Source organism: Semicossyphus pulcher, unplaced genomic scaffold, assembly GCF_022749685.1.
Source record: "Semicossyphus pulcher isolate SPU_LCO1_2020_fin unplaced genomic scaffold, fSemPul1.0.p SCAF_6, whole genome shotgun sequence".
Classification (NCBI taxonomy): Eukaryota; Metazoa; Chordata; class Actinopteri; order Labriformes; family Labridae; genus Semicossyphus; species Semicossyphus pulcher.
The window spans coordinates 15,254-87,342 of NW_027211737.1; the positions used below are offsets into that span (position 1 = coordinate 15,254).

Consider the following 72,089-nt stretch of genomic DNA (forward strand, 5'->3'; position numbering starts at 1 on the left):
CGGAGCTTCCTGAGGAAAATCCGAAAGTCGTTTCTGGAAACAAAGGAGAAGAACCTCAAAACTCCCATCCCCCTGATAACAACTTACTCGAGCCTAAGTATCCACATTAACAACAGAATCAAAAGGAACTTTGAAGACACTCAAAGGAACAATTCTGTGATGCAGGAATTTAGGATCATATCAGCATATAGGAAAAACAAAAACTTACAGGACATCTTAGTCAAAAGTAAACTAAAACCAAAACCGGGACAACCACACAAAAACAAACCGCAGTTCTTTAAAGAGAAAAAATCTGTAAAGAACAGGGGAACCAAACAGGTATTTCCCATCCTCCAGAAAATCAATCTGGACACAAGAAACTGCGTGTACATCATCACATGCAACAAATGCGGGAGCCAGTACATAGGAGAAACAGGGAATTCCATCCGAATCCGACTGGCACAACACAGATATAACATTAAGAACCAGAAAGAAATGCACACTAAATTAGTCCCACATTTTCTGGAACACGGCCTTCAATCACTAGAAGTGAGCGGACTCGAACACAACATTAATTGGACAGCTGCACAACGGCAGCAGACAGAGAGATACTGGATTCGTCAACTCGACACCAGATATCCCACTGGACTGAACATTAAATAAATTTGACATGCTTTCTCAGCCCGACCTGCCGAGTATCAGAGTGAGGTTTGAATCAGGGAATCCACAGATGGCCTATGCATTCCCTGTCTTTTTTAGAAGCACAAGTCAGTTAAAACTGACAGCTCTAGAAAGCAGGATCCGTTGTCCCGAACCTAACCCGTGGGGAGGTCGTCGGGAGACGAGATACCCTAACCCAACCCTAACCCTAACCCTAACCCTTAACTACTCGAGATTCACGCCTAACCTTAACCAGTCGAGGTTCACGCCTAACCTTAACCAGTCGGATCCGACACTTTGAGTTGAATGCCTATCCCAGTGGGCTCTCCTAACCCTAACCATCTGAGGAACATACCTAACCCGAACCCTTGGACTGGAAAAACTAACTCAATTATCTTCATCTCTACGGACTCCTCCCAAAGATCAAGGAACACACTCTCCATGACTCTCCAGAAGACTTCACAGCTGACCAGCCAAGAAGCCCAAGAAGTGTTCATTTTACCCAGAGGGCCACCTCTAGAATCCAAACCGCTCACTTCTTTCTCATCTCCACTCTTCTATCGCTCTCTCACTTTCTCCCTCACACAGAGTTAGTGAGTAGGGCAGCAGATAAGCCTAGACCGGCAGGGGAGGGTGCTAACCTTAGTCGAGGTACCCCTCTCTATATCTGTTTCTATAACACTTTCTCTCCCTCTCCCTCCTTCAAGATGAAGGAGCCTCACCACTCTTCTGTTCTCCCCTATCCCTCCTTTAGCCAGAGGAGTTCACCACTTTTCTCATATTTACCACCGGGTCCAAGAGCATACCGCTAGGAGGTTCACTGAGTGAGATGCGTCGGCCCGTGCATTGCCTTCGGCCTCTGTACAACTGCGTTGCCGTCGGGCAGCGTGGGGAGGTCGTCGGGAGACGAGATACCCTAACCCTAACCCTAACCCTACTAACCCTAGCTTGGTTTTATGTTTTGTAGTAAAGATACAGGACATAGTTTGATGGCTAGTTTGCTTATTTACAAGTCCTCATGTTAGCGGCAGTTAGACAAACTATTTAATTTAGTTGACTCTTTATATTGTGTAACGCTAACAGCTTGGAGACAATGGCGACAAGTGTTCCCAGGGCCAGAGGGCGACTGGTTGAACCTGAAATGGCCGATGAAATGCTCGGGCTCATCAGCGAGTTAATTCAGGAAGCCAACAATCATGACCAACAACAACCTGGTAAGTATGTTTGTCATATTGAACAGTTGTGTTATTTAAATAGCTCTTTAATGTGTAGCCAAAATATGTCATTCTAACAATTTCTGAATGATACTGTCTACCTGCACAGGTAGACCAAAATTTGGTACAGAAACCTAAATTGAGCTTGGGAATGGCATCCCATGCCCCTCTGCCCTTAGACAGAATTTGAACATGAGAGATTCAAAACACAATGCTTCTAACATTGTAATGAAAAAAAAGGGTAAATGTGTCTATAGCAACGCATATACTGTTGGCTTTGTAAAGCTCAAGATCCAACTTGCAGTGGGAACAGTCCAGCACAGGGGTTGGGATTGCATGGAAGAACAGCAAAATATCCTTTTTCTTAATCCTGGGTTTCTCTTGGTCTACAGTTCTTCCTGGTTTCACCGTGCCTCAAATGGGAAGACAGACTGGGAGACCGGTGTACCAAATAACCCAAGAGCAGTTGCAGATGTTGTTGTCATTTCACTTCTCTGCAAAACAGATTGCAGACATATTAGGTGTGTCAAGAAGCACAGTGAAGTGCCGCTTAAGGGACGTGGCTATTGTTTGCTTTATTTACAAAACGTTTTATCATATGAGGGTCGAGAAACATTGCTGAATTGCCCTGTCTACGAATCATATAAAGAAAATTAAACTATTGTGTATTTGAAATCGCAAATCTGGAATGAAAAATAACTGTGATGCTCATTATACTGTATACCACAGAGCCTATCTTGCCTATCTTAATTTCCATAACTAAACTACGTTTTGTTCTCTGTAAAGCAATCATTATCGTGGTTTGTTGTTTATTACCACTAGGGATGTCCTGATCAAGTGGTTTCACCCCGAATCTGAGTCATTTAATATTGAATATCTGCTGATGCCGAGTCCTGATTGTCAGGTCCTGAGTTTTTGTCTATACTTCCTGTTTTATTTTGTTAATCTCCCCACTTCCAGTTTGCATTCATTTGAGGTTTCTTTACTCCCTGTGTGTGTGATTGCTTATTGTTTTCACCTGTGTCTCGTTGTCTCCTCCCCACTTGTGTATATTAGCCTGTCTTCCCCAGTGTGTCTTTGTCAGATTGTCTGCATCCTTTGTGAGTAGTTTTCCGGCGTTTATTCCTGGTGTTTGTTTCCCAGTGTATGATCAGTTAGGACTACGACTTTGCCTGCCGATTTTTGTTCTGCTGACATTGACTGATCTCCTGTATACCAAACTCTGCCATTAAACGGTTAAACGAATCTGCTCTGTCTCAGGTCTGCTCAGTTGGGTCCTGTTGTCTGTCTGAAAGTGACACTGCTTGTATTTCCCAAGGTGTTATAGCTGCACAGTGCACACTTCAAGCATATAAACTTGGGTAAAACCAATCCAATGTAGGTAAGATATGATTGGTAATCGAATAGCTCTGTTTAAAGGAAAAGTGTCAGAATTTGATTGGGCTTTATATGGCTGATACCCATCAATTGCTGTGATCAGCTCAGATTCGATCGAGACGTGCCTAATTACCACAAAATTGATCTCAATTCTTATATTTTATTCATTGTCTTCTATAGACAGTACAATCCTTCATTTAGTGGTCGCTACACAGATCTGACAAATGACGCACTTGATAACCACGTGATGGAGATCGTCTCTGGCAATGACGAAATAGGACCAGAAGCTGTGAGGGCATGGCTCGTGGGTGAGGGCATCATAGTCTAGAGACAGCATGTGCGGCAAAGTCTCATTAGGACGAATCCTGAAGGTGCTGCTCTTCGGGCTATGTCCCACAGGCTTCGCAGGAGAACCTTTCAAATGGCAGGGCCAAATTCACTGTGGCATTTTGATGGCAACCACAAGCTCATTAGGTAAGGGGCAATTGAAGATGTTTTACTCTGGTTTATTTATTTGCCCTAACAGTGATCGGTGGCAAACCTTGGGGGGTTGATAATAACTGACAAGGTTTGTCTATGTTGATTTTCAGTAAATTAGACTGATAGAGAGCATTGTTTTATTTTTTTGTCTTTTTTTATAAAGAGGTGGGAATTCACTTGACTTGACAGTGATTAGGACTTTTTTTTGCTACGAAAGCCCAACATGTAGCACAGAAAAATATACAAATTTCTGTAGCTGCATTCAAGCCATTTCTGTTCTTAAATTATTAATGGCCTACTAGATCATGTTGTGCTACTGCAGCCAACAGCATTTTTTTCCCCCACTGTCTTTTGGGTGGATACCTTTAAAATGTAATTGAAATGTGTTTATTTTCTCTTCCTCCTTCGCCCTCTCTCTCCCACCCCCTTCTTCTAATCCCTTAATTCATCTTTTTTTAGGTGGAGGATTGTGATCCATGGAGGAGTCGATGGTTACAGTCGACTTGTGGTATTTCTTCAAGCTTCCAACAACAACAGAAGTAACACTGTAAAATGGACCTGTTTGTGGAAGCTATCAGCCAGTATGGTGTCCCATCCAGAGTCAGATGTGACCATGGAGGGGAAAACAATGCCATTTGTCTCTTTATGGATGTGTTCCGCGGCTCAACCCGGGGGGGTGCTTTAAGAGGGAGGAGCACTCATAACCAACGCATCGAGAGGCTGTGGGGCGATGTCTGGAGAGGCGTTACAAACGTCTACCATTCCTTGTTCACATAATTGGAGAGCGAAGGAAAAATTAACTTGGGCAACGAAATGCACCTCTGGGCTCTTCACTTTGTTTACCTTCCCCGGATAATCCGTGACCTGAGATTATTTCTCAATCAATGGAACCACCACGGGCTGAGGACTGCCAGACACATGTCACCACATCAGATTTTTGTGCGTGGTTGCCTGGCACAACAGTTGCAACATCACACCGGCATCCAAGGTCTATTTGGAGCGGATGAGCAGCCAATTCCAGGGGGAGATCAGGGTGCAGCTGCAGTGGAGAACCAAGGGGGGGCGGCTGCAGCAGTTGGCTTGGTGGCGGCTGCAGTGGAGGACTGAAGTACCTGCCTTTGACTGGTTTCAAACAGTTCAGGTTCCTGTCAACCAATTTCTAACCAATGATGAACAGTTGGAACACCTCAGATAGCACATAAATCCTTTAGGTGGCGCTAGAGACAGTTTGGGAACTGATATTTTGGAACAGGTCCTCAACTTCCTGTCTTAGAGTGTTTTAAAACTCTTAAAGCTCTCTCTCTCTCTCAAGCGACAAGTCAACAACTTGTCGTGCGTCTTTTGAATGTTGTCTTGTGTGGATATTTTTTGAGTGCAGCTCTGTTGTTATGTGAGCAGATACCTTTTAATACAAAATAAAGTATAAATACAAATCTAATGTGCTCTGTTTTCATGTTTAAACTTAACGATGCATTATCGCTTGAGTAATTAGGCCATAAATCAATTACTCTATATAGCATATGAATTCTTATGTTTTAAGTTATGGCCAAAGTGTCCAAGTATTGTGGATAAGAATGAGATGGACATCAGGTTTGAGGTTTGACTTAAATATTATTTTATTATCCCTGTCCAAACTGATGAGCTGAGCCTATTTCGAGCTCCATGTTTTCTTTGAAGTCAGTATAATTCTGGCCCAAAGGTAGGTGGAGCACCAGCGCACAAGTGTTTGCCCTGGGAAACCTGGCCAGTCCATCTTTTTAAAAAGTATCCTCAAATGGTTGTTATCAAAATACATTTACCATTTAACTTTTAGAATAATACACAGACATTTTGTAACAATTAGCATAGGGACCCATACCTTCTGCCTCCAGGAGCCAATCTTTCCAAAAGGCAATTGTCCTGGCTTCCAACCGCCTCCTATTTGATGCTGGCAGTGATCTTCATTTGGCCTAGAAAAGCCCCACGATGTCACTGGCCTTCAGGGATGTTGTGTCCTGGAGGAAAATTCCCTGGAAAGCTTGAGGGTATGAGGTGACCTCCTCTAGGACACCAAGAGTGCCAAGTCCTTCTTTGAATCTGTCACAAAAAAGACAAACAGGAAGGAATCACAATGTGAATCAATAATGCCTGTACTGATACTCTAAGACGGTCATGGTGTTCTTCAATCAGTGGAATAAATAATAATTGGAATCATTTGTAAAGATCACATGAAGCTGAAACACATTCAAGAAGAAAGTCCTCCAAGTATAGGTACAGCACCAAGGGTCACATTCAGTTTTCTGCAGTTGCTGTCAACTTACTTTCTGTTTGTAATACAAGCACAGACAACTTACTGTTATAGGGCTGCGAGTATTCGCCGCTCGCAGTAAAACTGGAGCACAGCCTCCATCACCTCCTTCCTGTGCTCCAAGGACCGGAGCTACCGTAACGCTCCCATCCAAGCCAACTCTTCAGCAGTTTCACTAACGGCCTGTCTGGCATCGTCAAGCGTCTCTGCACAGTTTATCTGACATTATATAAAAAAAGAATTGCCAAGTAGACTGAAAATAATGGTAGAAGTGGTTTCTTTTTATGCCAGTTACAGCATATCTTAAACTATATCAAATACTTAAAGGACAGATTTGCTGATTTTCAACCTTATATCTATCTATCCACATTAGGGATATAGTGTGATACATGCTGAACATCAGCAACAACTGCAGTTTGTCACACACTATATAACTAATGCAGATCAATAGAGATAAGGTTGAAAGTCAGTAAGCCTTATAATAAAGCAATAATTACCACAAGACAGGTCTTGTTTAATGAATAACACATCAATTACAGTACTGTGCAAAAGTTTTAGGCAGGTGTGAAAAAATGCTGTAAACTAAGAATGCTTTCAAAAATGGAAGTGTTAATTGTTTATTTTCATCAATGAACAAAATGCAGTGAATGAACAGAAGAGAAATCTAAATCAAATATCTATGGTCCACGTGTTTAAACATACCAATACTGTCAACAGCCAGGCTGCGTGCTTCTTCAGGACCTTCAAATATTTGATGCCTTTGGAGCTGTCCCATCAGGAGTCTGCAAAACTCCATGACCATCCTCATCAATAAAAACTATGTCCAGCTTCGACTCTGGGTCAAAGGCTGGCCGTCTGAAGGATCTTGAAGCACAATCAAACTCTTCACCACACCAAAGAACATTGATCTGGTTGGCTGCTGGAGCAAGATGGTCAACCCTTGACCTCAGAGTCTTCAGTTTGACAGTAATGTCTATACGTCTGTATGGTGAGAGGAGGGAAAAAGGGAGGAGTAACTTTTTTAATGTCATATGCACAAACACAAAGTTCTGCAATGTCAGGTTATTACATATGCTCCTGTAGGCTGTCATGTTTTTGCTATATTTAGATTTAATTTCAATACATCTAGGATTAACATTTAATTATGTTATAATTAAAGGATCTTAATTTGAGATTTTGAACATTAATATATTATTACTATTCTATTGATATCCTGGCACTCTGTTCCAAGGGCACTATTGGTTTTAAAGCCATACTTATAGAGCTCACAGAGAGAACACACTCAAACTTTTAGATTATGCGTTTTTCATGAAAAATAAGCCCGGATTCAGTAACTGCATAGCCTATTTCTTACCTGAAATGCGTTGAATATCAGATTTCATTCTGCCATTGAGGAGAAAAGTTTACAAACCATCCATTTCCTCATTAAATACTGGTGACAGAAGCTCTCCCTAAACAGTCCACTGAAATCTGATTCTGAATGCATTTCAGGTGAAAAAAAGGGAACGCAGTTGCCGAATCTTGACTCATTGTAGATCTAAAAGGCCAAATTGATCTTGTATTGTATTTGTATTTTTTGGTCTAAGGCAAGTGGAATAGTGACATCTAGTGGCTGAAAATCTCAAATTGAGCAGCCTTAATGTGTTATATATGATTATACTACAGTTAGTTCCGACCAAGTAATCTGATTGGACAAGAGGCATTCCATGAGTGACGATATGACGAACAACATCAATGGGACTTTTCACTGTGTATCACTCCGCCTCAGCCAGCTGTTCTGAATACTGTTAATTAACATTACAGCAGACCCTGTATGTGTACATTAATCAAGCTGGTACCTCTGAATCACACAGCAGACTCTTATTTCACTGCTTGGTGATAAATTAAAACAAACAGATTAATGTACATGATAAACAGCTGATCTGTAGTAACCTGTAGACACAGAGTGCTTGAGAATGTTTGGGATGCTTGGAAACAAAAGTTCAGTTTCAGTTAAATTGATGAACTTGTTCAGTTGGGGGAACAAAAATAATCTGTTGTATAAAAGCAATATCACACTCAAGGTTGCGATGTTGTACTGAATATCATCATGGCTGTGATTATCTACGACCAAATCACAGCTGTGATGATATTCAATACAACATAACTCCCTCTCATGTGATATTACTTAAAAGTAGGGTGATATTATTTGTATAATACAACTACAATGTCCCAAATAATGGCCTCGTCATAAATAATGTGTGCAGGTACTTGCCCTTCAATATCCTCCTGCTCTGGGCTCGATGGAATGGAGATATATGAGGGGCTGTGGGTTGGAGAGGGAGCAGGCGAAAAGGTGGAGATTGTTGTAGGTGGTTCAGCTGGAGATTGGTCATCTACTATGGAGGAGTTTGACATAATATCCTGAAATTAATTGATAAACAATGTTAACATGCATGTGATATCTCATTCAACTCCACCCACAATTTTACATCCGAACTGATGGCAAGATTTTGCCAAAGCAATTTTGAGGAAGTCAACCCAAATTGACTAACCATCCCAGGGAAATGGCAAATTGTTTTCCTTGAGAAGCCTAACCAAACTGAAAGCAACGTTCGAAGTTTCTTGGGTCACAATGCAGAGCATATTTATACAATATTACAGTAATAATGCCCTCACAGAACAGCGCTGACGCACACCAAAATCACTCACCTCCACTGAATTCCCGGACATCCAGTTAATGTACAGAGTACATGGTTCAGTGATGCCATTGTCGGCCAGTGAACTCCCTCGAGTGCTAAGGAGTGCAGTAGGGAACATAGCCTTTTGCAGTGAAAATATTTCACTGGCCACTTCTTCGCTGCCTGCAAAGGCAACTATATCCTGAAAAGTGAAATGTAGATCAATACCTTAAAAAAGTGCAGATATCTGTGAACGCTGATGTACGCATAGATTTGACCAGTTCCTTCCTTGTATTTATGACCTATAAACAAGTCAATATTGTTTTTATATGTGATTACAGAAGACGAAATTCAACTTTATTGTCATTGGTTTGCACCCTATTACAGTTAGCGGTCTAACAAGAAGTCAGAATCAAGTGCAGTGCACTGTATGTAGATAAGGGTATATAAATAAATAAAATAAATTACTAAATCTTCTGGGGTGTCATCTTAGCAGCATATAAAACAAACACAAAAATATTCTTTATGCTTCCGACAATTGGTTCTCTATTTGGACTTTTTTTTGTGTAAAGCCTGCGTTTTCCAGAGTACGGTCTCAATGCATGGCTATAAATGTACCAATTTCTGCAGTGATTCCTTTTGCCCTGTTGAGAATCATCAGTTGAGAATGGCTGCCTATTGTTTAATGATATGGGGATAGTTTGTAGCATGTGTGTTGCTCCTTTTGGTCTACTTCCACCTACACTGGGTGACTAACTAACCTGTACTCTTCTAAGTTCACGCTCCTGGACTTGTCTTCGTCTTCTCTCCTGATGTCATATGAAACATAATTTTAAGACATATTAAATTGAGCAATCAGAACAACCAGAACAATAATGAGCTTAAAGTGGAATCTTTTCTGCAAAGCAATATTTTGCTCAGTTAGTAGAGTGTGAGAAGGCCATATGATGTGTCTGCATTTTCTTACCCTTTCTCTGTCTATTGCCAGTGAACGCTCAAACTCCTCATACTGCTGGCTGCGTAGGGTTCGCCATTCCAGCAAGCCGGTCTCTCTTTCCGATGGTTGCACATCAGCCTGTTCAGCAAACATGTCCTGAAATCACAGAATCGGTGTAGGAAGTAGCACCTGCAACACGCAGGTGATCTTGTGTTGTGATCAACCATGGCGGGCAGAAAGATTTGTGATTTGTGACCTAATTTTCAATTAAAATGGAATTGCGAGTCTGTATTATTTTTTTCCTATTGCATGCCCTACTCTGCCTCCGACTGGCCAGTCTTGCCTTCGTTGGTTAGGTTGAGGCATGAAAAGTGAGATGGATATGTATGACAGGGCTGCTTGTTTCAGCCACAGTGGCAGGTGGCCATTTACATACTGACACTAAAGGTACAGCAGGAATATAGATATTAAGTTTTGTTAGTTTTAATGACTACCGATGGTCTCTGAATAAAAGAGGAGGTTGATGCAATGAGTGCTTTGGGAAATGAGAAATTACATCTTTAAAAGCCACTGTCATTGGTTGATGGAATCAGAGGAATATATCAGCATTGCTATTGTTAGTTATTGTATAGTGATGCCCAATAATCATTGTATTAATAAGAATTTGGATAGTGAAACCAATCTTGGCTTTTATTTAGTTAGCCACCTACTAGAACTTATTAAGGCAGCAGTAATTTTGAGAATCCTGACGAAGATAGCAAATATGCCTGGATAAGAGCATCCATAAGACACTTGAAACTTATAAATCATTAAATTTCACATCTATTATCTTGTAAGACAATAGATATAATTGTTACAGGGCATCAGAAAGCATTATGTGTGTTTATGAGTGTAGTCATGAAGCATTATCAATGCATTATAATTCACTATGAATGCCCTCATAACGCACTATACATGTGGTCTTCATAGAAAGTGTTACCAAACATTCTGCTGTCGGCTTTACAGGCAACCCATTGGCCTCCCTCTATGTATAGCGTACTTAATTCCAACAATGTGCTGCTCCCGAACAAGAACCGAATAGATCATTTGGAAGCTCTTTACCCTTGAAAGGGCACCCTGGGTAATGAGCAGTCCCATAAGGTAAGTTGCCTAAGATCCTACTGACTGTCATAGTATGGATACCAACAAAAGACCCATCTCATACTTCCTCCCCCAACCCGGTTTGTTTCTCCTCCTCCTCCAACCTGGTTTGTTCCTCATCCTCCAACCCAGTTCTTTCCTCCAACATCTCATGGTTTTCCTCTTCCATTCCATTTCCTTCCCCCACACCTTGCACATTCCCGACCTCTTCCTCCCCGTTTTCCTATGTTATTGACAAAAGTCACACCATACATGCCTCTTCAAACTGTAACAAGAGGACAATGCAATTTAAAAATATGTTTTAAAAATTACAAGATTCTGCAACTGACCTCTCCATGTGAGAGATTCCATGTTTCATTTACTCGTAAAATGTTAACGCTTATGTGATTTTTGAGAGACCCTGGAAGTTGATTCAATTGATAGTAGCCTACCTTTGGTCTGATGTAAACAGCTGATCTTCTCAGCAGAGGACATGCTTTTATAGCAGAGGGACAGACAGAGGAGAGGACCAGGCGGTGGATTCTCCTCTGTCTGTCGACTCTGTAAAGGCAGAGGTCCCCTTGTAAATCTGGGAATTCTGCCTTTATCTTTGGTTCTGTGTCTTTGTGATGGGTGGCCTAAGTGAACAGAAGTTATAAGCAATCTTGTCTTTGACGCTGTCCTGACCCTCCAACTTGCGCCTTAGTATGAATACAGTGTCACGGCAATTTGGAAGAACAGCCAGTCTTATGGTGGTGAGCCGCTGTCTGGCTGGTTCTGTTCTCCTGGGCACCTGACCTCTCCTAAACCCTCTAAGTCTTAATGAAAAATAAGTATAACATACAGGCATACAGGTTATGGGATTTCTGTTACTATGTATCAAGACACTCAACACCAAGAGAAATAAATCTCATTACCGTATGTTATTGACAAGCTAATGTGGAACAGTAATTAAGCTTGTCCCATGTTATATGAATCATTGGATCATTGTAACCCATTGTAATCCACTTTTAAACACTAAATACAAGACTCTACTTCAATTTTAATACAGTGCTATGAAGGCATAAATTACCCAATATCTTACTAGCTTCTTTATTCTCAACTAGCTATATAGACTAAGAGTTTCCATCTTTCAAACATAACTATTGATTTAAAACAGTGATTGAAAGATCGAACAGTGGAAACATGGAAACTAGTGATTCCAACAAAAGTGTGATACAATGTGGTATGGCTGTGGCAGTGCCACAGCTTATCTCCTAGTGTTTCTCTGTGTTTCCCCTTTCCTTGTGTTCCCAATGTTCCCCTGTCTGTCCCTCGTTGTCTCTGTGTCTGGTTGTGTGTGTGTACCTGGCATGGGCGTGGCTTCCCCACTTCCCTTACCCTCCTGCACACCTGCTCTCAATCGGCTCATCACTCCTCCCAGTCTGCACACCTTCCTCTCATCAATTCATCAAGCCTGCAGTATTTCAACCCTGGTTCTTCAGTCACTCATTGCCAGATTTTCGTTCAACCTTCAGTGGTAGCCATGCTCTCGGCCAAATCATTTTGTATTTTGCAATGAAGTGAACTTGCTTTTTGTTGCCTTATTAGTTCCTAACTTGTTTTTTCTCTGAAAAAAAGCAGGGCACATAGTTTGCGGGGCGGCGCCGTTCGCCCTTATATACATATATATACATATATATATACATATATATATATATATACCCCCGCGGTCTTCTCCTCTTCCTCTTCTTCCTGCGTGGAGCCGACGGTGTGGCGTGGGAGCATTTGGCGGTGGCGTGACAGCATCCCGGTGTCCTGGCATCCCGCCACGTTAACTAAAGACTCGACGTGACTAGGAGTTGGGCTGCTCCCTTGGACTCGCGGCTGGTGCGCGGTGTGCGTTCTGGACGGTAAGACGCGGCGTGGTCTGCCTTTTTCCCTTCAGCTGTTGGTTGTTCTCGTGAAAAGTTAACAGCTATTATTAGGAACTGTCTATTTTAAGAACTGGCTCTCATGTAAATTGTAATTATTATTTAGTAGTTGACTTACTATGTTTCGCAGTGCGTGGCCTGTCATCGGCCACCACCTCTGGGTGAAGCTGCTGTTTTGGCTCTGCATTGGCTCTGTGTCGGCTCTCTGATTGGCTCCGTGTTCGGACTTCTCCGTGGATTCCTCCCGCTCTGGTCGGAAGATGGTGAATTTGCACGGCTGTGTGCGCTGGTCCCGGCTGTCTTTTGTCATTAACCAGCCCAGCACGCCGAGCCGGGCGCGTAGTTTTAATTGAGTAGACTGAGTAACTGTCAACTGTTCTGTTTAATTCTTTTCTGCTATTTTTGATTTTGTGATTGATGTATAATTTGTTTATCTTTAGTTATTGCATATAGATTGTTTGTTGTCTAGGGTTATTGTTTCCCTTGGTTGAGTGTGTGTGACTGAGTGGTTCCTTTGTGTTAAACAGTGGTTATGAGGGTCTGTCACGTTGTATATTTTTAACTTGTCTTTCTTTTACCTAGGTGCTGTGGGCCAAGTGTGCGGCAGCGGCTCCCTTGTGGTGGTGCCTTCACTTTTCTTTTGGTTTGCTGTGTCACGGGTGCGGTGTAGTGTGGATCCCTTCCTTTTTGAGTTAGCCGCTGTCATGGTAAGCCCCAGCCCTGACCTGCTCCTCGACTGCCATCTAGGCAGAACATTGGGCCCTCATTCCCACTGTTGATTTAAAGTTCTGATTATTTTTATATGGTTTAATGTTAATTCCATTTAAGTGCATTTTGTTAATAAATTATCTTCTACTGGAATCACGCTCTCTGCCCCGTGGAGTGTTTTTTTTTTTTTTTTTCGAACCTTGTGTGCCTTGGTTTAATTTGGAAATAGTTTTGTTAATATATTTCCTGGGGTGAGATTCCCCAGGTGATGTTGCCGCATCCTCATCCTCCAATCCTAACATTGCCACATTAGCTAACATAACAATTGGTTAGCTAGGTCAGTGGGAATGGCGCCATAGCGTTGCATTCACTAAAACATCATATCGCATCCTCCAACAACAGTTAACATTTATAGCCAGTGGTCTTCAATCAACCCAAAACAACACGTCACTCCACTGCTCATATCCCTCCACTGGCTCCCAGTCATAGCTCACATCAAATTCAAAACCCTGTTGCTTGCTTACAAAATGGGGACGAAACCGGCTCCTGCCTACCTGACCCAGCTCCTTCATGAACACTTCTGCACTTAATGATATTGATGCTGCTGATGATGATGACATTAAGGATGTGGATTAGGATATTCACGATGATGATGACTGTACTGACCTTGTTGATGCTGCTGACGATGATTATTATAAAAACAAACAAAATGACGTACTTTGCTCTGCCTGTTGGCACCAGTGTCCGATCGCACTTGAAGCTGTTTGTTGGCACTTACTGACTTCGTTTCCTCCTGTCTTAATCGTTGCTTGTGTTGTATTAACTCTCTCGCTTTGGACAAAAGCGTCTGCTAAATGAAAATGTAACATTGTAATAATTGACAATAACAAATCTAGTATAAAAACGTTTAATCCTTGATGTATTTATTTTTTATTTTTTATGTACTGCTTGAAACCATTATGAAAACCAAAAGTGCCATCGACACATTGTGGAAAATAGTTTTATATGCATGTTATGACTGTAAATTAAAACAAAGCCTTACAGCCAAATATCTAATCAACTATAGGGCTGTAGCAAGTTTGAGGACAAAATAAAGCTCAAATGTGAAATGCTCCCTCAAAAAACGAACAAACGGTATTGTAAAAAGGCATAGCGAACTGCTGGAAAAATTAACTCATATGCTCAATATATTGCTCATTTGATTTTTTTTTTTTTCTCATTCTGATCCAGAAGGTTAACAACACAAGTTTTCATCCAGTCTCCATTAGGCTATACAATAATTTCTTTCTAAACACAAATGTGATGTCTGACACAAGAAAGCTGATTCATAATTAACAGTCTGTTCATGAAAAGATAAAAGTTAAATTAGATTTACATACATCTATTTACATAATAGTCACAATGTATCATTCACACTACCATTACATTAAAAACATATCCATTGGCTGCACGAAAAATGTCGCCATTAATCAGAAAAGATCTTAACAAATGTACATCGGGCATGCAGAACATCAACCCCCTTCCGATGTATTTAATTCAACAGGTTGCCATTTGTGCTCCAATACTGCCATCTAGTGGGCATGTAGGTGAGCACACCACATTAAATGAAAGTACACAAGCTACAGTTTTTCCTCGATAAGTAACCAGTACAAAATTCTGATTTTAATAACTTCACAGTAAATACATATCATTTCTAAACCCCAATTCAATAAATATTGTATCCTGACCTCAATTCATACAAGGTTTATTGAGCGGGGAACTGTTTTCTGTCTTCCAACGACTGTATGTAGGGATTCCCCTCAGAAACGGATGAAGTGGTATCACCCAATATTATACCCCTTAACAAGTTAAAAACGTACATGTTAACAGGTCAGTTTCTAACGTCTTAAGGCGTTTTTAGCGTGTTATGACACCCAGGTAACTTGCCCCTTCCCCTTGTGTGTTCCCAGCTGGTCTGATGGTCTTCACTGCCCTGATTGTTTCCACCTGTTCCCCATTACCTTGTCTATATATTGTCTGCGTTTGTCTTTGTTCTGTGCCAGTTTGCCTTGTCCCGCAAGTCAGAGAACCAACGCCTTGTCCATATTTTGATACTTTGTCTATCCTTTTTTTTGTCACAGAAGTTTTTTATCCTCAGAGTGATTTTTTGTTTCTTCATTGTAGTGTTTTTCCTCTGTAGAGTGATTTTTATTTGGCACTTTGTTTCTGAGTGGTGCAGTTGGGTTCAAGTCCTAGTTCAGTTGTGACACATATTGAGTTTTCAACATCTATCTCTCTGTTTCCATAGTGAGGATGATAAAAGGGGAGACGAGGAGTTTGTGCCACCTTCACGTAAGCTGCGTTCAACTTCAGCCAAGTCCTCCTCCCCCGCCCCAGGGCCATCAACACAGTCGAAGAGGGGTCAGCAGAGATGTCGTGGGCCTGCCAGTAAGAAACTAAAGCAGGCTTCCTCTGGACATGATGGCGGCGATGGGCAGGACAGGTGGTGTAACCCTGAAGAGCTGGATGTGGAACCACCAATGTTAAATTTTGAGCCAAGAAATCCAGTAGGGCCCAGGATTGACACCAGTGTGACATGGTCACCACTGAGCTCATTCAAACTGTTCTTCAGCTCCAGCGTGATTCACACAATCATCAAGAGCACAAATGAAAAAGCAGACAGAAGAAAAGCATCAGTGATGCAATTTAAGTGGTCTCCCCTCTCAGTTGAGGACTTCTACATTTTTCTGGCTATTGTCATCTTTTCTGGGATGGTTCAAGATCATACCAGGGTAGACATGTGAAGAGAGTGGCCCTACAACTTTCACTTTCCACGGAACTGCATGACAAGGGACAGATTTAAGGCAATTTTTTGGTCCCTTCAACTGTCTGATGTCAAAGAGGTAAAATGTTTCATCACTACAAATAGTGATTAAAACACGAGGAGAATCAGAAAAAGAAAGGAACACAATACGACAGGCTCTTTGTGAAGTGTAAGGACACCAAGGAGGTGACAATGTGCAGCACTTTCCACAAGGCTTACAGTGAAGGCTCCACACACAGGAGAGTGAAAGAGGCTGGACAGTGTTGCCAAAAAACATTCCTGTTCCTGATGCCATCAAGGATTACAACAGCCACATGGGCGGGGTGGACCTGTCAGTTGCCCTCATTCAGTATTATATTACTCAAGCTCTTGGCAGTCGGACAGTCAGATTTGATTTTTGATATGTTGAATATTAACATGTTTTTGAGATGTTGAATGTTTACCAGTTACCTGTGCTTTTGTAAATATTGCACATTGATCTTCTGACTTGTAGAATAAAACTATTCCATTTGGAGACAAAATAATACAATTTAGTTGTTTTCTATTGATTTTATGCTGTGCATAATGGTAGAGTGTGATGATGCACAGGATAAATGTCAGAGCCAAAGACTGCATTATGTGCACATAGCCTCTTGTAGTGGAAATCAGTAGTTGTTGTCAGAATCCCTTTAAAGAGGTAAAACAACCCATTTGGCACACTTTGTGTACTTTAGGTATCCAAATGGCCAAATGGAGAGTCCACATGGTCCTATCCTTACTAAAACCTTTGTAGAATCTATATGCTTTGTAATATTTCTATATACTTTGACAGTTGTAGTCAAGGAGTTGCTGAATCAATTCACTGTCATCTTTTTGCAGAGAAACATTGCTATCATGGTGTTATCCTCTGTGTAATCTAGATTAAATTTTAGCCAAGGAAAAAATGTAACTTTTTTTTCCCTTTGTTTGATCACAGTTTACTCATGCATATTATATTCACAATTTACAGACACTGGGAGTACATTTTCTGAGGTCTTACCTATCCATAGAGACCAAACCAAGTCTGTTTAGGCGAAAATCACCTGCTAGCACCTTAGGGCTTAACAAGGTTAAGATCTTATGTTTTAAAGTTTTCTTCAGTGTCAAAGTAATCAGTGATTAAGTCTTTTACTTTTATTGGTGCAAAACCACCAGATTTCAAGAATACAACAGCATATATGATGAGCTTTAACAGGGCTTTGCTCTCCTGATGGCTCTCCTGATGGCTCTCATTATATGTGTTCCTTTATATGCCTTTATTCTGATGTTGGCATGTTTCTATTTTTTTCCTCTGACAGCTCCAGACATTCATGTTCTCCGCTCAGCGTTTAACCACTCAGATTTTCCACATGTGAGGGGTTTTTACACCTTTAAACAGAACTCCTGTGCTGGGCTCAGAGCTACAGATGGCACCAGTTCCACACACTGACAGCTGCTACCACACAATTCAGACAATAACGCAGCATGTCAGGTTGCCAAAGCAGAATTTTCTTCCCTGAGATTCTCGTGCAGCGCTCAGGTGGGCTGGAAGTAAAGACACTGCAGACTCTGAACTCCTGAAAACTGAAGTTTTACTTTAACCCAGTTTAATTATCTTTCTCTGCACGGTGTAAATGTTAAAGAAAAGAGGAGGAAACAGTACTGTGGATGTAAATAAATGATGATATTGAGACTGTGTAAATTTAATAATGTAAACACAGCTTCAGCTCTGAGTCCAGTCCTGTGTGCTAGCTGCATTAATACAAAGGGACTGTTAAAAACAATGAATTCTGTTCACTGCTCTGTATGTGTAACAGTAGATTATTTACATCTCATAAAACAGTGTGTCTCATTCTTATTAAACCAACAACAGGTTAGTTCACAGCCCCTCTGCACCAGCATAAACATATTAAACATGAAGAGTGTCTGACAGGGCCGATAAATCAAGACACGAATCATGTTGGAGGTCTGGGGATCAGTACACTTTATTTAACGTTTATTATTTGTTATTACTATTAACAAATGATTTAACCGTTAATAACTAATAATAATTACTATTAACAAATTATTATTTAACCGTTAACTAATAACTTATAATACTTACTATAAACAAATTATTTTTGACATTTATTATTTTAGATAACAATACCCAGGTTCCACAGGGTGTTTTGAGCAGCCAGCTCTTTGGCATCGTCCAGCAGCGCACACTGCTTGTCGGGGATGTAGGTGCTGCGTGTGGACGGGATCACCACCTACACACACACACGCACACTCTGTTGTTGTTGCTCATATGGTTAGACTTATCAGCTAAGTCGATGTAAACATTTATGTACTTATTCTGTATGTATGTATTCTGCAGATTTCCATTTGAATAAATGACAGGAAAGTGAAGTTTACAAAGGTAAAGGTGAGAAGGTATGCCTGCCGTGTATCTGCAGACCTTCTAGAGCAGCAGCAGCCTCCCGTCCTGCCCCGGCGTGGAGAACAGCTCGTACTCGGGCTGTGAACACAGGTTCTTGCGACAGTAGAAGTCAAGCAGACTGACGGCCGAGCCGATCTGACTCTGTTTGAGTGACAGCAGGCTGGTGGGGGTGAGGGGGGTGCCGGGGAACAGGGGGAACACACACCGGTCTGCCTCATCTGATCACACACACACACGCACACACACACAGAGGCAGGATCAGCATTACTGCTCATTAGACATGAGTGTAGTCAGAAGATACCAGTGTAGTGTAGTTGGAGTAACAGTGAAAACAGTGTAAGGGTCAAGCTGTGGAAAAGAAGATTTTCGGAATATAAAATGAAACAAGTTGAGCTGCCCGTCACTCTTTAGACAGCATGAAGTATGAGCAGCACTCGCTGTCAGTAAACACAACACTTTAGCTGCTTTAATCACCAGGATACATGAAACATATCCACTTATGCTAACGATGTCACTTATTACACTGACGAGTGAATCCACCAGCACATTCCTCAACGTCACACACACGTCTCAAACACCCTATTTACACTCGAGTCATGAATATGAATCAAATCAAAGGCTGTTTTTTGACATTAATGATCATTTTCATGTTTGACACTTAAACTGTTTGCAAATTAAAGGCTTCAGAGGACGTAACAGCAATAAATCACTGTCCAACATGTGTGGTACTTTTAACTATTACTGTGAATAACAGCTGAGATGATAGAAAGCCCTCTGTCTCACATCAACAGAAATGTTACAGTGTTAATGTTACTGTAAACTACACAAAACATTTCCCCTTTAAAGGGTCACATTGAGGGATTTTTCTTTGACAAAAAACAAAAAACACAATACATTTGTTTTTAAAGGTCTAGCTGCGAATTTAACCATACAAAATGCTGACTCTTTTCTGTTCTAATCATGGACTGTATACAAAAATGGTCGTAGCCGACGTGACGTCAATCATTGGGTTGTTGACTACTGTTTTGAAGGCCTGCCATTAAAACCACTGGCCCTGAAATGCAAGCCCTATTTCAGTTATTTTTTTAACATCAAATTTCTCCTTCTGTAAGTGTTTTTATTACTCAATACATGTGTTCAACTATTATAAACTCGTAAAAATAGACCAAAAATATCATAAGGGTTTAAAGAGGGTTCTTTTACCACACTTGGTTCAGCAACTCTGACACCCGCATGAATAAATTGTAGTAGCTGCAGTTACGTTACTTAAAAGGTATGTAACATTAATGACGCTGTTCAAATGTATGTTAAACTAGCGTGATCATCCCTGTGACAGTAACGTTTTGAAACAAAATCTTACCGTCACCTTCTTTCTGTTGGCACACACACAACCTCACGCTTTATGTGTGCTGCAGGTGTAGCTTTTAAAACACTCTGCGCCACGTTCGCTCTGTGAACAGTCCGTTTATGGAGCCACAGCGTTAACCTGCAACGGGACGAGGTGCCGCTGATAACGGGAATACACCCACTTATAGCCACCTCACGTAACTGCCCGTCTGCCTCGATCATCCCCCAAGTAGCCTTCATCTGTGACGGCAGAAGCGTCGCACGCATGTTTACATGCACAGCAGTCAGTTCTGCTTCTTTTTTTCCCCAACTGCTGGCCAACGAACATCATGCTGAGTTGAAGAAGACTTGAAACTAGAGATTGAGACCATAAACTCATTAGGAGAATGTTTACTGAGGGAATAAATCGAGAAGGAGGACCATTTTCTCATAGACTTCTATACAATCTTACTAGGGGAGTTAGACCCTGCTGATCATTCTTCTATGTATAGTCTGTGATTGTAAACAAAATACCTGACCTAATTTTTCTACTCAAGAATCTCCTTCTCTCCTTTCACTCTCTGTCTTCGTCTGTCCTCTCTCCTTCACCTGTCTCACTCCCGTCTCTGTCCAGCTCTCCCTCTCTAAGTCTCCTTCTCAATCTTAAATCTGTCTCCCCCTCCATCATGTAAGTATAGCTTACTAGCTAGCTCAGGAAGCTGGAAGGAAAGATCGCCAGTTTGAATCAAAGAGAAGAGCCAGTCTTAAGTCTGACACTAAAGGTAGGGCTGGAGGTCACATTTAAAGTCTGACAGAATCCAGTAGAGTTTGTGTACAACAAAAAACAGCCTAGATGCTCATACTCCAACTTTGTCTGATTTTGGAGTAAAAATCAGGACACACCTACCAAAGTATGTGAAATATAATCAGTTAGGGTCATTACAACAGACACAAAAGTAATTTACAGCTGACCCAAATATCCACAAACAAAAGAAGGCATCCTGAACTGACCCTAAACATTTGCGACTGTCTCTGGGATCGGTCGCAGATGTCTTGTTCAAACCTCTGAGGGCTAAACATCTGCGGATACAATAAGACATTCCCGACCGACCCTAAACATCAGAAGCAGGGCTGCACTATAAATGGAATATTAATCCCGCACACATTTTGTCTTCCCACAATTAATTAAACATGACGGTGATATTGGCGTTTAAAATGCTCCGCCTGTAGAAAACTCTACTGCATATCAAATCAAGCCCCTCCCCCAGGGGGTGATGGAGAGGTTTGGACTTCACTTTTGGGGGAGCCGGCATGTCATGTGCCTATCTTACAGAGTGGAAGAGTAAACAACAGAGACGGTCGGAGAAACTAAAGTCAAATGTCTGGAACAGAAGATGAAGAGCTGGTCCCGGAAGCTCGTCATTGCTTGCTTGTAGGTATTTCACTTTTAGGGTGAGTGATGTGATGAAGAAACAATAATCAGCAAAGTGGTCATGAGACCTGTGTCTGTGCCGCAAAGCAACACAACTAACTTGTTCAAGCAGACACAAAGTGCAGTATGATGAGTGTATGTAGGCCAAGAGGAAGAACGAGCTAAAAACTTTGGGAATCGGTCCAGTAGATGGCCTCCGCTGTAGCCACGATACAGCCGATCAAAATACGTCCACTAAAAGTTTTTGTTTCTATGAGACATTTCAAAACTCAAATTTGTAAAAAAAAAGGTCCAAAATTACCAAACCTCTCCTTTAACACCCACTGCTGTCACTAAACCCTAAAGCTAATTCAGCATCTGTAAGGTCTCAGTCGCAAAAAGGTCCTCTTACTGATGAATACAGCAGCAGTGCTGCTTGTTACAGCTGTTGGCAATTTATAATTGATGCCTTTGATGCCAAAAGACTTTTACAGGGTTAGGACCTGAAAGGAACTTCAGTATTTTGGGGGATAAAAAGTTAAGGTCGACTCTGTGATGGTCTATGTGTGTCTACAATGTTTCCTCACCTACTGCTCCTGTGTAGAAGGGGCTTCCCAGGCGTGGCTGCAGGGGCACTGTCCTGAGTGGAGAGCATCCGTCCATCATGGCTCCGTCACCCCTGTTCAGGAAAAACGTCCCGCCCCCTCCTCCGGCCCCTGTGCTGGTCCCCAGGTAACCCCTGGTGCTGTACCTCCTCCCGGCCACGCTCCCGTCTCTGACCCCCGCCGGTTTGGCCAGCGTCACCTCCACGCTCGCTTCGTCAATCACAGCCCCGTTCATGAGGCTCAGCGCAAAGAGGGCATCATCCCGGCAGCGGTAGTGAACAAAGGCGTAGTCGGTGAGCTTCTTGACGCGCTCTACTGAGCCTGGTCTAAAGCGGGAGAACTCCTGGCGGAGGGTTTCCTCTGTGGTGCTCAGCATCAGGTTACGCACCTGCAGGGACACAAACATCGAACATCTTACAACCCCATTGCTGATGTTCAGATAGTACAGGTCCCATATGCCACAACATGTCTGACTCCTCTCAGTGATGCCTTACACGATGTCTGTGAGTACAACGATGTTAATACTGATGAAAAATACTGTGAAGATTAAAAACAAGCTGTAATTGAGTGCATAAAAAGTGCACACAGAGAGACAGATGTGTTCTGTACCTGCTGAATGCTCTCCAACATGTGTAAGGTGATTTTAGGTCTGTATCTGTCGCCCTCAGGTTACATTTCAGAGTTTCAGAGTAAAAGCCTCCTAATTGATCCCCTGGAGGACGTGCAGCTCCTGTGAGCCTCCCTCCTTCTCTCTCCCTATTTCACACCTCTGATCTAAACAAGTTGGCCGAATATGTCAGACTTCTCTTCCTAAAATGCTGCCTGTCCAGCAGTGCGGGGGCTGGAGACTTTCTGATTTAAAGGCTCTAAAAAATTTCTCTACAGCGGTCTGAAGTGAGAGACTCTGAAACTTGTAGAATCCTTGAGAAATCATTAAAATCTTACACCTGATTTCACCTCATCTGCATCCTTTTCATAACAAGGGATTCTTTTGTAAGTGATTATTATTATTTTTTAAAGGGACAAACAGACACACACACAGACATATCAAACACACAAACACGCACACGCACGCACACGCACACACAAACTCACACACACACACACACACACACACACACACACAAACTCACATAGAGGACTCTGACGTGCTGCATCACATCCTCGTCCACATCTTTCTCCGGCTTGGCCCAGTCCACCTGGATAGAGTGACCCCACAGCTGGAAGGTTCCTGTGGGACACAACAGGAACACGACAACATCACATCTGTATACTCAACATGCTAACATGTATGACAATAGTTTCATACATATATATTGTCTGTAATGACAATGTAATGAGCTGAGTGTTGTAGAAGCAGTTGGAGAGTTATGAAAGAAACATGCTGAACTGTTGTTTTTTCCTCTCTACAGGATTCAGAAGGAAGTATGTTTGAGGCTGATCGGGGAAATTGACCGATAATTGCACAATATTTTATTAATGCAAAAGTTCAACAGTTCAGCAGATTCTCTGCTGGTTCATCCATCTGATCTGTGACAGGACAGCAGCCTCCTCCTGCCTCAGGCAGCATGGAGCTGCTACAGATGGCTGTTCAGCTACAATGAGGCAGCGTCCAAGCTAATAAATTACTGTTTTAAAAATAAGACTTGCTGTGTTTAGCGAAACAGTAGAACCTCAAAATTAGAAATAGAGCCCGACCGATTTATCAGTCAGACGATTTTATCGGCCCATATTTGCATTTCGCAGATGTATCGGTGTCGGCGTATATGTCCTCCAATATGCTCCGATATTAATAACTTTAATTTTTGCAGTGCTGCAAGAGAAAGTCATGACACCTCCTGACAAGCAGAGGAGAGGACCTCACTCATGTTACAACTATAAACCAGCACAAAAATGACAATTACCAAGAAACGCATCTCATCAATTCAAATCTATATCAATTTAAACCAAATTGGGCGGACCAGATATTCGCCGCTTCTTATAACTCTAAGAAGAGAGGCGTTGCAGTGATGATCAACAGAAAAATACCATATAGCAATAACTCAACCATAACAGATCTCGAGGGACGATATATAATAATCAATGGATCCATTGGGTAAGTTCAGTTAACAATAACCAATCAATACGGCCCAAATGAGGACAACCCAGAATTTTTCCATGAATTCTTTACAAAACTAATAACCTTCTCTGATACAATCATTTTTATTGGAGGTGACTTCAACGCAACCATTTATCCAAAACTTGACAGATCAAATATCATCAAATCTACCAGACCGTGGCAATCATTTCAAACAGTAGAACAAATTCTGGACCAGTATTTGTTGAGATGATAACAGAAATGTACAAATCATCCAACTTTTCACCACATATGAATTCAGCACTCATCTCAGTTCTCTTCAAACCTAACAAGGATCCTACTCTCTGCTCAAGCTACCGCCCTTTATCACTCATCAACACAGACATCAAGATTATCAGTAAAGTACTAGCTATGAGACTGGAAAAAGCCATTCATACCTTAATTCACCCCGACCAAACAGGATTCATTAAAGGTAGACACTCATCAAATAACATGCGCCGTCTATTCAACCTAATAAATATATCCACAAATCAAAAGATTAACACATCCATCCTATCATTAGACGCAGAGAAAGCATTTGACCGTGTAAACTGGAACTTTTTATTTGCAACATTAGATAAGTTTGGTTTTGGACAGTCATTCATCAATTGGATTAAAATATTTTACAACTCACCCACAGCATCAGTAATCCCCAATGGAATAACCTCACAATGTTTGACACTAAACCGCGGCATCAGGCAAGGATGTCCACTCTCTCCACTATTATTCCCATTGAGCCACTAGCAGCCGCCATTTGCCAAGATTCACAAATCACTGGAATCACTGTTGCCAACACTATCCATAAGGTCAGTTTATAGGCATTGTTTAAACTCTTGGAGGAATTCTCCTCCATCTCTGATTAATCCATTAACTAGTCCAAATCCACCATCCTACCACTAAATCACCACCAATGTAAGACGACAGACCCCAAATTACCCTCCAATATCCCAACTGGTAACATTCGCTATCTAGGCATTGATATTTCCTCCAAGCTTCCAGAGCTGTTCCACCTCAACTTTACCCCCATCCTTAAATCCATTGAAGAGCAGTTAAACTGCTGGAATAATTTACCACTCTCCCTAGCAGGCCGAATTGCAACTATCAAAATGTCAATATTAGCCAGAATCAACCACCTCTTTTCAATGACTCCTGTCAAACCAACTCCTAACTAGTTCACCACACTTGATTCATTAATTACAAAATTCTTCTGAAAATATTTATTTTGAATGTGTGTGTATATGCAGGGATGTGTGTGTGTGTATGCATGTACAGGCTGTGTGTATTGGGTTTATGTATACATATGTAATTAAATTTGTATATATGTATAAACTGTATGTGTGTGTGTATGGGTATGTGTATAAAGATAGATATATCTTTTTTGTTTTTGGTGTTTATTTATTTATGTACGTGGTTTATTATTATTATGGGGGGTCTGTTTTTGGTTTCTTGCTTACACTTTGTCTTGGTTCTGGAATGGTAAAATCTTGTCTGTTAACGTAAAAGAGAGGTGAATAATAATTTAAAAAAAAGGACATATGTTCCAAACAGACATAAAAAAAATTAACATAATTATTTTTTGCTTTTTGGAACATAAATAGGAAACTTAACAACTTACTACTCAGTCAGCACTAGGCGACAGGCATGATGGGAAATGAGGAGGTCCCTAATGCTGCCTGAGTGCGCGTCACAGCTGAGCAGGGCAGTGTTGTGGCAAAAAAGTTCCCCGAACCCTCTTGTCACTTAATTTCACCAATAGATGATAAAACTTGGTTGAAAAACTATAATCAAAGTCTTCAAAAAACTCAAGCAAGACAAGCAAACACTAGAGACTGGCAGAATCTGATGCAAAAATAGTTTATTTCCGTATAAATACAAACAAATAAACCCGAGTCCATCTGGATGAGACTGCCCACAGGTTAGCCGCTTGGTCTTATATACTTTAAACCCCTCCCTCGCTGGGCTTCGGCACGTTTTTTTCCCCTTTTTTAGGTCTCTGCCTAATTGGTTAAAGTGTGTCGCAAGTGGCAGACTTGTGCTACCCCCCTTCCCCAAACTCTGGCTGTCTGCCCTCAGCTTGTGTCCCTTCAGTTTCGTCCGACCCATTTCCAACTTTTCCGCAGGACTCTTCCTCACTCTGGCCAATTAGGCACGCCCATGCACTGTACAACAGATAAAGGAGGGGCTCGTTGGCAGGGGACACCTGTTTTTTTTTTTCTAGATCAGATAAGGCGGCCAGTTTCCCACCCTTTGATTTGCACCTGGCTTCTATAATGAGCCCAGCGAGTTTCTCAGCTTAGGATTCTACTTTAGAGCTTTAACTTAAGAACTTACTTTAAAACATTTGACTGTAAAACTTTAACTCTAAAGTCGAGGTGAAATGAAAAATGTCATTTTAATCCTTTTAGATCACATCCTCCGTAATATTGTGCATCTATTTGACAATACAGACCAAAAAAAATACAGAAAATCCAGTTCTTTGTATTCTTATATCAAAATCCAATCATTTTTTCTTCCTGTAAAACAAAATATCACATGTGCTTACATAAGATAGGACCAACCAATTTCAACAAGAAATATCATGACATCCACCTGCCAATCAATCTGCAACATTTAGCCGCAGAGCACCAAGAACGCTCGGTCAGTTAGCTAGCTACTGCGCTGTGGAGAACGTCTGTCTACGCCCACTTCTCAACGATCAAATCAAATCCCTCTAATGATATGTCCCGCCTGCAAGTCCTGTTTCACTCAAAAATACGTCACGATACGGAAGCTAAATACTCTCGAAATGCTGTTTCATCTCGACTTTAAGGCATTAGACTATAGAAATGTTAACTTTAAGACATTTTTACCATAAAAACTTTAACTTTTAAAACATTTGATTATAAATTTTCACCTAAAACATTTCATTATAAAACTTTTGATTATATAACTTTAACTTTTTCAAATTTTTTTCCAACAGCAGCACACACAGCGAAGGGAAGCATTATCTTTCCCATACAGAACGAAACATTGTGAACAACAAACTCATGTTAAAATCACAGTAATCAGCCAAAGAAAGCTTGCTTTAAGAGCACCACTGTTTCTACTCTCTGCGCATCTAAACTGCCCATGAGATCCCGAGTGTACAGTCTGGCTCTCAGTTTTAGTAACAAAGGTGCAGGAGCTTTAAGCTTAATTGTCTGCTAGTTTCACAGCCGTTATGCTCTAAACAACAAGCTTACACGTCTACACCTCCGTACAACCCAGCAGGAAGGTACAGGATTTTATTTTAAAAAGCCATCATCGCCCCATGCTGCAGACTGTGCGTCTGTCTACTCCGCCCTCAGTCACACCTGCCGCTCCTTACAGCAGCAAGACACGCACGTGCGGACTGTTCTCCTTCACAGAACAGCAAATTAATACGTTTTGTGAAGTCCCTTTCATGTCTCATAAAGATGCTAAAGTTACGACGGAGTTACAGATAGACAGGCAGAGAGATAGCCATGTCACCGTGATGCTACGTTTTGATTGAGACCTGACCTGCGGACTGTTGGCTGAGCTCCAGACCACTGCCCCACGATAGACAGTCCATAGATAGTCCAAAATGTCCCAAACAGAGCACAATAATAAGAATAGAAACACAGACAAAGGGCAGATCCTCTGCTGATACAGACATCAGCTCACACTTCTCCTGGATTGATGTTGATTAAGAGGGAATATTTAATATGGAAAATCCTGCTTATTAAGCCTTTTATTCCTATTATTAACAATATCTGTCTGTCAAATGAGCTGGTCTGTGTTTGGTGACTTTTATCTATAGCAGCACTGTGTGAAGGTGGGAAAAGAAGAAAATCATTTTTTGTTCCAACTTTTGTGTGTTTTTGTGTTATACTCACGTCTATTTAATTTGATAATTTATTTTGGTGCTATTTAAGTTGCTACAGAAACACTTTTATTTTAATTTTGTATGTCATGCAAATGTAACAATAACATTTCAGAATTGGAATTTTGTTCTTTTAATTTCAGATACACTTTGAACATATCTGAATATATCGGCCGATACATCGATATCGGAATTTTCATTAGTCCCAAAAATCCAGTATTGGTCGGGCTCTTGTTGTAACCAAAACTTTGAGGGTTTTATGCTTGAAAAATGAAGAATGGATCACTTAGATTCTTGATTTTTTTTCTTGCATATGTATCTTATATAGTAAGGGGAGGCTAAGTTAAAGACACAGCTGTCAGTGTTACAGAAGCACAAACTGCATCATTTAAAATAATATATGTTTGAATACAAATGATTGAACACAAAGTAAACATTAAAAACCTTCATGCAGGACTGTAGGCTATTAAACTTTAAAAAAATAAATTCAATAAACTGGACTGGAAGTTAAATCCTCATTCAGACTCTTTGCTGCATTTTTCTGTGTTCTAGCTCCCCCTGCTGGACAAACACAAGTGACCCAGAGTCAGCAGGTGGAATAAAGAAGGAGAGACGGACAGCTGTGATGAAGGAGTCAGAGGAGGATGCAAAGAGAGTGAGTACCCGGGATGAGCTTCCTCCTGGCCATGGCTGCAGCCTTGTGCGACTCGTACTCTACGAAGGCGAACCCTCGGTTTTTGTTCTTATCTGTGGAGCTGGGATACACGATCACATCCACCACGCCGTCTGTAACCTGACACACACGCACACACACACACACACACACACACACACAGGAGGGAGCAAAGGTGGTGGTTAACATGTAAACAGTAACAGCTGCTGCTTCTTCTACTTCTTCTAACTTTTACAATAACAACCAAACGGCTCTGCTCTTGCTAGTTTTCTTCATTTTGTTTCCAAGTTTTCAAAGATTTTTTTTAACCTTTTTCTTAGAGTTAATTGAAGACATTTCAAAAAACATTTTACAAATTAATTTATTCTCTGTGTTAAAGCTCCTCCATGAGCTTTAATTTGGTATCCAGGGGAAGAACTTTGACTTACATTTAGTTCACTCTACCTTTAATTATTTCACTTAATTAAAAATAGCTACAATCAAGTGTTTTACGCAGCTGTTCCGTCTTCTGTTTCTCTACACGCCTGGTTAAACTGTCAGTCATAAACATGTAAACAATACTTTTAGTTTTCCAGATGTCCACATGTGGCTCAGGTGTGTGTGTGTTTGTACATTCTTCATCTCGTCCATGATCTCATCCCTCCTCTTGTCTTTTGGGATGGAGCCGATGAAGAGGCGGCAGTTGTTCAGACTCATGCACACACCGATGAACTTCCCTGGACGGATCTCGTAGTTGTCCAACATCTGGATCGCACTCTGAGCTGCTTCTCTGCACCCATAACCAATGGTCAGGATAAATTATCATAACATGGATCTTTGTTTTTTATTACCCTGCCTTCAGTTGATTCTGGTTCTCCTCTTTCTAAATAAATGTGATTTATAATCCACAAATAATAAGACGATAGATTTAGTAGTTAAAGGGATCATTTCTGTTATGTTGTCAAACTGAATATATAAATAGACACACTCACCTGTTGGTGTACAAGACAAAGGCGTAGCCGCGGTTCTCTCCACTGAACTCCATCATCAGTCTGAACTCGTAGATCCTTCCGGCGCTCTCAAACAACGGCACCAGCTCGTCCTCGTACATGTCTCTGGGAATCTTCCCCACAAACACCTCGCAGCCCCGCGGGGGGGCCGGACCCTCCCAGCCTGAGGCACAAAAGAAAACACAACGACGGTCAGACAGAACTTTCACTGGAGCTGATCTCAGACCAGTGGAGTCGCTACATCAACAGGCTGCAGCCAAACCAAACTCCATTCACTTAAATCACTATTTTAAATCTATTTTTTCAGACTGAGAACAAAAGATAAACACTGACCTGTCCATAAGTTAAAAGGAGATGTTTCATAATACCCTCACATCTTGAGTTTTTTTTTGACATATTACACAGATCACTGAGGGCTTACATTAGGAACAAACAGATTATTTCAGTTATTAATCCCTGGATTTTTCTTTAGACAGCTTTAATCAGACATAAGACTTCTGTATGTGCACACTGCTCATCTTTTTAATATTTTCTGCCCCTTTTCATATAACACAACACTAATTCTCTTCTTCGTGTGTTTTCATGGTCTTAAGACACACAGACCTGGCGGGGGTCCTCCGAACTTCCTCTGTCCGTTCTCCTGCACCATGTCGTAGCCCGTCTTCTCCATCAGGTCCAGCAGAGCCATCTCTTTGGCGCAGGATGCCTTGAACTCGTCCTCGCCCAACAGAGGACTCACTTTCCCAGAGTCTTCGGCCATGTCTCCGCCTGACTCTCTGTCCACGACTGTCTGAAAGAGTACAGTCAGCTTTAGACAGGCGGGTCACAGGACTGATGCTGTCAGCTCAGGAGGAAAGAATTACTTACCTGGTGATCAACATACAACTTCGTTGATAGAAAATCATCAAAACGCAATCTAACTTGTAATCATGAATAATCTAATAACAATTAGAAGCAAAGAAAGCTTGCAGAAACAAATTAATACAATACATCGAATATTATTGCATAGTTGAAAATGAAGTTAGCTTAGCCTCCCCTTAAATGTGTTGTTAAGCTAACGTTAGCTGACTTCATTTGTTATTTTCAGTAGACCACTTGTAACCGGTTCAAGGACCCCTGAAAGTCCCCGGTACCACCTTTTGGCAACGATAACCTTAATATGCTGACGTTAGCTCGTGTAAACTGCACTCGTTCATCTATAAAGTATAACATGGACAAAACTACACCACAGGGGCTACAAATTAGCATAGCAGTTACCGTTAAGTTAGCTAAATGTTATGATAGCGGCTTCGGTAACTTTAGCGCCTTCCAACCGTTTTTTTTTTTTTCAATCAACTGGCCGGAAATATGATTGACATTAAGGTTAGTCTCTCTGAGCTCGTTTCTCTGAGGCACAGAAGGCGGGACAAATGGGTTCACGCGTTACCCACATAAAATTAAATTAAATTAAATTTAAAAAGATCAATATTAATGTATAACATTTTAAATTGATTACAATTTTAATGAATAATCAAAACATTAAATCAAAAAATAATAAAACAAAGATTATTAAAAAATAAAAAGATATATGGCCTATTTTGCAATTATTATATAATTATTTAAAAAATGCTTTACAAATAAACTTTTTTTCATATCAATTATGCGTATAAAGGACAATCCCTTAAAATGTTAATACAACAAACTGAAGAATATGAGGAAAAATCTTTATTACACTCACTCATAATTCTAAATTTTTACACATTATTTTCTTCACAGACATCATTTTTAAGTGCTTTCTTATGTGTTTTGTACAACGGAGTATTAGGGCATTGTGGGGAAAAAAATCTCTAAGATTTCGAGAATAAAGTCGTAATTTTACAAGAAAGAAAGTCATAATATTACGAGAATGAAGTCGTAATATTACGAGAATACGATAAAGTCGTAATTTTAGGCCATGGTTAGCCTGTATCTTATTTTGAAGGGTAATATCAGAAGGGCAGCCAGTCGCCTGCGCTAAAAAGATCAAGAGTCATTTTCAAATAAAATCACTTTTCAGAGTCCTGATAAATATGACAAAGTGGTGCTGGTGTTCAGGAAGATTAAATATTTCGTATTTGTGAAACCTATACGTATGTATTGATATAGCTGTTTAGTGTGCTTGCGCATTACTAGGCAGGAGATCTCGAATGTTCTCGCGAGGTACATGTATGCGGTGCTTCCATGCTACCGGGTGTGTTCAATAACGAATACATAAATACAGCTCCGGCCCAAGTTGTGTTAAGCCTCCTGTGCAATCATTTATAAGCATAGCTTCACAAGATGTTCAGCTGTGAAGTTATACTTAACACGTTCCTCATTTTAGTGAAGGCGGCTGCTGCTCTTCTGATATTTATAACATTTAGGCTAACAATAGTCTAAAATTACGACTAATAAAGTAACCACTTTATTCTCGTAATATAACGACTTTATTCTCGTATTTTTACGATTTTATTCTCGTAATATTATGACTTTCTTCTCTTGTGACTTTATTCTGGTAAAATTACGACTTTATTCCCGTAATATTACGTCTTTTTTCCCGAAACCTTTTTTTTTCTTCTTTAATGTGGCCCTACTACTCCTTCGTCGTTTTGTGAGTCTACAAGGCCGTACAGATGAGGCCGGGTAGCAGGAGGGCGAGCAGGGCGAAGCAGGAAGTCGAGTAGCTCAGTTACAGCAGCACACACACCTCCAGCACTGCCGTCGCCTTGGCAACATGCCGACTCTGCAGCAGCTTTCTGACAACTGATAACTACAGAACTGGGAGAGAGAAGAAGAAGATGAGAAGAAGAAGAGGACCACTTTTATCACTGATTGTGTGTTATTAGTGGGAATGCTGATGTAACAGAGTTGGAAATACTCTTTGTGTTGAATTTCAGCAAATGTATGTGTTTGTATTATTAATGTGACTTTGTTGCCACCTGGTGGGTTGCATAGCGCAACTGCAGCGTAAGGGCTCCTAGCTGGCCACCGTACGTACCTCAGCAAAGGAAATGTCTCCTGAGCTGCAGGCGGGTGAGTGTATGTAATGCTCCGTTCAATGTTACAATGTTTAATGATTTATAAATGTCCTGGAAACTGTCAGTAACGTGGAGTCTAACTATGAACATGAATAGAACTTATAGTGAGAGTTACAGACGCTTAGGTGTAGAAATGGTAACTTTATACACGAATTGCAATCTGCTAACATGAGGAGCAAATGCTAGCTAGCTTAACATGTGTCGGCTGCCTTCGTGGCTGTATCCTCACGTTACTGACCGTGATCTCCTGTTTTGTGTTGAACAGATACATGTCCTTGCAGTTGCATATGCAGCATTATGACTGTGTGCTGATGATTTTACACACCAGGTAGGCATTGTCTAGTTTATATATGATGTTGTTGCATTTATAGTTGTATATTATAAATTGATGATGTAAATGATAACTTTAAAACGGCTGTATGACAGTCAAGGAGGTTTTCCTCTTGGGTTAAAAAGATTGTTCATATTTTTTTGATATTTTTAATGTGCATAAAACTTAAAGCTTAAAAATGCTCTTTATGCTTGGTACTCTGATAACATCTATACGATCACGTTCGCTGATTGTATGTTACAGATATTATTTCATGATGTGATATTGTAACTCTGTAAAAAGGAAATGTCTCCTGAGCTGCAGATATATGTCCTTGCAGTTGCATATGCAGCATTATGACTGTGTGCTGACGATTTTACACACCAGAATAAAGAAGAGCCAGACGTCCCTCCTGCACCATAAACACCAGGGTCACAGAGACACATCCAGGATAGTCCAGCAGAAAAACACAAATGGTTACACTGATTCAGCATTCAATTAAAACAGATGGAAAAAATTCAACTCATAACTTTAAAATACTACTGCTTCAGCATACTTCGCTCACAGACTTCATTTTTGCTTTAAAGTGTTCGCAAATCTTTTTGCTATCTTTTATCGTTTATGAATAATTTAGCTCAAAGTAACGCAATGTTTTCAGCAGTTTTCAGATTTTACAATGGGTGCAGATGGCACAGGCTAGAGTGCGTGATGTCATCAGTACAGTATAGAGCAGGTTAAAAATAACTCAAAATTCCTCCTAACAAATTGCTCCTCAGCCCACAATTTTCACTCCACACACATAATTTTACCCTCAAAATGTAGGAAATCTTCGCCTCTACTACTGAAAGTCAAACAAATTAAACAGTTTTGGCACAATGAGCTCTAAAGCAACAGGAGTGCTCAAAAACTCTCCATCTACGGCAATGTTAAATTTGACTTCAACTTCCTCGGGCGAACCACTTGGGGGCACTTTTGTATTTCGCTGTGGGATCTGAATTTCTAGCATCACAGACAAAACACATCTACATGTTCAGCAGACTCTCTACATGCTCACAGTATAATTCTTTTGCTGATAATCATTACTTTTGCCCCTTAAAATAAGCACTATTTAGAGGCAAGTTTTCAGCTTTTGCTCACTTTAAATCTACTGTAAAAGAGAGGCTGTATCAAAGAAAATTTAAGAAAAGATTTCAAACTGTCTTGCAGAAAATAATGCCCACATCAAGTCAATATTCTCACCAAATGATTAAAGCAAGAGAAATTAGAGCAAGCTAAAAAGTAGACAAAGAGTTTAAAAAAAGCTAGTGTTCCTGCTGGATGTTAGAAGCTGGGTTTGGGCAATCACTAGCAGCTCATTAGAGCCAATAATAGCAGTCAATCAGAGTGAGACTTAGAACAGAAGGGCCGATCAACGCTGACCAGACTATGGGGAGAAAGACGCTGATATTAGTGAGCCGTCTACTGGCCAAGATCCATTCAACAGATTGCTCAATCTATAGACAGACAAAGGCAGATGGACAAATAAAAAAAGAATTTTGAGCAGTCTTGCCGAAAAACTTTTTTGGTGGTTCACTGTTGGAAATAAGTTAAGATATCTCAAACATGTATTCACAAAGCCATAAACTTCAGTGAGACTCCCATCTATTGGTTAGAAGTGAATTGAACCTAATGACATGGTATGTTACTAGCATCAGAATACATCAAGACTTTTAGAAGTATTACTAAGAATATATTTATTCTTGTAGAATCTTTCTACGATCACTCATATGGAATCCCATTTTTTGAGGCTGCAACTGAAACCAAAAAACAACAACATAGTCCACACATAGCTCCATGCTGGTGGACAAACAACAGATCAGAGAAGAGATCTGACCAGAAAAGGGGATATGTGGAGAAAAAAAACGTGAAAGACACATCAAAATGCCAAAAATAAATGTTAAGAAAATAAACTGCCATTTAACTGCAAGATGTACTGCCAAACTTAGCATATAATTAGGGCAGAATTGTGGTTTCAGAGAAGAAAAAAATCTTAATTCAATCATTAAAAATCTTAAATATTAATAATACATAATAATCTTAATTCTTTATTCGTATTTCTTAATTTAATACGAAGCCCCCCTGGGGACATCTGAGGGAAAAAATAATAATGCGTGGACGCGAGATAGTAATGTGTGGTTTTAAAGTGTTTTAAGATAAGAAAATAAAAATGTCCTGAAGCAGCGGCAAGAGGTAATGGATCTCAGAGATAAAGGAAGATTATTCCAGTCAAATGGAGCTTTGTATTGAAATGAGCGGCGACCAACTTCTTTGAGAATTCTTGGGACAAAGAAAAAGGGATATTGCGTATGTCTGAGTGAATGTAAAGACCTATATGGAACCAGAAACTGTTTTAAATAGGAGTGGCAATTGAAATGGACAAATTTGAAAATGAACTGGACCCAGTGAAATTGCCCTCTAGATATAGGCTGCAGCCAATTAAGTGATTCATACATGAAACATTGTTGAGTTCTGTATGGGCACCTCAAGATAAATCTACACAGGGAATTATAAAAAACATTAAGGGGCTTAAGATTAGTGTCTGAGGTGTTCTGATAAACAATATCAACATAATCAATAATCAGTAAAAACTAAGAAAATGTTCTTTTTCTGAATTGAAATGTAAAGCAATTAATTGAGCGACAAAGTGAGTTCAGACAGCCATATGCTTTTTTAGTAATAAAATCAATGTGGGGTTTAAATGAGAGTTCAGGGTCAACCCAAAGTCCCAGATATTTGAAGGTATCAACTTTCTCAAGGGGTGACCCGTCATCAAAATAAATGTGTCAAAAGGATATGAGCGATTTTGTCGCATACCAACACCATGCTGCAGGACTTCTTATTCAGTAAGAGTCTGTTATGATGAAACCATTTTTTAGATTCTGTAATTTTCCCAATCAGCAGAATCTTTTGACAGGCGATATTTGGCCCTGGCTTTATCCCTTTGTTTGAAAAAGCTTATAAGATGTGAGCTGATCCAAGGTAATTGTCTGCCTTTAAGGCATTTGTTCATATTGTGTATATTTCATACTTCATATTCCCTTGACAAACATTGATCATTGCCTCAACTACTACTAATACACCAATATTAATTCTAGTAGACCATTACAAACTGATAATAATAATAGTAATAATAATGATAATAATAGTCACCCGCAGAGGTCCCTATCCTCCACCCTGAAGGTTATAAACAGCAACATGGCTTAAGATGACAACAGAAAATAATGATAACAATTATACAACATATTACAATTGAACTTATATGTACATTGCTCTATCATTTCATTTGGCCTGAGTGACTCATTTTACGCCTAGGTATATATTCCAAATGTGTATAATAATAGGCAACAAACAGTAACATGTAATTTCCAGCTGCCATAGAATGATTGTGGTTTGTCTATGCCCCAAAATAACTAGATCTAAATGTATAGAAATTATCATTTCCAGCAATCAAATATACTTAGTTACCACACAACTATATAGAAATGAGAAAATAACACTTAAAGTGTCATCGTCCTTGTTTCAGTGGACAAATGCACATTATAGATCTACAGGAACATATTTCTCTTTACAATTTAGCAGAGGATCTAAATTTGCAGTGGGGTGTGAGAGATGTCACTGGCATGCTTTGCAAATATGGTTTTTCTTTATGCGTGTTGGAGGCCTCTTGGGGCAGCTCTTGTGCCACAGTGGGCAAAGGCAATACTGGGTCTTACAGGGTAAAAGCTCAACCTTCTGTTATGTCCCATCATTGCCCCTGCACTTCTCATCTATACATGCAAGACCTGGTTTTAGTCTGACCACTGCATTCTGCACCTGCAATGATGGGAACAACTGTGTGATTTCTACGGGTACTCTCACTTTTATCTTTTAAGTGTCCCACCGTAACCAAAGACGCCATGGTTTGATGGAGAGAGAGAAATAGAAAGGCTTGTATCAGACTTCACAGAGTTCTCTTTGGAGCCACATAGGGTTTAGTACATTTTTGTTATTTTCATTTTGTGTTATTTTCTAATTTCTATATAGTTGTGTGGTAACAAAGTATATTTGATTGCTGAAAATGGCCATGTCTATACATTTAGATCTGGTTTTTTTTGGGCATAGACAAACCACAATCATTCTTTGGCAGCTGAAAATGACATGTTACTGTCGGTTGCCTGTTATTATACACATTTGGAATATGAGTATATAAAATGAGTCACCCAGGCCAAATGAAATGATAGAGCAATGTTCTTATAAGTTCAATTGTAATATGTTGTATAATTGTTATCATTATTTTCTTGTTGTCATGATTATCCTAAGCCATGTTGCTGTTTATAACATTCAGGGTGGAGGATGGGGACCTCTGCTGGTGACTTTGAAGATAGCTGGACTATGTTAACTAAACACAATCGAAAATTAGATCACAAAAATCACAAAAATATTTAATTGTGAAAAGAAAATTGATGAACGGGAAATAAGGAAACTAAAATCTGTGATGTCGAGGTTTGATTATTTGATTATTAGATTTTCTTTTTTATCTACCTAATACTCATTTAAAGACCTGCAAAAAATGTTCTGGACTCTTTGATATAAAAAAATTATGAAATTATATCAGAATGTAGATTTAAGTTAAATTGTAATCGATCTGTGTCCATCTATCTATCTGCCTGCCAGCCAGCCAGCTAGCACTGTTTAGGGGCTTTTAATATGACATTTTAACTATTACTTCCGTGTCAAGTGACAGCCCAAATGTATTCCTTTATTCATTGCGATAAAATCAAAATAATAAATGGACAAAACTGGACCGTTTCTTTTGAATTGGTTTTGTTGTTTTTTCAATTTTGGATTCTGAGTGACAAAACGAGAAAGCGTTTTCTCGTTTTTGGTCTAAAACGATAAAACGAGCCTTTTTTAGCTGTTACGTTTTGATTTGATCACAGAACGGATTATCCGATGATACCCGGACCTACCAGGACCCAAATCTTCCTCCGACAGCAACAGGGCAGGGCAAGGTGAGTTCGAGCCACAAACGGTTTCATTTAAGGGGCTTCTAACTGGGGACAGCTAACACTTGTTTCCTTCCTCCTCGCCGTGACTCTGTCTCCTCCTCCACCCTGAAGCACTGTGCCGATCAGCTGTCTCCGGTGTTCACTGACATCTTCAACACCTCTCTAGGACCTGTCCCGTGCCAGCCTGCTTCTAGGCCTCCACCATCATTCCTGTCCCCAAAAAGCCAAGGACCACAGGACTTGATGACTACAGACCCGTCGCCTTGACCTCTGTGGTAATGAAGAGCAGCGCGATGACTCACAGTAAGCATTTAAAAGTTTTCGCCAACATGCCACACAGATTTTAATGGGCTCAATGAAAGAACCATCAATGAATTACCTTTAAAGCCTACATTATACTTTTACAGCAAAACAATCTCTATAGATGCAATACAAATAGTGTTTGTAATTTTTACTAGTTGTAGGCCTTCACCTCTTGCTTTTACAGTGGCAAGTGCTGCAGTGATCACATCTGTCTGCGTCAAAATCACAAGGGAATGATTATTATCACGGAATTGTTTTCCTCTTCTTTATTTCTCTTGCGGCTTACCATATCATTTGTAGCATAGCCATATATGAAGTAATGAAACAGACAGCTTTGCTAGTTACTAGATTTAAACTTCAATTGCACCGTGGTGGTCCTCTCCTCCACCAAGCTGCTGGTCAGAGACAAAACATCACACTTGCGAGTCCGCGGGAGCGGGGACGATAATTACACACCCTAAAAGTCCCAAAATGCGAGCAGAGCTGGAATACAAGGGCATTTAATTCACTGAGTCACAGCCATGTGGGTACATACTTATATTGGGAGAGAAGGCAGGGACGGTTTTTACAATGGCAGTTCAAAAACCTCTTATGTAAAAAGAGAGTCTGAGCATGTGACAGGATACAACAGTTATTTTTTTTCTATATGTTGTCATTTATTAAAGATCCAAACATGAACACTGTAAGCAGGCTGTTGATTATTATAAGTTAATTAATTAAACAGCGTTGGTATAGGAATTACTTTGTACCAAACTTGTTAACAGACACAGAGTGTGCTAAAACGCACAAGAGGCCTAATGCTCCTTTGAAATAATTCCCTTACTGTTTAGAGATGGGTTAGCAAAATCACGAAAATATGTAATAATAAAATAAACACTAGTATATATGATAGAGGAGTGCCATTAAAATGTGCCAGAAGCCAACATATGTAGCTTTTACAGCCACTAGCTGTCTACTTTTCCTCAATGGCTGAATAGTCCATATGATGTTAGAAAGCCCTGAATAATCAGAATTATAATAATTATGTACTATTCATTTAAATGATAACTTTTCTTATACTCTTCATTATAGTTTGTGTGAAAGAAAATTAAAAAAAAAATGTATAGCTGTGGCAAGATGGTGCTTTTTTCGCCTAACGAGTGTAAGTTTTGGTTTTGGTATGCCACCCCAAGATTTTCTGTGACCATCTCTGGCCACCCCCAGGAAAAAATCCTGGGGTCGCCACTGCCAACAGGTCCGCTTTAGGACAAGCTCTCCCAGCTGAACGTACCCGACTCCACCTGCAGGTGGATCACTGACTTCTTGTCCGACAGAAGGCAGCACATGAAGCTGGGGAAACACATCTCTGACTCCATGACCATCAGCACTGGCTCCCCTGAAGGCTGCTTTCTTTCCCCTCTGCTCTTCTCCCTGTACACCAACAGCTGCAACCCTAGTCATCAGTCTGTCAAGCTCCTGAAGTTCGCGGACGACACCACCCTCATTGGACTCATCTCTGGTGGGGACGAGTCTGCCTACAGGTGGGAGATTGACCATCTGGTGACCTGGTGTGGTGAGAACAACCTGGAGCGTAATGCTCTGAAGACAGTGGAGATGGTTATGGGTTTTTGGAAGAAGGCAGCCTGTTCTGAGTCTGTTATATCATCATAATATATATAATATATTATAAGTCGTAATATTATGAGAATAAAATCTATTATCTACTATCTATTTTTTAGAATAAAGTCGTAATTTAAGACTTGTTTGACTAAAAATTATAAATGTAGCAGACTGAGATGCCTCATCTGTACTCCTTTCGAGGGGTCCTTGTTGGCCAATCGCCACCTAAGGGCACCATATAAAGAGAGGTAGTGTGTCATCTTGTCGCCCTCTTTGCTCTTTGCTCATAGGCCCCAACCACAGGGTCCAAAAATAGCACCCGCCACTCGCCAAATGCGCGTAAAAATCTAATTTGGCGACTAAAATAAATGAGGTCGGGGCATCAGGGGTGGTGTCCTCCCATTACTTCAAAACATACTTTAAGTTGTTGACTAAATTTTGTTTTGCAACGACTCCGCACGTTGCTTCTGTTATTTAGCTCGCGCTAGAAACATGAACTAGTCGTTGGTGGACCGTGCATGTTGCCAACTTGGCGACTTTACAAATCGTCTTGGCGACTTTTTTTTCAAAAGTGACTAGCGACAAATCTAGCGACTTTTTCTGGTGTTTTGGAGACTCTGACTTAAACGCACGTATCGTTCTGAAGTTACTGTCTTTAACGATCAGCAGGTGCACCCGTGAACCCCTCCCCCGTTCCAAAGCACTCATAGGCGGTCAGTCTCACAGTAGCCTCGCGCATGCAGCAGTCCCAGCTGCAGTCAGAGCGGAGAGGAGACCCACACCGCTTCGCGTCCACACTGCAATGAATCGCGCATGCGCAAAGCCGCCGCTGATCCCGCCCTGGCTTACAGAGCGGGATGCAAGAGTAAAAGATTTTTTTTATAAATTTGGTATTCTAACATTTAACAATACATGACAAAATCGATATATGTAATATGGATCGAGACAAAGCATGAGTCATGAAGTTATTTTGAGAAGTGATGGCCTAGTGCAATGGCATAATAAAAAAAACAAACAAACTAAGAATCAAAAGAAGAAAGTTCATTTATAGTTCTAAACATTTTTAGGGTGTTTTTTACTCACTTTCTGTCTCTCCCACGACGTTATTCCTCTCTCCTACAGCGTCCATTACAATGACATGCAAATAGACAGTTATGCAAATTAGGCGATGACGTCATTTAGCAACTTCTAGCAACTTTTAGGGCAGCCAACATCTACTTTCCTTACTGAGGAGTTGGCAACACTGGGACCGTGGGCGTTCTCTGTTTACTTCTATGCGTCCTTTGGACAGTCACATAGCCACCCCAGCAACCTAGTGTTGTCGGCTCTTAAGGGGCTGCTGGACGGGGAACTGACGCTACATTAGCCGGCTAATGAGGACTTGCTACAGTAGCTAATTATTGAGTTTCCATGTTGTGGAGATGTATTTCCAACTCACTGCATATAAACTACAGTATACATGTACCACTGTCACTACGGGAGGCTGAGGAGAAGCTAAACACCTGAGACACCTAGCAGGAAACTGTAGAGGCTATCGCTAGCAGCTGAGCTACAGTATGGTCACTAGCGGAACTGAAGAGCTTGTAAATGACAGCCGGATGAGCGATGAAGGAGAGAGCGGAGTGCTTGATCAGAACTACTGCAAGTTTCATTGTGCAGTGGATTAATGAGCTGCCATAATGAAAAGTTTATTTTGTTTCAGTGATTAAATAAGTACTAAAGAAAAAAATAATATCAGTGTATACATACTCATTACAAGCAAAAGCCCTGCAATAAGATAAACCTGTATTAATCCCGATATTCTTACAGTACAATAACTTAAGGTAGCCTACTCATTATGCAGGAGCGCCTATTGCAGAGTAATATGTTTAATATCAGTGGATTATTATTAAAGCATTACTGCGTAGGCCTATACCACTTTTTAAATATGGAGCTATTTTTAAGTACTTTATATTTTTCTCTAAATTCAGTGGAGTAAAAGTATAGATACATTGTAACTTCAGTACTAAAGGAAATGTCTTAGTTTATTTCTACCACAGTTTATTATTGACCTTATATCTAAGAAAGTTTTTATGGCCGGTTAAAAAATATTGTAGCGACCAGGGGGGGCCGTTGCGTGAGGCACAAAGCATTATGGGACTGTTGATGTTCACATTATTTTAGTGTGTTTAATGAGTGTGATTTAATTGTTGTGGTTATGTTGGTGTTATATTATGTGTGTGTTGGGTGATACCACTTCATCTGTTTCTTAGGGATATCCCTTGCCATTGGAAGACAGAAAGCAGTTCCCCACTCAATAAACCTTGTATGAATTGAGGTCAGGATACAATATTTATTGAACTGGGTTTTAGAAAATGATATGAATTTACAGTGATGTTATTAAAATCGCCCTTTTTGTACTGGTTACCTATCGAGGAAAAATGTAGCTTGTGTACTTTCATTTAATGTGGTGTGCTCGCCTACACGCCCACTAGATGGCAGTATTGGAGCACAAGTGGCAACCTGTTGAATTTAATGTATTGGAAGGCGGTTGATGTTCTGCATGCCTGATGTACACTTGTTAAGATCTTTTCTGATTAATGGTGACATTTTTAGTGCAGCCAATGGGTATGTTTTTAATGTAATGGTCGTGTGAATTGTGACTATTATTTAAAAAATAATCTAATTTAACTTTTATCTTTTCATGAACAGACTGTTGATTAGGAATCAGCTTTCTTGTGTCAGACATCACATTTGTGTTTACAAAGAAATTCTTGTATATTGGAGACTGGATGAAAATGTGTGCTGTTCACCTTCTGGATCAGAATGAGAACCAGCAGAAAATGTGGAGTACAGTGTCTATCACTGCAATTTTTGCCTTAATTAGAATATTAACCAAGTCGAAGCTTTTTCTGCCTTTCAGAAAGTAATGGGGCATTCTCAGAGAACATAGTATCACTGCTGTAAAGTAGTTTAATGGCAGAGGAAATGTATTGTATGTATTCATTACAGGTCCCACCGGAGGAGGGCCATAGCAGCAGCAGCCATCCAAGGGGGACTGGAAGCTGTGGACCTATAGCCACCCATGGCTTGTTGTCCAAAATGATAGACATAATACTCTCTATTAGCCTATTTGAAAAATCCGTAGAAAATGAAATGAGCAATATATTGAGCATAAATGAGTTATTTTCTCCAGCAGTTCGCTATACCTTTTTACTATACCGTTTTAGTTCGTTTTTTAAGGGAGCGTTTCACATTTGAGCTTTATTTTGTCCTCGAACTTTTTCTACAGCCCTATAGTTGATTAGATATTTGGCTGTAATGCTTGTTTTAATTTACAGTCATAACATGCATATAAAACTATATTTTCTACGATGTGTCGATGGCACTTTTGTTTTTGTTTTTGATAATGGTTTCAATCAGTTCATCAAAAAGAATACATCAAGGATTAAACATTTTATTTATACTAGATTTGTTATTGTCAATTATTACAATGTTACAATTTCATTTAGCAGACGCTTTTGTCCAGAGCGACATACATCTGAGAGTTAATCGAACACAAGCGACAGTGCAGACAGGAGGGAACGAAGTCAGTTAGTGCCAACAAACAGCTTCAAGTGCGATCGGACACTGGTGCCGACAGGCAGAGCAAAGTACGTTATTTTCTTTGTTTGTTTTTATAATAATCATCGTCAGCAACATCAACAAGGTCAGTATAGTCATCATCATCGTGAATATCCTAATCCACATAATCCACATCCTTAAAGTCATCAGCAGCAGCAACATCAATATCATTAAGTGCAGAAGTGTTCATGAAGGAGCTGGGTCAGGTAGTTAGGAGCCGGTTTTGTCGCTGTTTTGTAAGCAAGCAACAGGGTCGAATTTGATGCGAGCAGCGACTGGGGGCCAGTGTAGGGATATGAGCAGTGGAGTGACGTGCTGTTTTGGGTTGATTGACCAGTCGCGCTGCTGCGTCCTGATTCATCTGCAGAGGTTTGAATGTGCATGCAGTAAGTTACTTATACAATTACTTATTCTAATTGTATTGCATTACTCATACAAAATTATTTTTCTGGAATTCATTTCTTTGCCATTTAATATGTCATTTGGTAAACGCTTTAATCCAAAGTGCCTTATGGTACAATTCATTTTTAATGTGGTTGGCCACAGTGGGAGTTGAACCCCTACTCCTGGCAGTGTAAGCGCTATGCTTCTACCTATTGCATAATCCTGTTCCAGATTCTCCTGACTCATTCCAGTTTAGCTGTTGGAATGAAGTTTTCAAATTGTCCTGCTCATTCTTTGGTATTCTATTACTGGCAGCAGAGTGTTTAAATTGCAGTGGTCAGGAAGCTGAATAGTAAATTCAGCTTTCTGGCCACTGCGATTGGGTCGCGATCATAGTACTGTTAGCATATTAAATTATTCAAAAAAAAATCTGTTGCTAAAATAATGAATGAACTGTTATATGTCTAGTATGTCTGTAATCCATTTCAGGTTTTTCTTATTAAGTTTATCCTCATCTATATTTAGGTCATCCACAATGATTAAGTTACCGCTTTCTTAAAATTACATTCTTTCAGCATTCAGTTATCAAGTTTTTTGTATAAATCAATATTTGATAATGTAGCGTAAATCGGTCGATTAATTATTTAATAATTAATTAGACTCGTCATAGAATGCCTGCACTCTATATTGACGAGAAGTTAACTTTAACGTTAATTAAAACACTTAACCTATCATAGGTATTTAACGGGGCACCACCCTATTTTGACAAAACAGGGAAAACATATAATTAGTTACCTAATTATTTTAATTCAGTCTCATAACCTGAAGGTTGCTACAGTCTAGAATTGAGTTCGTTTCGCGGTGTACAGAGGCTTAGTTCTTCACACACACAAAGACACTTGAATCAGTTCTTTATAAATGAAGAATTTATTGACTAATACAACTAAACATACATGAGATAACTAAATATGGTGATGAACGTGAAACGATTAATAACAGGATGAATATGATGAAAGATGGATTGAAACCTGTTCAAAGGAGTGAAGTGTAGCAGCTGAGATATTAGGAGGTATATCGCCCAAAACCTTATACTAACCTTCCTAACAAATCTGTGACTAAAGCATTAACCCCAATATACAGTAAACCAAAGTTAGACCTACTCGGAGGGTGAGGAGGGTCAACCGCGTTGCAGATGAGGCGTGTGGAGCGCGTCAGGTCGGCATGGCATGGAGCTTCAGGTGCCCTGGGCTTTAACCCGGGTAGCATCCCTCGGAGCGGCGCCGCACGGCCGGTTCGGTCTCTCTGGATGATGACGTCCCGGTCAGTCCCGCGTTGCGGCCTGAGCCGGATGGAGGCTGAGTGCGTCTTCTGGGCTCGGGACTGAGATTTTGTCCGAGCACCGGGGCTTGAGCACCGGGAGTCTGTCCCCTGCAACGGCGCGAGTTTGACCACTCCTCATATCCGAGACTTTCTCTACTTATTAAAATATTTATTTCTACCCCAAAGTAGTTATCCTAATCCATATAACCTCCCCACATGTAATACCTCTGGATTCTCAGCTGCTCATAGACTCCAAACACCACTGGATGAAAATACACAGAATGAGGTTACATGGCAGATTCCTGAGGATAAAAGTACAAATTAATGATGAATGTCCAGATCAACACATAGCAACCTTCCACACTCTTTATGCACTTCCATGTGAATGTGATACCTGGATCTATATAGATATATATATACATATATACTTGTAGGCCATATATGTATTCACAGACACACAACCTTGCTAAATTCATTAACAGATGTCCTGACTGAATTAACATTCCTTTGTCTCAGTCTCACCCCCCCTTCCCCTGCCTGTCTGCAGGTCCTGCAGAGAGAGGGGTGTTGGGTGTTGGGGGGTGTTGGGGGGGGGGGGAAAGGAAGCTCCAAAACTCTTTCTTCTCCCCAGGGCTCTGGGGTGTGAGTCGTTTCTGTTGATCCACCGTCCCTGGATCAAAGCATGTGGTTCCTTATTTCCCCACAGCTAATCTTGTGAGACAAACATTAACTGACCGTAATACCATGATTTATCAGATGATGTCCTTCATCTGGTGTCTGTGGGATGTTGGTCCTGCAGACGAAGAGTAGTAAAGTTTCCCCTGTGGATAACATCTTTAATTTATTGGTCCCCAGAGCAGAGCTAGTGGTCTAGCTCTCTTCCTGGTGGGGTCAAATGACCAGGTCAGGCCTGGATCAGGCCTTTCCTGATACCACGCTACAATAACATTTGTGGTGATAGTCACAATTAGAGCAACTCATTTCATACTAGCTGGCAAATTTAAGCCACTTTAATGTAATCTAAATAGAATAACGCCAACACTCATTTTGCAATTGTGTCCAATCAATTTTCTGCAAAGGATCAATGCATTACTTAAATCTAAAAATTTTCAGGGGCATTGTCACTTGCCTAGTAAGCAAGGCTCTTACTGTAGCGAGGTTTAATAATCATCTCTAACCAGTCGTGTTACCGGGTAAATTCTGGCCTCACAACTAAATTCCTCCACGGCAAAAAATAGTTCTTTTTACACTTGCACGATAACCGTCAGACACACTACAAAACTTTTTATAGAAAATATTAGAAATTAAACTGCTTTGCTCTCAGCTTGCTGCGGATGGATATGGAGTATATTGTCTCAAATGCTGTGACATTCCGCCTATAGCAAATGAAGAGGAGAGACAGACAGCTATTCTTATTGAAAGCAGAAAATTAAACTGTTATTTTGGGGCCACGGTTGTGTTGCACAATTACTTTTTTGTGTGGGACTTGGCTATACATGTTAACTGTTGTTGGAGGATGCAATATGATGTTTAAGTGAATGCAACGCTATGGCGCCATTCCCACCGAACTTATTGTTATGTTAGCTAAGTTAACTTAACGTTAACTTTGGTACGGTAGGTTAGTTACCTCGATTATGTTGTTATGGCCGATATATCTAACTAAATGTTAGCTCGGATCTGCGCTGGTTTCTATGTTAGATTGATAAATGAGGGCCATTGACTTTCATCAGAGTACTATTCTATCAAATACCTCTATGTGCATATTCACTACGTAGGCTATGGACCGGCAACAGAGGCTGCAAGCTTTGGCTGGTAGATTTCAGCACCTTGTCAATCGTCAGAACTCAACCCAAAATAAAGGCAACGGAGACAACCCTTCGAGTTCTGGCACTTTGGTTGACAGGTTAGTGCAAAATCCTCATTGTATCACACTTTTGTTGGAATCGCTAGTTTCCATGTTTCCACTGTTCAATCTATCAATCACTGTTTTAAATCAATAGTTATGTTTGAAAGATGGAAACTCGTAGTCTATATAGCTAGTTGAGAATAAAGAAGCTAGTAAGATATTGGGTAATTTATGCCTTCATAGCACTATATTAAAATTGAAGTAGAGTCTTGTATTTAGTGTTTAAAAGTGGATTACAATGGTTATAGGCTGTGCTGTTGGAAGAAAGACAAACAAGATAATGCCCTGATTCTTGTTTAATGGGTTACAATGATCCAATGATTCATATAACATGGGACAAGCTTAATTACTGTTCCACATTAGCTTGTCAATAACGTACGGTAATGAGATTTATTTCTCTTGGTGTTGAGTGTCTTTATACATAGTAACAGAAATATCATAACCTGTATGCCTGTATGTTATACTTATTTTTAATTATAATGAATTTATAATGCTTCATGACTACACTCATAAACACACAATACTTTCTGATGCCCTATATCAACAGTCTTAAAAGATAATAAATGTGAAATATAATGATTTATAAGTTTCAAGTGTCTTATGGATGCTCTTATCCAGGCATATTTGCTATCTTCGTCAGGATTCTCAAAATTACTACTGCCTTAATAAGTTCTAGTAGGTGGCTTACTGAATGAAAGCCAAGATTGGTTTCACTATCCAAATTCTTATTAATACAATGATTATTGGGCATCACTGGCAATGCTGATTCCATCAACCAATGACAGTGGCTTTTAAAAATGTAATTTCTCTTTTATTCAGAGACCATCGGTAGTCATTAAAACTAACTAAACTTAATATCTATATTTCTGCTGTACCTTTAGTGTCAGTATGTAAATGGCCACCTGCCACCGTGGCTGAAACAGCCCCATAGTCATACATATCCATCTCACTCTTCATGCCTCAACCTAACCAACGAAGGCAACGACTGGCCAGTCGGAGGCAGAGTAGGGCATGCAGTAGGAAAAAAATAATACAGACTCGCAATTCCATTTTAACTGAAAATTAGGTCACAAATCACAAATCTTTCTGCCCGCCATGGTTGATCACAACACAAGATCACCTGCGTGTTGCAGGTATTACTTTCCAACACTGCTTCTGTGATTTCAGGACATTTTTGCTGAACAGGCTGATGTGCAACCATCGGAAAGAGAGACCGGCTTGCTGGAATGGCGAACCCTACGCAGCCAGCAGTATGAGGAGTTTGAGCGTTCACTGGCAATAGACAGAGAAAGGGTAAGAAAATGCAGACATATCATATGTCCATCTCACACTCTACTAACTGAGCAAAATATTGCTTTGCAGAAAAGATTCAATTTTAAACTCATTATTGTTCTGGTTGTTCTGATTGATCAATTGAATATGTCTTAAAATTATGTTTCATGTGACATCAGGAGAGAAGACAAAAGCAAGTCCAGGAGTTAGTTAGTCACCCAGGCTTTACTTATTGCTTTATACAAAAAAAAGTCCAAAAGTCCAAAAAGAGAACCAATTGTCGGAAGCATAAAGAATATTTTTGTGTTTGTTTTATATGCTGCTAAGATGACACCCCAGAAGATTTAGTAATCTATTTTAATTATTTATATACCCTTATACATTGCACTGCACTTGATTCCGACTTCTGGTTAGACCCCTAACTGTATTTGGGTGCAAACCAATGACAATAAAGTTTAATTTAATCTTCTGTAATCACATAAGAGACAATTTTGATTTGTTTATAGGTCATAAATACAAGGAAGGAAGTTGTCAAATCTATGCCAGAACCTGAAAATAGGGTAGACTTGAATTTCAAATATCCCGATGGTGGCTTGAAAAGGAGATGCTTCTTGCCCAGTCAACCTTTCCAGGTTACTTCTGTACCACCTTCTTCTTCTCATCAGTGTTCACAGATATCTGCACTTTTTTAAGGTATTGATCTACATTTCACTTTTTTAGGATATAGTTGCCTTTGCAGGCAGCGAAGAAATGGCCAGTGAAATATTTTCACTGCAAAAGGCTATGTCCCCTACTGCACACCTTAGCACTCGAGGAAGTTCACTGGCCGACAATGGCATCACTGAACCATGTACTCTGTACATTAACTGGATGTCCGGGGATGCAGTGGAGGTGAGTGATTTTGGTGTGTGTCAGCGCTGTTCTGTGAGGGCATCATTACTGTAATATTGTATAAATATGCTCTGCACTGTGACCCAAGAAACTTTGAAAGTTGCTTTCAGTTGGTTAGGCTTCTCAAGGAAAACAATTTGCCATTTCCCTGGGATGGTTAGTCAATTTGGCTTGACTTCCTCAAAATTGCTTTGGCAAAATCTTGCCATCAATTTGGATGTAAAATTGTGGATGGAGTTGAATGAGATTTCACATGCATGTTAACATTGTTTATCAATTAATTTCAGGATATTATGTCAAACTCCTCCATAGTAGATGACCAAACTCCAGCTGAACCACCTACAACAATCCCCACCTTTTCGCCTGCTCCCTCTCCAACCCACAGCCCCTCATATATCTCCATTCCATTAAGCCCAGAGCAGGAGGATATTGAAGGGCAAGTACCTGCACACATTATTTATGACGAGGCCATTATTTGGGACATTGTAGTTGTATTATACAAATAATATCCAACTTTTAAGTAATATCACATGAGAGGGAGTTATGTTGTACTGAATATCATCACAGCTGTGATTTGGTCGTAGATAATCACAGCCGTGATGATATTCAGTACAACATCGCAACCTTGAGTGTGATATTGCTTTTATACAACAGTTATACAAGCAGCAAATAGTAGTAAACATTAACAATAAACAACAGATCATTTTTGTTCCCCCAACTGAACAAGTTCATCAACTTAACTGAAACTGAACTTTTGTTTCCAAGCAACCCAAACATTCTCCTGCACTCTGTGTCTACAGGTTACTACAGATCAGCTATTTTTGTCATGTTCATTTATCTGTTTGTTTTAATTTATCATCAAGCAGTGAAATAAGAGTCTGCTGTGTGATTCAAAGGTACCAGCTTGATTAATGTAAACATACATGGTCTGCTGTAATGCTAATTAACAGTATTCAGAACAGCTGGCTGAGGCGGAGTGATACACAGTGAAAAGTTCCATTGATGTTGTTAGTCATATTGTCACTCATGGAATGCCTCTTGTCCAATCAGATTACTTGGTCGGAACTAACTGTAGTAAAAATATATATTAAACATTAAGGCTGCTCAATTTGAGATTTTCAGCCACTAGATGTCACTATTTCACTTGCCTTAGACCAAAAAATACAAATACAATACAAGATCAATTTGGCCTTTTAGATCTACAATGAGTCAAGATTCGGCAACTGCATTGCCTATTTTTCACCTGAAATGCATTTAGAATCAGATTTCAGCAGACTGTTTAGGGAGAGCTTCTGTCACCAGTTTTTAATGAGGAAATGGATGGTTTGTAAACTTTTCTCCTCAATGGCAGAATTAAATCTGATATTCAACGCATTTCAGGTAAGAAATAAGCTATGTAGTTCCTGAATCCGGGCTCATTTTTCATAAAAAACGCATAATCTAAAAGTTTGAGTGTGTTCTCTCTGTAAGCTCTATAAGTATGGCTTTAAAACCAGTGCCCTTAGAACAGAGTGCCAGGATATCAATAGAATAGTAATAATATATTAATGTTCAAAATCTCGAATTAAGATCCTTTAATTATAACATAATTAAATGTTAATCCTAGTTGATTGAAAATAAATCTAAATATAGCAAAAACATGACAGCCTACAGGAGCATGTGCAAAAACCTGACATTGCAGAACTTTGTGTTTGTGCATATGACGGTAAAAAGTTACTCCTCCCTTTTTCCCTCCTCTCGCCATACAGACCTATAGACATTACTGTCAAACTGAAGACTCTGAGGTCAAGGGTTCACCATCTTGCTCCCACAGCCAACCAGATCAATGTTCTTTGTGGTGAAGAGTTTGATTGTGCTTCAAGAGCCTTCAGACAGCCAGCCTTTAACCCAGAGTCGAAGCTGGACTCCTGATGGGACAGCTCCAAAGGCATCAAATATTTGAAGGTCCTGAAGAAGCACGCAGCCTGGCTGTTGACAGTATTGGTATGTTTAAACACGTGGACCATAGATATTTGATTTAGATTTCTCTTCTGTTCATTCACTGCATTTTGTTCATTGATGAAAATAAACAATTAACACTTCCATTTTTAAAAGCATTCTTAGTTAGTACAGCATTTTTTCACACCTGCCTTAAACTTTTGCACAGTACTGTAATTGACGTGTTATTCATTAAACAATCTGTACAAATAAGATTATTTTTTTCAACAATGTCAGAAAAGATGCTTGTTGAATTTATTCACAGCATGATTTTGACATTACTATGATCACTTATCAAATTTATTTTTTCTTTTCCAATTGTAGCCCTTCACAATACCACCTACAAAATTGTGGGCCAAATGTTGTCTGATCCAAGGGGGGGTGTCACCTACCTTTTTCTCACAAAGGCTTTTCAGCCAAGTCTCTGGTATACCATCTGGCCCAGCAACCATTGAGGAAGTAGGAAACCATGGTCTAAGGTCTAAACTGGAGAAAGCAAGTTTAGAAATCCTTACACAGCTCTAGCATGTTATCTTTTGTTTTTAAATACACAGAGTGTCAAAGTTTTGGCATAGAAGATCTAAGTTCTTGATTGGTGAAATGGTGATACAATGATCGACATTTAACTGGGCATTTAGAAAAAGTATCTTGTTTGCTAACTACCAGGGAGCTATCTAACATTGTTCTTGCTTCCTTGTGGAGTTTATTCTTACTATATCAAAAATAAAAACACATTTAGCATACGTTAAGGTTAATATTATAATAGCTATAATACCTTTTTTTACTGCGATTATGGCTACTTCAGTAATATCAATGGTGAGAGGCCCTGGAAACGTCACATCCCCATAATTACAGTATAGACCTGTCTTGTGGTAATTATTGCTTTACTGACTTTCAACCTTATCTGTATTTATCTGCATTAGTTATATAGTGTGACACACACTGCAGTTGTTGCTGATGTTTTCTGAGGTGCAATTTAGCACAGATGTCAAATCTGTTGTTCTCCTGTACCCGGACGTCAAATGCACCCCAGAGACACGGAGAACATCAGCAACAACTGCAGCATGCATCACGCTATATCCCTAATGTGGATAGATAGATATAAGGTTGAAAATCAGCAAATCTGACCTTTAAGTATTTGATGTAGGTTAAGATATGCTGTAACTGGCATAAAAAGAAATCACTTCTTACCCATTATTTTCAGTCTACTTGGCAATTCTTTCTTTATATAATGTCAGATAAACTGTGCAGAGACGCTTGATGATGCCAATTATTATTTCTTCCACTGATTGAAGAACACCGTGACCGTCTTAGAGTAACAGTACAGGCATTATTGATTCACATTGTGATTTTTTTCTGTTTGTCTTTTTTGTGACAGATTCAAAGAAGGACTTGGCACTCTTGGTGTCCTAGAGGAGGTCACCTCACACCCTCAAGCTTTCCAGGGAATCTTCCTCCAGGACACAAAATCCCTGAAGGCCATTGACATCGTGGGGCTTTTCCAGGCCAAATGTAGATCACTGCCAGCATCAAATAGGAGGCGGTTGGAAGCCAGGACGATTGCCTTTTGGAAAGATTTTCTCCTGGAGGTAGAAGGTATGGGTTCCTATGCCAATTGTTACAAAATGTCTGTGTATTATTCTACAAGTTAAATGGTAAATGTATATGGATAACAACCATTTGAGGATACTTCTTAAAAGGTAGAAACATTTCCTTGAGACAGCAAAATGGCCAAAAAGATCACAGAGAGGGTTTGTTATTTAATATTTTATTTTGTTTAGAATAAGGATAAAATAAAATTAAGGAACAGCTTGGATGCAGGCAACTTTCCCCCCAATTCATTGCAGAGCTATTCAGTTGCCAAGCATATACAATGGATTGATTTTAATAACTTGAGTGTACTTGAAGTGTGATCGGTAGCCCTAGTAATGTAATTTGCTTCCTTGTCCCTTTTTATACAGGTGGACTTGCCCATCCAGTGACCCTTGAGCATGTCCTCATTTTTGCCACAGGCCAGCACCGAATCGAAGCTGGCATTTTTGCACCCTGAAGATGGACTGGCCTAGTTTCCCAGGGCAAACACTTGTGTGCTGGTGCTCCACCTACCTTTGGGCCAGACTTATACTGACTTCAAAGAAAACATGGAGCTCGGAATAGGCTCAGCTCATCAGTTTGGACAGGGATAATAAAACAATATTAAAGTCATCAATATCAAAACCTCAAACCTGATGTCCATCTCATTCTTATTCACACTACTTAGACACTTTGGCCATAACTTAAAACATAAGAATTCATATGCTATATAGAGTAATTGATTTATGGCCTAATTAAAAGTATTACTCATAGGATAATGCATCGTTAAGTTTAAACATGAAAACACAGCACATTAGATTTGTATTTATACTTTATTTTGTATTAAAAGGTATCTGCTCACATAACAACAGAGCTGCACTCAAAAAATATCCACACAAGACAACATTTAAAAGACGCACAACAAGTTGTTGACTTGCTCTAAGAGTTTTAAAACACTCTAAGACAGGTAGTTGAGGACCAAAATATCAGTTCCAAAACTGTCTCTAGCTCCACCAAAAGGATTTATGTGCTGTCTGAACTGCAACTGTTCATCACTGGGTAGAAATTGGTTGACAGGAACCTGAACTGTTTGAAACCAGTCAAAGGCAGGTACTCTTGTCCCCTGGTCCTTCACTGCAGCCGCACCCTGGTCCTCCACTGCAGCCGCCACCAAGCCAACGGCTGCAGCCGCCCCTTGGTCCTCCACTGCAGCTGCACCCTGATCTCCCCCTGGAATTGGCTGCTCATCCGCTCCAAATTGACTGGTGTGATGTTGCAACTGTTGTGCAAGGCAACCATGCACAAAAATCTGATGTGTCTGGCGGTCCTTAGCCCGTGGTGGTTCCATTGAGAAATAATCTCAGGTCACGGTTTATCCGGGGCAGGTAAAAAAAGTGAAGAGCCCAGAAGTGCATTTCGTTGCCCAAGTAAATTTTTCCTTCGCTCTCCAGGTATGTGAACAAGAAATGGTAGACGTTTGTAACACCTCTCCAGACATCGCCCCACAGCCTCTCGATGCGTTGGTTATGAGTGCTCCTCCCTCTTAAAGCACTCCCCCGGGTTGAGCCGTGGAACACATCCATAAAGAGACAAGCATTGTTTGGAGGGGACTCCATGGTCACATCTGACTCTGGATGGGACACCATACTGGCTGATAGCTTCCACAAACAGGTCCATTACGGTGTTACTTCTGTTGTTGTTAGAAGCTTGAAGAAATACCACAAGTCGACTGTAACCATCGACTCCTCCATGGATCACAATCCTCCACCTAAAAAAAGATGAATAAAGGGAGTAGAAGAAGGGGGGGGGGGGGGGGGGGGGGGGACAATGGGGAAAAATGCTGTTGGCTGTAGTAGCACAACATGATCTAGTAGGCCATTAATAATTTAAGAACACAAATGGCTTGAATGCAGCTGCAGTGATTTGTATATTTTTCTGTGCTACATGCTGGGCTTTCGTAGCAAAAAAAAGTCCTAATCACTGTCCAGTCAAGTGATTTCCCACCTCTTTTTAAAAAAAGACAAAAAATAAAACAATGCACTCTATCAGTCTAATGTACTGAAAATCAACGAAGACAAACCTTGTCATTGTTATTATCAACCCCCCAAGGGTGACCCACTGATCACTGTTAGGGCAAGTAAATAGAGCAGAGTAAAACATCTTCAATTGCCACTTACCTAATGAGCTTGTGGTTGCCATCAAGATGCCACAGTGAATTTGGCCCTGCTACTTGATAGGTTCTCCTGCGAAGCCTGTGGGACCTAGCCCGAAGCATTGTCATTGCCAGAGACGATCTCCATCAAGTGGTTATCAAGTGTGTCATTGGTTAGATCTGTGTAGCGACCCCTAAGTGAAAGATTGTACTGTCTATAGAAGACAATAAATAAAAAATAAGAATTGAGATCTATTTCTGGTAATTAGGGATGTCCTGATCAGAATCTGAGCTGATCACAGCAATTGATGGGTATCAGCCATATAAATCCCAATCAAATTCTGACATTTTTTCTTTAAGCAGAGCTATTCGATTACCAATCATATCTTACCTACATTGGATTGGTTTTACTCAGGTTTATATGCTTGAAGTGTGCACTGTGCAGCTATAACACCTTGAGAAATACAACCAGGACTCGGCATCAGCAGATATTCAATATTAAATGACTCAGATTCGGGGTGAAAACACTTGATCAGGACATCCCTAGTGGTAATAAACAACAAACCACAATAATGATTGCTTTACAGAGCTTGCTTAACAAAACTTAGTTTAGTTATGGAAAAAAAGATAGGCAAGGTCTGCTATGTGGTATACAGTATAATGAGCATCACAGTTATTTTTCATTCCAGATTTGCGATTTCAAATACACAATAGTTTTGTTTTCTTTATATCTGATTCATAGACAGGGCAATTCAGCAATGTTTCTTGACCCTCATATGATAAAACACTTTGTAAATAAATCAAACAATAGACACGAACCTTAAGCGTCGCTTCACTGTGCTTCTTGACACACCTAATATGTTGGCAATCTGTTTTGCAGAGAAGTTAAATGACAACAACATCTGCAGCTGCTTTTGGGTTATTTGGTACACCGGTCTCCCAGTCTGTCCTCCCATTTGAGGCACGGTGAAACCAGGAAGAACTCTAGACCAAGAGAAACCCAGGATTAAGAAAAAGGATATTTTACTGTTGTTCCACGCAATCCCAACCCCTGTGCTGGACTGTTCCCACTACAAGTTGGATCTTGAGATTTACAAAGCCAACAGTATATTACGTTGCTATAGACACATTTACCCAATTAAAATGCAAAGCAAATCAATTTCATGTACCCAACACTTTTGAGTGCACAAGGGATCAAGGTCAGCAGGAAGTACCACATACACACATTAATTTAAAGATAGAGCTTCACATTGTGTGTCTTTTTTTCATTACAATGTTAGAAGCATTGTGTTTTGAATCTCTCATGTTCAAATTCTGTCTGAGGGCAGTGAGGCATGGGATGTCATTCCCAAGCTCAATTTAGGTTTCTGTACCAAATTTTGGTCACCTGAGTGTGCAGGTAGACAGTATCATTCAGAAATTGTTAGAATGACATATTTGGGCTACACATTAAAGAGCTATTTAAAAAACACAACTGTTCAATATGAAAAACAAACTTACCAGGTTGTTGTTGGTCATGATTGCTGGCATCCTGAATTAACTCGCTGATGAGCCCAAGCATTTCATCGTCCACTTCAGGTTCAACCGAAGGTCGCCCTCTGGCCCTGGGAACACTTGTCGCCATTTTCTCCAACCTGTTAGCGTTACACAATATAAAGAGTCTTATATAAGGGTCAAAACGTGTAGTCCGACGTTCGCATTAATATGTCAAATATGGACGTCTTAACACGGAACAGTACAACGTCATAACATGCTAAAAACGCCTTGAGACATTAGAAAATAACCTGTTAACAAGTGAATTTTTTACTTCTTATGACGTATAATATTGGGTGATACCAATTCATCCGTTTCTGAGGGGAATCCCGACATACAGTCGTTGAAAGACAGAAAACAGTTTCCCGCTCAATAAACCTTGTATGAATTGAATTCAGGATACAATATTTATTGAACTGGGGTTTAGAAATGATATGAATTTACAGTGATGTTATTAAAATCGCCATTTTTGTACTAGTTACTTATCGAAGAAAACTGTAGCTTGTGTACTTTCATTTAATGTGGTGTGCTCGCCTACACGCCCACTAGATGGCAGTATTGGAGCACAAGTGGCAACCTGTTGAATTTAGAATAATTGGAAGGCGGTTGATGTTCTGCATGATACCTGTTAAGATCTTTTCTGATAAATGGCGACATTTTTAGTGCAGCCAATGGGTATGTTTTTAATGTAATGGTCTTGTAAATTATACATTGTGACTATTATGTAAAAAAATATATATATAAATTAACTTTTATCTTTTCATGAACAGACTGTTAATTAGGAATCAGCTTTCTTGTGTCAGACATCACATTTGTGTTTAGAAAGAAATTCATGTATAATGGGGAGTGGATGAAAACGTGTCCTGTTCACCTTCTGGATCAGAATGAGAACTAGCAGAATATGTGGAGTACAGTGTCTATCACAGCAATTTTTGCTTTAATCAGAATATTAATCAATTCAAAGCTTTTTCTGCCTTTCAGAAAGTAATGGAGCATTCTCAGAGAACATAGTATCACTGCTGTAAGTAGTGATACTATGTACTATGATACTATGACGTTATATTTTTCCGTGTTACTATGCGTTATTTGACAAATGTCGGACTACGCGCTTTGACCATTGTGGCTTTCCACAATTTTTTGACCTCCTCTTTCCAAATGAAGTGCATTTTACCACTTTTTATGGGTTAAGGTGCTATGTCCTTACCCAGGATTCGAAAATTATTTAATTTGTCAAAATTACTAAAAAATATGATTAAGATGAATAACCTGTATTTTATGTCTCAAAGGCACTCACTGAAACAATAAAGCACGTTTTGAGCTTCTGTCGCTGAATTAGGCATCTTTCGACAAATATAACAGTCCAATCAGGAGAGACTTAATACGTTTGACAATTATTTATTTACAGGTTGAAATGAAATGTGCAAAGTCTTTGGCGATTAGACTCCATTGTGATGTCATCGTGTGCTGGAGGGGTGTAGAGGCTGAGAGCAGGATAGGATACCCCCCCGATGGAGTCTAGACACTGGTGGTGATGATGGTGAAGAGAGGATGCAGGATGAGCTGAGCTGACTGGACACTGATGAAAAGGATGGAGGTGACTGGGGTGGAGGAGGGTCGCAATAATCGTCTGAAACGATGAGCAGACTGCGGAAGGGAGAGGAGCAGATTTAAAGTTTGACAGCAGTAAGATGATTGGTTCACAGACGTCGTGTCTAACTCTGATTGGTTAATGCTTAAATGGGAACGCCCATAATCAGCTGATCGCGAAACAGGAAAAGAGGGGGGAAAGAGAGAGAGTGTAGTATGAATGAAGTTAATGATGAATGAATGAATGAGAACAGTCTTCCTGCTTGAACTGTCGCTAAGCTACATTACAAGCAATCCTCACTTTACTGCATCTTTACCAAAGACGCTCAAATGCTGTTTTCGACCTCCTCTCGCCAAAAGAAGTGCATTTCAACACTTTTCATAGGTTAAGGTGCTATATCCCTAACCAGGATTAAAAAAATATTGAATATGTCAAAATTACTAAAAAATATGATTAAGATGAGAAACCTGTATTTTATGTCTCAAAGGCACTCATTGAAACAATAAAGCACGTTTTGTGCTTCTCTCGCTGAATTAGGCATCTTTCGACAAGTATAACAGTAGACGCTATATTTACTTTACCAAAGACGCTCAAATTCTGTTTTCGACCTCCTCTCGCTAAAAGAAGTGCATTTTTACACTTTTCATAGGTTAAGATGCTGGGTCCTTATCCAGGCTATAAAAATGCTTTAATATTTCAAAATGACTAAAAATTATGATTAAGGTGAGAAACCTGTATTTTATGTCTCAAAGTCTCAAAGCACGTTTTGAGCTTCTCTCGCTGAATTAGGCATCTTTCGACAAACAGTACAAGCAATCCTCACTTTACTGCATCTTTACCAAAGACGCTCAAATGCTGTTTTCGACCTCCTCTCGCCAAAAGATGTGCATTTTTACACTTTTCAAAGGTTAAGGTACTATGTCCTTATCCAGGATTCAAAAATGCTTTAATATGTCAAAATGACTAAAACATATGATTAAGATGAGAAACCTGTATTTTATGTCTCAAAGGCACTCATTGAAACAATAAAGCACGTTTTGAGCTTCTCTCGCTGAATTAGGCATCTTTCGACAAGTATAACAGTAATCGCTATATGAACTTTACCAAAGACGCTCAAATGCTGTTTTCGACCTCCTCTCGCCAAAAGAAGTGCATTTTTAAACTTTTCATAGGTTAAGGTGCTATGTCCTTATCCAGGCTATAAAAATGCTTTAATATTTCAAAATTACTAAAAATTATAATTAAGATGAGAAACCTGTATTTTATGTCTCAAAGTCTCAAAGCACGTTTTGAGCTTCTCTCGCTGAATTAGGCATCTGTCGACAAATATAACAGTACAAGCAGTCCACATTTCACTGCATCTTTACCAAAGACGCTCAAAGGCTGTTTTCGACATCCTCTCGCCAAAAAAAGAGCATTTTAACACTTTTCATAGGTTAAGATGCTATGTCCTTACCCAGGATTCGAAAATTATTTAAAATGACAAAATTACTAAATAATATGATTACAATGACAGACCTGTATTTAATGTCTCAAAGTCTCAAAGCACGTTTTGAGCTTTTCTCGCTGAATGAGGCATCTTTCGACAAGTATAACATTAGACGATATGTGAATTTTGCTGCATCTTTACCAAAGACGCTCAAATGCTGTTATCGTCCTCCTCTCGCTAAATGAAGTGCATTTTAACACTTTTCATAGGTTAAGGTGCTATGTCCTTATCCAGGCTATAAAAATGCTTTAATAATTCAAAATTACTAAAAATTATGATTAAGATGAGAAACCTGCATTTTATGTCTCAAAGGCACTCATTGAAACAATAAAGCACGTTTTGAGCTTCTCTAACTGAATTAGGCATCTTTCGACAAGTATAACAGTAGACGCTATATGAACTTTACTGCATCTTTACCAAAGACGCTCAAATGTTGTTTTCAATCTCCTCTCGCCAAAAGAAGTGCATTTTAACACTTTTCATAGGTTATGATGCTAGGTCATTATCCAGGCTATAAAAATGCTTTAATATTTCAAAATTACTAAAAATTATGATTAAGATGAGAAACCTGTATTTTATGCCTCAACGTCTCAAAGCACGTTTTGAGCTTCTCTAACTGAATTAGGCATCTTTCGACAAGTTTAACAGTAATCGCTATATGAACATTACCAAAGACGCTCAAATGTTGTTTTCGACATCCTCTCGCCAAATGAAGTGCATTTTACCACGTTTTATGGGTTAAGGTGCTATGTCCTTACCCAGGATTCAAAAATTATTTAATATGTCAAAATGACTACAAAATATGATTAAGATGAGAAACCTGTATTTTATGTCTCAAAGGCACTCATTGAAACAATAAAGCACGTTTTGAGCTTCTCTCGCTGAATTAGGCATCTTTCGACAAATATAACAGTAATCGCTATATGAACTTTACAAAAGACGCTCAAATGCTGTTTTCGACCTCCTCTCGCCAAAAGAAGTGCATTTAAACACTTTTCATAGGTTAAGGTCCCCACCCAGGATTTAAAAAATATTTAATATGTCAAAATCACTAAAAAATATGATTAAGATGAGAAACCTGTATTTTATGTCTCAAAGTCTCAAAGCACGTTTTGAGCTTCTCTAGCTGAATTAGGCATCTGTCGACAAATATGACAGTACAAGCCATCCACACTATACTGCATCTTTACCAAAGACGCTCAAATGCTGTTGTCGACCTCCTCTCGCCAAAAGAAGTGCATTTTAACACTTTTCATAGGTTGAGGTGCTATGTTCATATCCAGGCTATAAAAATGCTTTAATATTTCAAAATTACTAAAAATTATGATTTAGATGAGAATCCTGTATTTTATGTCTCAAAGGCACTCATTGAAACAATAAAGCACGTTTTGAGCTTCTCTCGCTGAATTAGGCATCTTTCGACAAACAGTCCAAGCAATCCTCACTTTACTGCATCTTTACCAAAGACGCTCAAATGCTGTTTTCGACCTCCTCTCGCCAAAAGAAGTGCATTTTTTCACTTTTCATAGGTTAAGGTGCTATGTCCTTATCCAGGATTCAAAATGCTTTAATATTTCAAAATTACTAAAAATTATGATTTAGATGAGAAACCTGTATTTTATGTCTCAAAGGCACTCATTGAAACAATAAAGCACGTTTTGAGCTTCTCTCGCTGAATTAGGCATCTTTCGATAAATATAACAATACAAGCAATCCGCACTTTACTGCATCTTTACCAAAGACGCTCAAATGCTGTTTTCGACATCCTCTCGCCAAATGAAGTGCATTTTTACACTTTTCATAGGTTAAGGTGCTTTGTCCTTATCCAGGCAATAAATATTATTTAATATGTCAAAATTACAAAAAAAATGTGATTAAGATGAGAAACCTGTATTTTATGTGTCAAAGGCACTCATTGAAACAATAAAGCACGTTTTGAGCTTCTCTCGCTGAATTAGGCATCTTTCGACAAACAGTACAAGAATCCTCACTTTACTGCATCTTTACCAAAGACGCTCAAATGCTGTTTTCGACATCCTCTCGCCAAAAAAAGAGCATTTTAACACTTTTCATAGGTTAAGATGCTATGTCCTTACCCAGGATTCGAAAATTATTTAAAATGCCAAAATTACTAAATAATATGATTATGATGAGAAACCTGTATTTTATGTCTCAAAGGCACTCATTGAAACAATAAAGCACGTTTTGAGCTTCTCTCGCTGAATTCGGTCTCTTTCGACAAATATGACAGTACAAGCCATCCATACTTTACTGCATCTTTACCAAAGACGCTCAAATGCTGTTTTCGACCTCCTCTCGCCAAAAGAAGTGCATTTTAACACTTTTCATAGGTTAAGGTGCTATGTCCTTATCCAGGCTATAAAATACTTTAATATTACAAAATTACTAAAAATTATGATTAAGATGAGAAACCTGTATTTTATGTCTCAAATGCACTCATTGAAACAATAAAGCACGTTTTGAGCTTCTCTAACTGAATTAGGCATCTTTCGACAAGTATAACAGTAGACGCGATGTGAACTTTACTGCATCTTTACCAAAGACGCTCAAATGCTGTTGTCGACCTCCTCTCGCCAAAAGAAGTGCATTTTAACACTTTTCATAGGTTAAGGTGCTTATCCGGGCTATAAAATACTCTAATATTACAAAATTACTAAAAATTATGATTTAGATGAGAATCCTGTATTTTATGTCTCAAAGGCACTCATTGAAACAATAAAGCACGTTTTGAGCTTCTCTCGCTGAATTAGGCATCTTTCGACAAACAGTCCAAGCAATCCGCACTTTACTGCATCTTTACCAAAGACGCTCAAATGCTGTTTTCGACATCCTCTCGCCAAAAAAAGAGCATTTTAACACTTTTCATAGGTTAAGATGCTATGTCCTTACCCAGGATTCGAAAATTATTTAAAATGCCAAAATTACTAAATAATATGATTATGATGACAAACCTGTATTTTATGTCTCAAAGGCACTCATTGAAACAATAAAGCACGTTTTGAGCTTCTCTCGCTGAATTAGGCATCTTTCGACAAGTATAACAGTAGACGCTATATGAACTTTACTGCATCTTTACCAAAGACGCTCAAATGTTGTTTTCAACATCCTCTCGCCAAATGAAGTGCATTTTTACACTTTTCATAGGTTAAGGTGCTTTGTCCTTATCCAGGCAATAAATATTCTTTAATATGTCAAAATTACAAAAAAAATGTGATTAAGATGAGAAACCTGTATTTTATGTCTCAAAGGCACTCATTGAAACAATAAAGCACGTTTTGAGCTTCTCTCGCTGAATTAGGCATCTTTCGACAAACAGTACAAGCAATCCTCACTTTACTGCATCTTTACCAAAGACGCTCAAATGCTGTTTTCGACCTCCTCTCGCCAAAAGAAGTGCATTTTAACACTTTTCATAGGTTAAGGTGCTATGTCCTTATCCAGGCTATAAAATACTTTATTATTACAAAATTACTAAAAATTATGATTTAGATGAGAAACCTGTATTTTATGTCTCAAAGGCACTCATTGAAACAATAAAGCACGTTTTGAGCTTCTCTCGCTGAATTAGGCATCTTTCGACAAACAGTACAAGCAATCCTCACTTTACTGCATCTTTACCAAAGACGCTCAAATGCTGTTTTCGACCTCCTCTCGCCAAAAGAAGTGCATTTTAACACTTTTCATAGGTTAAGGTGCTATGTCCTTATCCAGGCTATAAAATACTTTATTATTACAAAATTACTAAAAATTATGATTTAGATGAGAAACCTGTATTTTATGTCTCAAATGCACTCATTGAAACAATAAAGCACGTTTTGAGCTTCTCTAACTGAATTAGGCATCTTTCGACAAGTATAACAGTAGACGCGATGTGAACTTTACTGCATCTTTACCAAAGACGCTCAAATGCTGTTGTCGACCTCCTCTCGCCAAAAGAAGTGCATTTTAACACTTTTCATAGGTTAAGGTGCTATGTCCTTATCCAGGCTATAAAATACTCTAATATTACAAAATTACTAAAAATTATGATTTAGATGAGAATCCTGTATTTTATGTCTCAAAGGCACTCATTGAAACAATAAAGCACGTTTTGAGCTTCTCTCGCTGAATTAGGCATCTTTCGACAAACAGTCCAAGCAATCCTCACTTTACTGCATCTTTACCAAAGACGCTCAAATGCTGTTTTCGACCTCCTCTCGCCAAAAGAAGTGCATTTTTTCACTTTTCATAGGTTAAGGTGCTATGTCCTTATCCAGGATTCAAAAATGCTTTAATATTTCAAAATTACTAAAAATTATGATTTAGATGAGAATCCTGTATTTTATGTCTCAAAGGCACTCATTGAAACAATAAAGCCCGTTTTGAGCTTCTCTCGCTGAATTAGGCATCTTTCGACAAATATGACAGTACAAGCCATCCACACTTTACTGCATCTTTACCAAAGACGCTCAAATGCTGTTGTCGACCTCCTCTCGCCAAAAGAAGTGCATTTTAACACTTTTCATAGGTTAAGGTGCTATGTCCTTATCCAAGATTCAAAAATGCTTTAATATTTCAAAATTACTAAAAATTATGATTTAGATGAGAATCCTGTATTTTATGTCTCAAAGGCACTCATTGAAACAATAAAGCACGTTTTGAGCTTCTCTCGCTGAATTAGGCATCTTTCGATAAATATAACAGTACAAGCAATCCGCACTTTACTGCATCTTTACCAAAGACGCTCAAATGCTGTTTTCGACATCCTCTCGCCAAATGAAGTGCATTTTTACACTTTTCATAGGTTAAGGTGCTTTGTCCTTATCCAGGCAATAAATATTATTTAATATGTCAAAATTACAAAAAAAATGTGATTAAGATGAGAAACCTGTATTTTATGTGTCAAAGGCACTCATTGAAACAATAAAGCACGTTTTGAGCTTCTCTCGCTGAATTAGGCATCTTTCGACAAGTATAACAGTAATCGCTATATGAACTTTACCAAAGACGCTCAAATGCTGTTTTCGACCTCCTCTCGCCAAAAGAAGTGCATTTTTAAACTTTTCATAGGTTAAGGTGCTATGTCCTTATCCAGGCTATAAAAATGCTTTAATATTTCAAAATTACTAAAAATTATAATTAAGATGAGAAACCTGTATTTTATGTCTCAAAGTCTCAAAGCACGTTTTGAGCTTCTCTCGCTGAATTAGGCATCTTTCGACAACCAGTCAAAGCAATCCTCACTTTACTGCATCTTTACCAAAGACGCTCAAATGCTGTTGTCGACCTCCTTTCGCCAAAAGAAGTGCATTTTAACACTTTTCATAGGTTAAGATTCTATGTCCTTATCCAGGCTATAAAAATGCTTTAATATTTCAAAATTACTAAAAAATTATGATTAAGATGAGAAACCTGTATTTTATGTCTCAAAGGCACTCATTGAAACAATAAAGCACGTTTTGAGCTTCTGTCGCTGAATTACGCATCTTTCGACTAACAGTCCATGCCATCCACACTTTATTGCATCTTTACCAAAGACGCTCAAATGCTGTTTTCGACCTCCTCTCGCCAAAAGAAGTGCATTTGAACACTTTTCATAGGTTAAGGTGCTATGTCCTTATCCAGGATTCAAAAATGCTTTAATATTTCAAAATTACTAAAAAATATGATTAAGATTAAAAACCTGTATTTTATGTCTCAAAGGCACTCATTGAAACAATAAAGCACGTTTTGAGCTTCTCTCGCTGAATTAGGCATCTTTCGACAAGTATCACAGTACACGCTATATGAACTTTACTGCATCTTTACCAAAGACGCTCAAATGCTGTTGTCGACCTTCTCTCGCCAAAAGAAGTGCATTTGAACACTTTTCATAGGTTAAGGTGCTATGTCCCTATCCAGGCTATAGAAATGCTTTAATATGTCAAAATTACTAAAAATTATGATTTAGATGAGAAACCTGTATTTTATGTCTCAAAGTCTCAAAGCACGTTTTTAGCTTCTCTAACTGAATTAGGCATCTTTCGACAAGTATCAGTACAAGCAATCCTCACTTTACTGCATCTTCACCAAAGACGCTCAAATGCTGTTTTCGACCTCCTCTCGCCAAAAGAAGTGCATTTTAACACTTTTCATAGGTTAAGGTGCTATGTCCTAATCCAGGCTATAAAAATGCTTTAATATTTCAAAATTACTAAAAATTATGATTTAGATTAGAAACCTGTATTTTATGTCTCAAAGGCACTCATTGAAACAATAAAGGACGTTTTGAGCTTCTCTCGCTGAATTAGGCATGTTTCGACAACCAGTCCAAGCAATCCTCACTTTACTGCATCTTCACCAAAGACGCTCAAATGCTGTTTTCGACATCCTCTCGCCAAAAGAAGTGCATTTGAACACTTTTCATAGGTTAAGGTGCTATGTCCATATCCAGGATTCAAAAATTATTTAATATGTCAAAATTACTAAAAATTATGATTAAGATGAGAAACCTGTATTTTATGTCTCAAAGTCTCAAAGCACGTTATGAGCTTCTCTAACTGAATTAGGCATCTTTCGACAAGTATCACAGTACACGCTATATGAACTTTACTGCATCTTTACCAAAGACGCTCAAATGCTGTTTTCGACCTTCTCTCGCCAAAAGAAGTGCATTTTTACACTTTTCATAGGTTTAGGTGCTATGTCCTTATCCAGGACTCAAAAATGCTTTAATATTAAAAAAAAAAAATAAAAAATATGATTTAGATGAGAATCCTGTTTTTTATGTCTGAAAGTCTCAATGCACGTTTTGAGCTTCTCTAACTGAATTAGGCATCTTTCGACAAGTATAACAGTACACGCTATATGAACTTTACTGCATCTTTACCAAAGACGCTCAAATGCTGTTTTCGACATCCTCTCGCCAAAAGAAGTGCATTTTAACACTTTTCATAGGATAAGGTGCTATGCCCTTATCCAGGCTATAGAAATGCTTTAATATTTCAAAATTACTAAAAATTATGATTAAGATGAGAAACCTGTATTTTATGTCTGAAAGTCTCAAAGCACGTTTTGAGGTTCTGTCGCTGAATTAGACATCTTTCGACAAACTGTACAAGCAATCCTCACTTTACTGCATCTTCACCAAAGACGCTCAAATGCTGTTTTCGACCTCCTCTCGCCAAAAGAAGTGCATTTTAACACTTTTCATAGGTTAAGGTGCTGTGTCCATATCCAGGCTATAAAAATACTTTAATATTTCAAAATTACTAAAAATTATGATTAAGATGAGAAACCTGTATTTTATGTCTGAAAGTCTCAAAGCACGTTTTGAGGTTCTGTCGCTGAATTAGGCATCTTTCGACAAACTGTACAAGCAATCCTCACTTTACTGCATCTTCACCAAAGACGCTCAAATGCTGTTTTCGACCTCCTTTCGCCAAAAGAAGTGCATTTTTACACTTTTCATTAGTTAAGGTACTATGCCCTTATCCAGGCTATAGAAATGCTTTAATATTTCAAAATTACTAAAAAATTATGATTAAGATGAGAAACCTGTATTTTATGTCTGAAATTCTCAAAGCACGTTTTGAGCTTCTCTAACTGAATTAGGCATCTTTCGACAAGTATAACAGTACACGCTATGTGAACTTTACTGCATCTTCACCAAAGACGCTCAAATGCTGTTGTCGACCTCCTCTCGCCAAAAGAAGTGCATTTTTACACTTTTCATAGGTTAAGGTGCTATGTCCTTTTTCCAGGATTCAAAAATTATTTAATATGTCAAAATTACTAAAAAATTATGATTAAGATGAGAAACCTGTATTTTATGTCTCAAAGTCTCAAAGCACGTTTTGAGCTTCTCTCGCTGAATTAGGCATGTTTCGACAAACAGTACAAGCAATCCTCACTTTACTGCATCTTCACTTAAGACGCTCAAATGCTGTTTTCGACCTCCTTTCGCCAAAAGAAGTGCATTTTTACACTTTTCATAAGTTAAGGTGCTATGCCCTTATCCAGGCTATAGAAATGCTTTAATATTTCAAAATTACTAAAAAATTATGATTAAGATGAGAAACCTGTATTTTATGTCTCAAAGGCACTCATTGAAACAATAAAGGACGTTTTGAGCTTCTCTCGCTGAATTAGGCATCTTTCGAAAAACAGTCCCAGCATTCCTCACTTCACTGCATCTTCACCAAAGACGCTCAAATGCTGTTTTCGACATCCTCTCGCCAAAAGAAGTGCATTTTAAACCTTTTCATGTCTCAAACGCACTCATTGAAACAATAAAGCACGTTTTGAGCTTCTCTAACTGAATTAGGCATCTTTCGACAAGTATAACAGTAGACGCGATGTGAACTTTACTGCATCTTCACCAAAGACGCTCAAATGCTGTTTTCGACCTCCTCTCGCCAAAAGAAGTGCATTTTAACACTTTTCAGAGGTTAAGGTGCTATGTCCTTATCCAGGCTATAAAATACTTTAATATTACAAAATTACTAAAAATTATGATTTATATGAGAAACCTGTATTTTATGTCTCAAATGCACTCATTGAAACAATAAAGCACGTTTTGAGCTTCTCTCGCTGAATTAGGCATCTTTCGATAAATATGACAGTCCAAGCAATCCGCACTTTACTGTTACCAAAGACGCTCAAATGCTGTTTTCGACCTCCTCTCGCCAAAAGAAGTGCATTTTTACACTTTTCATAGGTTAAGGTGCTATGTCCTTTTTCCAGGATTCAAAAATGCTTTAATATGTCAAAATTACTAAAAATTATGATTTAGATGAGAAACCTGTATTTTATGTCTGAAAGTCTCAAAGCACGTTTTGAGCTTCTCTAACTGAATTAGGCATCTTTCGACAAGTATCACAGTACACGCTATATGAACTTTACTGCATCTTTACCAAAGACGCTCAAATGCTGTTTTCGACCTTCTCTCGCCAAAAGAAGTGCATTTTTACACTTTTCATAGGTTTAGGTGCTATGTCCTTATCCAGGACTCAAAAATGCTTTAATATTACAAAATTACTAAAAAATATGATTTAGATGAGAATCCTGTTTTTTATGTCTGAAAGTCTCAATGCACGTTTTGAGCTTCTCTAACTGAATTAGGCATCTTTCGACAAGTATAACAGTACACGCTATATGAACTTTACTGCATCTTTACCAAAGACGCTCAAATGCTGTTTTCGACCTTCTCTCGCCAAAAGAAGTGCATTTTTACACTTTTCATAGGTTTAGGTGCTATGTCCTTATCCAGGACTCAAAAATGCTTTAATATTACAAAATTACTAAAAAATATGATTTAGATGAGAATCCTGTTTTTTATGTCTGAAAGTCTCAATGCACGTTTTGAGCTTCTCTAACTGAATTAGGCATCTTTCGACAAGTATAACAGTACACGCTATATGAACTTTACTGCATCTTTACCAAAGACGCTCAAATGCTGTTTTCGACATCCTCTCGCCAAAAGAAGTGCATTTTAACACTTTTCAGAGGTTAAGGTGCTATGTCCTTATCCAGGCTATAAAATACTTTAATATTACAAAATTACTAAAAATTATGATTTAGATGAGAAACCTGTATTTTATGTCTCAAAGGCACTCATTGAAACAATAATGCCTGTTTTGAGCTTCTCTCGCTGAATTAAGCATCTTTCGACAAGTATAACAGTAGACGCTATGTGAACTTTACTGCATCTTTACCAAAGACGCTCAAATGCTGTTTTCGACCTTCTCTCGCCAAAAGAAGTGCATTTTAACACTTTTCATAGGTTAAGGTGCTATGTTCTTATCCAGGCTATAAAATACTTTAATATTACAAAATTACTAAAAATTATGATTTAGATGAGAAACCTGTATTTATGTCTCAAAGTCTCAAAGCACGTTTTTAGCTTCTCTCGCTGAATTAGGCATCTTTCGACAAACAGTACAAGCAATCCTCACTTTACTGCATCTTCACTAAAGACGCTCAAATGCTGTTTTCGACCTCCTTTCGCCAAAAGAAGTGCATTTTTACACTTTTCATAAGTTAAGGTGCTATGCCCTTATCCAGGCTATAGAAATGCTTTAATATTTCAAAATTACTACAAATTATGATTAAGATGAGAAACCTGTATTTTATGTCTGAAATTCTCAAAGCACGTTTTGAGCTTCTCTAACTGAATTAGGCATCTTTCGACAAGTATCACAGTACACGCTATATGAACTTTACTGCATCTTTACCAAAGACGCTCAAATGCTGTTGTCGACCTTCTCTCGCCAAAAGAAGTGCATTTGAACACTTTTCATAGGTTAAGGTGCTATGTCCCTATCCAGGCTATAGAAATGCTTTAATATGTCAAAATTACTAAAAAATTATGATTAAGATGAGAAACCTGTATTTTATGTCTCAAAGGCACTCATTGAAATAATAAAGGACGTTTTGAGCTTCTCTCGCTGAATTAGACATCTTTCGACAAACTGTACAAGCAATCCTCACTTTACTGCATCTTCACCAAAGACGCTCAAATGCTGTTTTCGACCTCCTCTCGCCAAAAGAAGTGCATTTTAACACTTTTCATAGGTTAAGGTGCTGTGTCCATATCCAGGCTATAAAAATACTTTAATATTTCAAAATTACTAAAAATTATGATTAAGATGAGAAACCTGTATTTTATGTCTGAAAGTCTCAAAGCACGTTTTGAGGTTCTGTCGCTGAATTAGGCATCTTTCGACAAACTGTACAAGCAATCCTCACATTACTGCATCTTTACCAAGGACGCTCAAATGCTGTTTTCGACATCCTCTCGCCAAAAGAAGTGCATTTTAACACTTTTCATAGGATAAGGTGCTATGCCCTTATCCAGGCTATAGAAATGCTTTAATATTTCAAAATTACTAAAAATTATGATTAAGATGAGAAACCTGTATTTTATGTCTGAAAGTCTCAAAGCACGTTTTGAGGTTCTGTCGCTGAATTAGGCATCTTTCGACAAACTGTACAAGCAATCCTCACTTTACTGCATCTTCACCAAAGACGCTCAAATGCTGTTTTCGACCTCCTCTCGCCAAAAGAAGTGCATTTTAACACTTTTCATAGGTTAAGGTGCTATGTCCATATCCAGGCTATAAAAATACTTTAATATTTCAAAATTACTAAAAATTATGATTAAGATGAGAAACCTGTATTTTATGTCTGAAAGTCTCAAAGCACGTTTTGAGGTTCTGTCGCTGAATTAGGCATCTTTCGACAACCAGTCAAAGCAATCCTCACTTTACTGCATCTTTACCAAAGACGCTCAGATGCTGTTTTCGACCTCCTCTCGCCAAAAGAAGTGCATTTTTACACTTTTCATAGGTTAAGGTGCTATGTCCTTATCCAGGATTCAAAAAATATTTAATATTTCAAAATTACTAAAAAAATATGATTAAGATGAATAACCTGTATTTTATGTCTCAAAGGCACTCATTGAAACAATAAAGCACGTTTTGAGCTTCTGTCGCTGAATTAGGCATCTTTCGACAACCAGTCAAAGCAATACTCACTTTACTGCATCTTTACCAAAGACGCTCAAATGCTGTTTTCGACATCCTCTCGCCAAAAGAAGTGCATTTTAACACTTTTCATAGGTTAAGGTGCTATGTCCATATCCAGGCTATAGAAATGCTTTAATATGTCAAAATTACTAAAAATTATGATTTAGATGAGAAACCTGTATTTTATGTCTCAAAGTCTCAAAGCACGTTTTTAGCTTCTCTCGCTGAATTAGGCATCTTTCGACAAACAGTACAAGCAATCCGCACTTTACTGCATCTTCACTAAACACGCTCAAATGCTGTTTTCGACCTCCTTTCGCCAAAAGAAGTGCATTTTTACACTTTTCATTAGTTAAGGTACTATGCCCTTATCCAGGCTATAGAAATGCTTTAATATTTCAAAATTACTAAAAAATTATGATTAAGATGAGAAACCTGTATTTTATGTCTGAAATTCTCAAAGCACGTTTTGAGCTTCTCTAACTGAATTAGGCATCTTTCGACAAGTATAACAGTACACGCTATGTGAACTTTACTGCATCTTCACCAAAGACGCTCAAATGCTGTTGTCGACCTCCTCTCGCCAAAAGAAGTGCATTTTTACACTTTTCATAGGTTAAGGTGCTATGTCCTTTTTCCAGGATTCAAAAATTATTTAATATGTCAAAATTACTAAAAAATTATGATTAAGATGAGAAACCTGTATTTTATGTCTCAAAGTCTCAAAGCACGTTTTGAGCTTCTCTCGCTGAATTAGGCATGTTTCGACAAACAGTACAAGCAATCCTCACTTTACTGCATCTTCACTTAAGATGCTCAAATGCTGTTTTCGACCTCCTTTCGCCAAATGAAGTGCATTTTTACACTTTTCATAGGTTAAGGTGCTATGTCCTTTTTCCAGGATTCAAAAATGCTTTAATATGTCAAAATTACAAAAAAAATATGATTTAGATGAGAATCCTGTATTTTATGTGTCAAAGGCACTCATTGAAACAATAAAGCACGTTTTGAGCTTCTCTCGCTGAATTAGGCATCTTTCGACAAGTATGACAGTACACGCTATATGAACTTTACTGCATCTTT

The 72,089-nt window shown here is 39.1% G+C and overlaps 1 long non-coding RNA gene and 1 pseudogene across 1 annotated transcript; one reads left to right on the forward strand and one right to left on the reverse strand.

The window, feature by feature from the left end:
• Positions 1-18,269: 18,269 nt before the first annotated feature.
• On the reverse strand, positions 18,270-30,274 carry LOC138609693 (probable RNA-binding protein 46; annotated as a pseudogene).
• Positions 30,275-32,837: 2,563 nt separating this feature from the next.
• On the forward strand, positions 32,838-39,880 carry LOC138610970 (uncharacterized). The gene is made up of 4 exons (XR_011309589.1): positions 32,838-32,901; positions 37,842-37,913; positions 38,022-38,213; positions 39,417-39,880. It is a non-coding gene; the product is annotated as an uncharacterized lncRNA (long non-coding RNA).
• Positions 39,881-72,089: the final 32,209 nt, after the last annotated feature.